Below are 71116 nucleotides of genomic sequence, written 5' to 3'. Positions count from 1 at the left end.
CAGGGAACTGCCCCCTGCTGTGGTTGGGCAGGGATGTCACTGTAACACTCCTATCCTAGGCACTAGGGGCATTTATACATATTAGTGGTGATGCGTAGAAGGTGCATGGGGTGCATGTGCATCACCTCAGTCCCTACAGGAAAGATGGGCCCCAACTAGACCAGGCAGACTTATCCAAGCCCAGAAAGTGAGGACCAGGGGTTAGATCTTGGAGAAGAGAATTAGATTTCATGGATTGAAAGGACATGTCTACACATCATGCTATGGTGACATAGCGATGCGGTACATCACTGTATGGTGTGCTACAGCAACGTAGCTGCAAGATCCAAGCATGTACTATCCGCATGGTGCAGTCACAGCCTGTACTGTGCCAGGTTTTAATACTTCCAAAAGGATGTACTAAAGCACAGCGCTGTACCAACAATTGCCATACAGTGACGTATAGACGTTCCCAAACAGAGCTTCTTCAAGACCTCAAAATGAAAAGGATAGACTCCATCCCTACCAAAGGTAAAGAAGAGAGGGAGTGGTCAGATTGTGATCATGAAGAATGGGACTTTCAGAGTGCAAAATTCCAATTAGAGCAGAAGGCGCATGTAAATCACCTGGGCTCCTCATCCCCACCCCCGGACTCCAGCTGGGCAGTCCTGATTCACTGGGAATCTCCCCTGGGCACAGTCATGGTCACCCCAAACTCTTTGTCACTTGCACCTGCCTACGCTTGGTCAGTCTGCTCTCTCTCTGTCAGTACGTGATCCCAAAGACCCCATCGCAATCCCAAAGACAAGCCACTTGAATCCTCCCCTCCTGTTCCTTTTCCTTCCCATCCCAACATTGTTATAAATACATGTGTTTTTTCTTTTATTTACTATAGCTGCTATGATAACTGCTATGATATCATAAAATATTTAGGGTTTAGAGTAGTGGGTAGGTGGGTGCTTGTTGCCACCTGGTTAATTGGCAATTGCTGTCGATGTTGGTGGTGAGCTCTTCTGTCTTTTTTTGGACTACATTTCCCAGCATTCCTGAGCTCATTGACCTTCATACAGTTTCTAAGGAGGACTCCCACTGGGACCCTGCTGTTCGCTGCCCAGGTACACTGTCAGTCCGCTTGTGTACTGCCACATACGGCTTTTGGAGGTGTGTTGTGAATTGTTTTATAAATGTTTTGGAAAATGTGGGTTGCTGTTCATCTTGGTCCCCGACTCACCTAGCCTGCCAAGAGGTATAATAGTTAACCTTCTCACGCACATGAGGGGTGGAGCTCATTCAGATGTGGGTGACGGTGCATAATGCCCCCCTCCCACAAGCCACTCACAGTCTGGAAGCAGCAAACCCCTACCCAGTCCAGATTTCCTCCCCCTTCCCTTGATCATCCTCCCTTTCGCCCCCTGTCTGCAACACTGCACACCCCTGTAGGCAGACACAGATTTAAAGTGTATATGAATTTATTTTAACATAACCAAGAGAAAGAACAAAGCACTCCTAGGTGTTGTTGTCAGCAATATATCCTGCCAGACAGTCATGCACAAGGGCGGCCCCACCAGTCTCTCCTTGAGCATATCTCCTTGGTCCCTGTGCTGCTGCCCAGACATGTCTCTGTTGTTTGGCCACTGCCTGTCGCACTTCTTCCCACGACTTCTTGAAAACCTCTCCGCAGCTCTCACAGATATTGTGTAGCATGTAGGCTGCCACTACAGAGGTCATGATATTTTCTTGCTCCAACTCCAGCCGGCACGTAAGCGCCCTCCATCGTTCTTTCAATCAGCCAAATGCACATTACACAGCCGTCCTGCAACTGCTCAGGCAGTAGTTAAAAACCAGCTTCTCCAGGTCAGCGTCAGCCTCCATAAGGCTTCATAAGCCAGGGCTTTAGGGGGTAGGTAGTGTCCGCTAATACAATCGGAGGAACGGTGACTGCGGAACACTATCTTCTCCATGCCAGGTGCACAGTGTCCACACACAAAGTTGGTGGGACATAGCCTAGATATGACCTGTGTGGAAGCAAAGAATGGCTGAGGCCTCGGGGGGGAGAGAGAAATTCCTTAGATAAGAGGAAGATGACCATTAAAGCTGTCTTGAAGGACACAAGACAGACAGCCCCAAGGCAGGAAAATCTAGTTTAGGCAACCCTTTGTCTTGAATCTATAAAAAGGTGAATTGCCCTGGCTGTAAGGCAGAGAGCCAGAGGGAATCTTTCCTTTAACGGTCTCTCTCTGATAGCTATCAAAATAAAGTTTCTACCTGACCCGATTCCAAATTCTACAGCGTGTTTTTTCCACGACAATTAAATGGTGCCGTGACTCGGATCCACAGCCAACGACGTGTTCGGAGGACCGCAAGCCGTTCCCCGCCGAACCGCAGCGCCACCAATAAAGGTAAGAGGCCTTTTAAATCTCTGTTGGGGTGTCAGAGGAGGACTGCTTGTAGGCTCCCTGCTCGTGTTGCATAGCTGGATTCGAACCTTTGTTACAGGCCAGTGTAGAACCAAGACCGGTCATACTAATCTGGTAAATTCTGTCTGTCTCTGGAAAGCGCGCATAACTGGTAGGGAGAATCTGTCTGCTGCACAAGCACTTGCATCCAGCACAACACTGGGCTCTAGGAAATCTGAGTGGGTAATGGGAATAAGATTGTGACCCTGAGTGAATGGTGATTTGGAATTGGTCCAGGGCACATTCTGAAACCACGTGCAGCTGCCCCGAGACGTACGCGAGCCCGGTTTGGGCGATGACCGGCGCAACTCGAATGCAAGGGTGCGTGGTGAAAGAATAGTCACTGGGAGCCAAGGTTGAGAGACAAAATCAACCCTTCCTTCCTCCCCAGTGAACTTTTCACTGGTCCCTCACCCTCTTGTTTTGCTCTGTGTCTTGTGTCCCCTCCTCCATTCATGAGCTGCTATAGATCCGCTGCCTGAAGGTATGTAGCCTCGGTCATCAGACGGGGCTACGAGCAGGTTTTTGTGACTTTAGCGGACTCCTTTTGTTGTTCCCCTACCCTTATTCTACCGTGTAGATAAACAGTCTGTTTATGAGCCGTTGCCAAATCCAGAACTCATCTCGGCAGCATTGCGGACTGAAGTTCAGATTGGCACAGACTTTCTCACTAAGCCATTCCCTTGTCTTGTCTTTCCCTGTGTGATTGTGAAATGGGTACAGGACAGTCAAAGCAAGTGCCAGTCCCCTCTAAGGGAACTCCGGCATACTATATGTACACACATTATTCTCCCAAGACTTGCAAGTACCTGGATAAATGGTACTGGTATACCAGGGATGATCCTTCCAAGCAGTTCCCTGAGGAAGGCACATTCAATCTAGATAAAATAGTGCACTTAAGAGGGACGTTAGAGTCCCGTGGATCCAAAACTTCTCAATGCCAGTGGAACGCATTTTTCTATTGGTATGAAGAATTGTCAAAAAGATGCACTGAGTCTCAGACCAAGAGCCTGAAAGACTCACAGGAAAAATTTAAACAACAATTGAAGGAAACAAGGGAGAAATTGGCCACTCCCCTAAATTCAAACTGCAGTCCATTATACCCAGTATTGAAAGGGGTACCCCCACTAGCTGAACCTCCGGAAGACATATTGGACTTTTATATCAATCCAGCCTTAGCTGAAAATCCGGCCCCATCTGAATTAGAAAACAAACCAAGCCCGTCAGCTCCCCCTCCAGGTTATTCTCCACCTTCCTCCATCTCAGAACCACCGCCACATCCCAGCACCTCAATGCCCTGGCAAGTCACTGAGCACACTCCAACTTCAGTTCACCTGAAAAAGGTATTGGGCAAAGAGGACTACGAAACTCCGACGCCTGCCACGCCTCAGATACCCTACAATCTCAGAGGTAGCATCCGTAGTGGCCAGAGAGCCTTCCAGGCCCCGCTCTGACAAAGGCCGGGTGTAGGTCAAGAGGGGGGGGATGATAGTAACTGTACATGCTCCCTGGAGCCCTACTGATCTGTTTAATTTAGTACAGAGATTCCCTAAGATTCAAGATGACCCTGTAAGATTCCAGGAAGAGCTTCAAGTAGTACTTGACTGTTATAACCCCACATGGGCTGATATGAACCAACTTTTACGTGCTGTATTACCTCGTGAAACCTTACGTGTGTTAGAAAAGGCTAAATGGCCGGCACAGGATCCTGGCACTGGACCAGAGTTGGGGCTCAGTAGGGAAGACCTTTTAAAAGCTGTCCTTGAAGTTTGCCCCAAAAAGACCAATTGTACCAAAATTAATGCTTGCAAACACACAAAGGATGAAAACCCAGCTGACTTTCTGGAAAGACTTAAAAAGTGTTTTGATCGCCATTCAGGCATGACTAATGCTGCTGAAAATGCCCGACAGGCTGTAATGGCAGCTTTTGTTAAAGGACTCCAACCAAAAATTTCAAAAGGAATTGGAACTGTGCTTATAGGCTGGGAAGCCAAAACTTTAGAGGAGGTTTAGGCAGCCGCGCAACAGTTTTTCCATAAGGCAGAAAGACTTAAGGATAGCAATGAAACTAGATTGATGGCCCTCCAGATTCAGCAACTTCTAGCCGGTAGGGGCAGACAACGAGGAAGGGGAAGGGGAAGAGGACTGGGAATGCCAAACAGAGGACGGGGTAAGGGCATAGGCCAGGCTATGAACCACTCCAAGTATGGCACTCAATGTAATTATTGCAAACAGGAGGGTCACTGGAAGTCAGAGTGCCCAAATCGACCCGGAGGTATACCTAAATACCGGGCAGCACAAGGGTCCCAAGGATATTTTTCTGACGGAGCTTTTGCTGCACCAGCTGAACTTCAGAATATTCCTCCTTTCCCTACCCAGGCATAGGACAGCCTGAGGGATGACATCATCGCCCCACTTATTTCACTCGACCAATCTGGTCCTTTTCTTAATTGTTCTGTAAACGGCAGGATTATATCTTGCCTGGTAGACACAGGAGCTTCCCATTCCACTTTAAAAGCCTATGATTTCTCTAACATACCTCTTTCTGAAAAAAATTGTTAATGCTGTCAGCATTAGCGGACACCCTATACCCCACCCTGTTTCCAAACCCCTTTCTGTCTCTATCGGTCCCATTTCTGAGACACATGCCTTTTTGCTAAGCCCCTCTACCCCTGTAAACCTTTTGGGAAAGGATTTGTTGTGTAAATTGGGCTGTGTCATCTACTGTTCCCCAGATGGCATATACCTAGAAAGGTCCGAACCAAGGGAGGCTGAGTTTTTGGCTCTGTTACAGGAACAACTGGAGGATGATTTTGAAGCTGACATTTCCTCGTTGCAACAGGAACTGTTGGCTCAAGTCCCTCCACAACTTTGGTCTACTCATGCCAATGAGGTGGGCCACATGCTCAGCGCAGAGCCTGTGCACATCACTCTCAATCCTGCCAAACCTCTCCCTTGTGTTCCGCAATACCCTATTTCTAAAGAAGCCGAGGAGGGCATTCAACCTGTTATTACTTCCCTCCTTGAACAAGGGATCATCATCCTGACCCGTAGCACATACAACACTCCTATCCTTCCTGTTAAAAAACCCGGTCGAGATACTTATCGCTGTGTACAAGACCTTCGTGCTGTCAGTGCTGCAGTCCTATCTACTTTCCCTGTTGTTCCCAACCCAGCCACTATACTATCCTGTATTCCTGCTACTGCTACTCACTTTACTGTAATAGACCTCTGTGCCGCCTTCTTTTCTATTCCTATTCACCCTGATAGTCAGTTTTTGTTTGCTTTCGCTTACCAAGGTCTTGAGTACACCTGGACTCGACTTCCACAAGGGTATACTGAAAGTCCCACCTTGTTTTCCCAGATCCTCAAAAAGGATTTAGATGCTATAGAATTCAAGGGGGGCTCCACGCTAATCCAGAATGTGGACGATCTTATGCTGGCCTCACTTTCTCTGGAAGCATGTAAACAGGATTCCCTCACCCTACTCACTGCCCTGGCCTCTCAGGGACATAAGGCCTCCAAAGCCAAGCTGCAATTATGCCAACCCAGAGTTCATTATTTAGGGCATGATATTTCAGCAGGACAAAGACATCTGTCCAAATCCCGAATTAATGCCATCCTCCAAGTCCCTAAACCAACTACCCAGAAACAAATGAGAGGACTTTTAGGGATGGCTGGGTATTGCAGGCAATGGATTATGGGTTATGCCTCCATCGTCAAACCCCTACAGGCCCTTACCCTTGATTCTACTCCCGAACCACTACCTTGGCTTCCAGAAGCTGAACAAGCCTTTATTCAGACCAAGCAAGCTCTCACCAGAGCACCCGCTTTAGGACATCTTGATTACAAGAAACCCTTTACCCTGTATTGCGATGAATGAGATGGCATTGCCCTAGGGGTGCTCACTCAGCTTCACAGTGACAAGCAACGTCCCATTGCCTATTATAGCTCTGCCTTAGACCCTGTTGCAGCACGACTTCTGCCCTGTCTCCGATCTGTAGCTGCTGCTGCCCTGCTTGTTGAAAAGGCTGATTCCTTGGTTCTCAGACACCCATTAACTCTTGCTGTTCCCCATGCTGTTATGGCCCTGCTCCTGAAAGACAAAACACAACATATTTCTAACTCCTGACTTACCAAATATGAAATGCTGCTTCTTTCAGCTGCCAATGTAACTTTAACACGCTGCTCTACCCTGAATCCTGCTTCCCTACTTCCTACCCCATCAGACGGAGAACCTCATGATTGCTTAACTGTAACTACCCAGCTTTTGACCCCTTGTATAGATCTTAAAGATACACCACTACAGAACCCTGATCTCCTGCTATATGTAGATGGCTCCTGCCTTAGAAACTCCAAGGGACAGCTCACTGCTGGCTATGCAGTCTGTGATCAACACCAAGTTTTAGAAGCTTACCAGTTGCCTCATGCCCGCTCTGCTCAAGTAGCTGAACTGGTAGCCCTCACTCGAGCATGCACCTTGGCTAAGGGTCAAATCTGCCACCATCTACACTGATTCCAGATATGCCTTTGGTGTTGTACATGACTTTGGTCAACTTTGGAAACAAAGAGGATTCTTTACTTCGGCTGGGACTCAGATTAGTAATGGTTCTTATGTCGATGCTCTTTTACATGCTCTCTTATTGCCTTCTGCTATTGCTATTGTTAAATGTAAAGCCCATGAAATCCCTAATGATGATGTCACACGCGGAAATGCCCTACTGACCATGCGGGTAGGAATGCGGCCCTTTCTGGCCCTCAGGCTCCTAATGATATTTTTCTTTGCCTTTTAGCAGACCAGTCTCCGTTGGCCAATCTCTCTGACTTGGCCCTACTCCAAGACCAGGCTCCAAAATTTTAGGAGGACTGGCTGTGCAAAGGATGTCAGTTGTATCCTAACACCTTGTGGCACTCCCTGGACGGCCACCTGGTAGTGCCCAAGGCTTTGCTACCTTACCTTGCTTGTCTGGTCCACTCGGTGGCCCATACGAGCAAAGGGGGGATGATTGCGACAGTACAGCATGATTCGTTTGCCCTAAATTTTCCCTCCATGGTGCAGCAGTACTGTGCACTTGTCCCATTTGTCTTGCCCATAACATCGGTCAGAAGGTTAAAACTAGACAAGCAGCACCCCCGCCCCCCACCATGGGGACCTTTCGTAAATTTGCAAATGGACTTTGTTCAAATGCCAAAATGTTGTTCTTTTGAATATATTCTTGTCATTATTGATATGTACTCTGGTTGGGTAGAAGCTTATCCTTGTAAACATGCAGACTCCACCACTGTAGCAAAGAAGCTTTTGAAAGAATTCATCCCCAGATTTGGCCTGCCACTCACGCTAGACAGTGACCGAGGGACACACTTTACAGGGCAGATTGTTAGAAACATCTGTAAGGACCTGAACATACACCAGCACCTGCACTGTGCCTACCATCCCCAATCCAGTGGCACAGTACAGCTAAAAAACTCTGACTTAAAAACATGCCTGTCTAAAATTTGTGCTGAAACTAACTTGAAATGGCCAGATGCATTGCCACTGGCACTCATGCACATTAGAAACACTGCCAGCAGAAAACACGGACTGTCCCCGCATGAAATTCTCATGAGAATGGCCACTACATCACCCCCATTTCCTCATCAGACTAATCTTCAGTTGGATGATGAAACTGTTTTAAATTGCTGTAAGGCACTAATGAAATGTGTCAGATCTATTCATTCACAGGTTCAGGAAGCGCTGCCACCCGCTGCAGACGTCCCGTGCCATTCGCTTGAGCCTGGAAACTGGGTATATATCAAGGTTCATCAACGGAAAAACTCACTCCAACCCAGAAGGAAGGGCCCCTTTCAGGTGCTCCTAACCACTAACACTGTTGTTCGTTGCCAAGGACACAGACGTGGACTCACACCTCGCACTGTAAAAAGGTTTCACCTCCATTGGACCCCGAGGCAGCTGAATTCCAACCGGACAGAAAGACTCCACAAGCTGGTAGTGAGCTCAGGGTTTACTGCACTGGCTGGCCATTATTTCACATGTGGAGACAAGGCCTATAAACACCTTCCTTCCGGTTGGGTACTATGTCTCTGCAATATATCCCGCTATTGCTGTTAGATCTTACCGGCCAAAAAGAAAGATTCGCAACATGCAGGAAATGACAGAAACTCAGAGATTTTGGGGAATCATGTTTCCCAACTATGGCTCAGGCTTGGCCATGTCTGAAATAAAGAAGGTTGCAGCATCCCTAGAGAAGATAGCTAATGCTACTGCCATTAGTCTTCACGAAATAAATAATGAAATGAAGGAAATAAGGCAGATGACTTTACAAAACAGACTTGCTTTAGATTACATGTTAGCCAGCAAAGGAGGAGTCTGTGCTTTAATTGGTAAAGAATGCTGTACTTACATCCCCGATAATTCAGAAAAAATACAAGATTTGGCTGAACAAATTACATGAGCCAGACAATTGGAATTTAAGTTCATGGTTCAGGTCCCTTTTTGGCTCCTTAGGATCCACTATTATTTATGGATTATTGATATTCTTTATTATTATCGTCCTGATATGTGTAATTTTTATGCTCGTACGTTGTTGTCTAAGCTACATATCTAAGCAAACCCAACCAGGGAATAGATTAATGTTCCTGCAAAAATCTGAACAAAATCAGCAGGAGGAAAATGGAAGAAAACACACCACAGAAACTAAAATAATGGTACTAAAAAGATGTGAGCAGATTGAAAGAAGATATAGAAGGATGCAAGATGAAATAAAGAGACTCATGGGAATAGAAATAGAATAAGATGAGACTTGTAAGTCTCAAAGAGGGGAAATGTGGAAGCAAAGAATGGCTGAGGCCTCAGGGGGGAGAGAGAAATTCCTTAGATAAGAGGAAGATGACCATTAAAGCTGTCTTGAAGGACATAAGACAGATAGCCCCAAGGTGGGAAAAACTAGTTTAGGCAACCCTTTGTCTTGAATCTATAAAAAGGTTAATTGCCCTGGTTGTAAGGCAGAGAGCCAGAGGGAACCCTTCTGTGACGGTCTCTCTCTGATAGCTATCGAAATAAAGTTTCTACCTGACCCGATTCCAAAGTCTACAGTGTGTTTTTTTCCACGACAAGAGTTAAAGTGACCCATGCATTAAGAGATGTCATTGTCACCAATCCCTTGATTCAGGGATCATCTCTGCCATCACTCACTGACGGGTCTTGAGGTGAGTTAAGAATCAAATCCTTGAGCCATCGGCAGCAGTTACAGGTCTTTCCTCAGGGGAAAGTAGTCTGTAGGCAGTGATTCCTCTGCTTGTCCTTTCTCTGTTCGCTCTACTTTGCTTTGAGGGCAATATGCTTCACCTTGCAATGGACGGCCATTGGTTGAGCCTGCGTCAATCACTGGAGTCAGCTGGTAGCTAGTTCTTCCTAGGTCTTCAAGTTGGCATACATTTTCTAGATATATGCCTTCAATATGCCCTGGCAGCATTTCCTCTGGCCACTGTGAGATCTCAGGCCAAGCCTAGACTGGGAGCTGAGCAGTTGTTTTGGGAGTTACGATTCAGGCATCCCCACACAAAGTCTGGTCTAGTGAAGTTGGTGCTTGAGGATCACTGACTCCAGGCTGGTAACATTGGCTTCAGCCAGGATGCTGGCGTTTGTGCGACAATGTTTCCATTTTGTGTGGAGGATCTTCATAGGACATATGTAGTGATACCTGTACAGGCTGTTGAGATGACAATGGTAGGTCATCCACATTTCACACTGGTAGAGGAGAGTGGGGTTGATCATTGCATTGTAGATCTGGATCTTGGTGCTTTTCCAGAGACCTTGAGGAATAAAGACACAAGGAAGCCATTTCCCCAATGAGGCACTTGTGCACTGGATCCTACACTGGCATGTATGTGGTTAGGAAGAGGTGGATCAGGGAAAGCGTGGGTCCCTCACTGAATGAGGGAGGCAACCTTGTGACAGAGGATGCAGAAAAGGATGAAGTGCTCAATGCCCTTTTCACCTCAGTCTTTACAGGCAAGGTCAGCTCCCAGACTACTGCACTGGGCAGCACAGTTTGGGGAGGTGGTGAGCATCCCTCAGTGGTGAAAAAACAGGTTAGGGACTACATAGAAAAGCTGGATATGTACAAGTCTATGGGACCAGACAGGATGCTGAGGGAGTTGGCTGATGAGATTGAAGGGCCACTGGCCATTACCTTTGAAAACTCATAGTGATCAGGAGAGGTCCCAGATGATTGGGAAAGGGCAAACAGTGCCCCTTTTTAAGAATGGAAAGGAGGAGGATCTAGGGAACTACAGACCAGTCAGCCTCACCTCAGTGCTTGGAAAAAATCATAGAACAGATCCTCAAGGAATCCATTTCTAAGCATTTGGAGGAGAAGAAGGTGATTAGGAACAGAGGCAAGTTATGCCTGACCAACCTGATTTCCTTCTATAATGAGGTGACTGGCTCTGTGGATGTGGGGAGACCAGTGGCTGTGGTGTAACTTGATTTTAGCAAGGCTTTCAAAATGGTCCCCGACAACATTCCTGCAGGCAAGCTAAGGAAGTACAGGCTGGCTGAATGGACTATAAGGTGTATAGAAAACTGGCTGGAGCACTGGGCTCAGCGAGTAGTAATCAATGGCTTGATGTCTAGTTGACAGCCAGTATCAAGTGGGGCTCCCCAGTGGCCGGTCCGGGGGCTAGTTTTGTTCAATGTCTTCATCAATGACGTGGAAGATGGCATAGAGTGCACGCTCGGCAAGTTTGCAGATGAAACCAAGCTGGGACAGGATTGTAGATATACTGGAGGGTAGGGCTAGGATTCATAGTTTCATAGTATTTCATAGTTTCATACTGCTTAGGGTTGGAAGGGACCTAAACAGATTCTCAGGTCCGACTCCCTGCCTCAGGCAGGAACGGGTGCCGTGGTCATATCGCCCCAGCCAAATCATAACACCCCAGCCAAATATCTGTTCAGCCTCCTCTTGAAGACTCCCAAGGTAGGAGAGAGTACCACCTTTGAATAACGCCACATATAGGGGTACCGCCTCATTTGGGAGCCCATTGCAGAGCCTGGCATCTCTGACCAATGCTGCATAGAGGGAAAGGATCACCTCCCTGGACCTGCTTGTGATGCATCTGTAGATGCATGAGAAGGCGTGGTTAGCCTTACTGACCGCTTCCTTGCATTGGCAGCTCATGTTCATCCTGGAGTCAACAATGACTCCAAGATCCCTTTCTGCCACTGTGTTGACAAGAAGGGTGCTTCCCAGCCTGTAGGTGTGTTGCTGATTCCTTCTCCCTAGATGCAGCACCTTGCACTTGTCTGTGTTGAATTCTATCCTATTCTCATGCGCCCACCTCTGCAGCCTGTCAAGATCTAGCTGGCTTCTGTCCCTCCCCTCCAGCGTGCCCACCTTGCCCCACAACTTGGTGTCATTAGCGAATTTGGACAGTGTGCATTCCATGCCCACATCTAGATTGCTGATAAAAATGTTGAACAGTATAGGCCCCAGGACCGAGCCCTGGGGGACTCTACTGCCCACATCTCTCCAGGTCGAAAACGACCTGTCCACCACCACTCTCTGGATGTGGCCATCTAGCCAATTTATCACCCATCTGACTGTGTGGGCATCAGTGCCGCAGTCACCTAGTTTTTTTAAGAGAATGTGGTGGATAACCATGTCAAAGGGCCACCCGCTTGGTGAGAGGGCAGCAGGACAGGCCCTACGAGGAGAGACTGAGGGACCTGAACCTGTTCAGCCTCAGCAAGAGGAGGCTGAGGGGAGACCTAGTGGCTGCCTACAAGCTCATCAGGGGAGGTCAACAGCAAATAGGCAGAGCTCTTTTCTCCCCAGCACCACCTGGGGTGACGAGGAACAATGGTATTAAGCTGATGGAGAATAGGTTTAGGTTATAGATCAGAAGGCAATATTTTACAGTTAGGGTGGCCAAAATCTGGACCTCACCCCTACCTTGGGCAAATTCAAGAGGAGGTTGGATGATCACCTGTCTGGAGTCTTGTGAACCCAACATTCATTCCTGCCTGTGGCAGGGGGTCAGGCTAGATGATCTGTTCAGGTCCCTCCTGACCCTAGCTACTGTGAAACTACTATGAAACTGTGAAAGGCCTACTTAAAGTCCAGGAAAACAACATTCATCCTGACACCCTCATCCAGGGACTTTGTGACCTGATCATAAAAAGAAACCACATTAGTCAGGCAGGACCTTCTCTCAATGAACCCATGTTGGTTGCCCCTTAGCATTACCTCCCCTGCTGGGCCCTTGCAGATGTGCTCCTTGATAATTTTCTCAAAGGTCTTCCCAAGGACTGAAGTAAGACTGACTGGCCTATAATTTCCTGGGTCCTCCTTCCTCCCCTTTTTGTAAATGGGGACCACATTGGACCTTTTCCAATCCTCTGGTACCTGGCCAGTGCCCCACAAGCGCTCATAGATCCATGCCAGGGGCCCTGCTATGACCCCTGCCAATTCCCTCAGCACCCTTAGGTGAAGAGCATCTGGACCTACTGATTTAAATATGTCCAGCCCCTCCAAAAATTCTGTAACTAGGTTGTCCCTGACCCCATAGATTATGGTTGACCCCTTAGATCTAAGTGACCCCATAGATTATGGTTTCTCTAGGACACTTTGGATAGGGGCAAACCTGCCTCAGGCAAGAAGCTGGACTAGATGACCTCTGGAGGTCTCTTCCAGCTGTACTCCAGCACAGGAGAGTGCAATTGCAACATCTAATGGAAAAGCCCTCAGGGACTGTCACTCATACTTTGCTACAGGGATCCTCACTTTCTACCTCTACAAAGGCAGCAAGAAGAAGGAAGTCTGTTTCAGGTCAGTGTGAAAAGGGTGAAGAACTAATTTTCAGTAGAAGAGTGGAAGGAAAAGCTGTCATCCAGCTCCTGGGCTCTGGCTCTAATTTGCTGTGGACAGTGGCCACTCCTCCAACTGCACCTGCGGGGCTGTGCCTGGGATGGGCTGATCCTGATGCTCGTAGGTAGACACCTCAAAGGGTCATCATAATGCTGCTCTGCTCTTCTGCTCTATGTCAAGCCACATGTCAAATTACGGATCAGGATTTTTCCCTTACATTAGAGTGGCAAGGACATCAGGAGGTATGTTTCTCTTCCTTGGATCCTCTGTGCATATATTCAATAACTTCTCTCTCCTTGCAGTATCAGTGCCCTCATGTCCCCTTCTTTTACCTGTGCCATTTTCTGTGGTGTTCAACTTTGGTCTGGTTCTTGTACTTGTTCTATCTGAAAGTTTGCAATGGGTGATTGTTAGGAAACTTTGGAGAAAGGGGTGCTTGGAAATGCAGAGGACTAAACTGGATGGTCTTAGAGGCCCTTCCAGACCTCTGTTCCTAAGGGCTCCTACTTCCAGTCTATTGGAAATGGGGCTGCTTCTTTAAGAGCAGACTCTATTCTCACGTGATTGGATATGGAATTCCTATAACTTCCTGTATGCCGATCCCTTCACTTTCCATCCAGGGAGCACTCTAAGAGGAAATCGCATATATCCGTTTGGAAGAAAAAAAGGATTGTTTCATACTGGAAAGAATGTTTCCAGTAAACCCTGCAGCTAGTTTATAACTGCAATTAGTTGTGAAACTTAATATTTACATTTTGTATTAATATTTTTGTCCATTTTAGTAATGGGAGTTGGCTCGTCGAGGATTGGACACAGGACAAATTTGTAAGCAGGATCAGTCAGGTAGGTGAATTTCAGCTGCTTCACAAAAGTTTACCTGATTGTAGTGTTTTATTTACCCTCTGACAGACACCGTTTTTGACAGTTAATTTAATAATACAAAGATTAGATGATCCTATGATAGTTTGTTTCAGTCTTTACCCAAAGATTGCATTATGTGCATTTTCAAAATGAATTGCATTCAAATTCCATTTTGTTACAGACTGGTTGGTCAGAACAAACAACCAAAAAACTATCCTTCTTGCATTGAAGTTAGTAGATTTGTAACAGAAGAACTTACTTTATTTGGAAAAATGGAAGGAACTAATCGTTTCTCACTCTAGTGTCACATACTTATTTTCCTCTTTTCATCTCTTCTAACTGCAGTTCTCAAGCTCTGACTGTCAAGCTAAATCATGTGACATGTATCTCTGAAAGTGGTAGAATAAATTGTATTTCCAGAATGAATCAAACTCCACATTTTACTAGTTATGAACTCCATGAGGATCCGGAACATTTTAAAGTATTGATGTATAGGACAAGACATATTTGCTGAATGGGCACCGGAGGGCATTTGTAGACAACACGAGATTTCCCATTTACACTGACACAATAAATGGGATGCCTTTACGTCCTCTTTTTTTTCTCTACAAGAGAAAAATAGGGGGCATAAAGGTGTTGGGTTTTGTATCAATAGAGGACAGAGTAACAGAAAACCAGAATGTCCTCTATGATGGCCACCCTACATTTGCTGCGGGCCCCCTACCCTCCTATGGTCGTCTCTGTGTGTGTGTTTAATATTGATGAGATAACATGGGAAAAGTTTCTGTCACACTGGGAAGCAAGGGTGAGATCTCCTTCCCCGCTAGGGAGTGTCTGTCTAAGCCACAAACCATCTGACTCGCACTCTTTCTTCTGGCCCCACATATACCCGCTTCCTTGTTGCCTAGTGAGGGGAGCTTCAGCACTGTGGGATCTAGTTCATTGCTAAGTTGTGACCTGACGGTTAGAGTATTTTTCTGGGATTAAGGGTCTGCGGTTCAACCCTACCTTTAGGAGACATGGAGCCTACAACTCAGGTCTCCCACTTCTTGAGTAAATGAGCTAAACACCAATCTATTGACTGTTACGCAGGGACTTAATCAAGCGCCTAATTAAATTAGGTTGCTCAATGGGCTGTACCTTATACTGTCTGCTCACACAAAGCGGGTGGTCCTTGGCCCTGAGACAATTAGTTGGTAAACCAGGGTATATCTATCACTACCCAATATACCAGGCAATTAGATGAAGTGGGGTTAACTACCACACACACTCAATTAGCACTAAAATGAATAACATGGTTTATTAATAACAAGAGCAACTAATAGCATTTAACAATTTATACTAACCACAACTAATCAACAAACATTAATCAATTAACTAAAACAGGGAGGAAGGAGTGGAATATATTACAGAGGGCCAAGAGTAATTTTATTTATCTCTGCCGCCGTCTGATCCGTCACCAGACGTCCATCCTCCAGTACAGGTCGGTGGTGGCTTACCTCCCCCTCGGTGCCTTTCTAACAAGGGTACTTAACGGATAAAAGGACAGAAGAAGGAGGGGAGGGACGGAGGCGAGACTTATTAATAAAGTAAAAGGGCCGCTCAGTGTCAAAGATACACACACCCAGGAAGGAAAAGTCTGGGGAGCCGACACTATTTACCTTGGTGTAGAAGCGGATCCGGAGGGGAGCAACTGCGAGGAGACCTTCAAGTCTCTCAAGTGTAAACAGTGCAGCCTCTGCGGAGCGCCCCTCTTCTCCTTCAGTCCATCTCTCCTTATGCTCTCACACCCCAGACAATCTCCCACACGGGCCTCAATCAATCTCACTTCCTTGGCCACACGACACACACGTGTCCTCAGACACACAGACCCAAAACCTCACAGCCACACATCCACCCTCAGACACGCGCCCTCGGTCCCATACAAAACCACACACAGCCCCGGCACACACCAAGCTCCGCCCGCACACCCCCTTTATAGGCTGTGTACACACGTTACCTAGGCAGCTCTCCACTCGGCCCCAAAATCTTCACACGACACCTCTTTTAGGGGTCTTACATCGTCTTTCATGACGTAGGGTCACTCCCAGGTCACTTGGTGACCCACTGTCCATTTGTGCTGTGGTACCATAGTGTCTTCATCCTTATACATAGCCCCAGGCCCTAAATTTGGCTGCAACAGAATAATGCAGGTAAAAGCTACTCTTCTCCTCCTCCTTCACCTCTGCCCCTAGCAGACAGATAGGCAGTGATTCTGTTTTGCTGCAAGGTGAAGAAGAATCTGAAATTGTTCCTAAGTGCCAACAACTGTAGATCTGCTGTACCGGCGCTAATGAATCACGGAAAATGAAACAGGGTTTAGCTGTGAGCGTGTGCTGTGACATTCCTTGGAGAAGACTGGGCAGAAGGAGAAGACAGGAGTGCACCAGATATGACAGAAGATGGGGGCAGATTTCAGAGTTCAGAATCTAAGAGCCATGACACTTCTGTGAGGGGCGCGTTTCACCCAGACACCAGTGGAGAAACTCGTGCAAGGGGCTGAGGGTGAGAGCAAGGGACGGAGAAGATATAGATGGTGATAAGAAGCTGACTGATTTTCTGTATCAAGCACTAGCAGAGGCTGAGCTACCCAGAGAAGAGATGCCAGTGACATTGGATGGCTTCATAAAATAAAAAGGCAACAGGCCCAAGTGGCATCACCCAAGTGTTATGGAAAAGCTTCAGTTGGAAGTGGTCAGGGTTGGCTGTGTTGAATGGGAAACAGTGCATCTATATCTGAAGTGGGAACTAAGGGAGATCAAGGAAATAACATATATAGCTGTGGGTTTTACACCTTCATGGGGTAGACTGGCATAAAAGATAATTCATGAGAGATGCACAAAATATCTGGAAGATCATGATCTGAATGTGGTCAAGTAGCCCCATTTTTATAAAGGAGCGTTATGTCTACCTAATCTCAATGGATTCTTTGAACACAGCTATAGAGAGCTTTGGAGAGAAAAAAAAAACAACAAAAAACTGGCTAGATGAATGGGGTTCATGATGGCAAATGAAGTTCATTCTTAATTAATGAAATCCACGTGGCAAGGAAAGTTCTGAGTCTCTGAATTGGCCTCTATCCGTTTTTCCAGTCACTAGTAAATGCCAGGGGCAGTGGATAAGATTCACAAGGAGTGCCAGAAACAAGTCTGGGGAATTCCTGACCTATGCTGGTTAGACCATGGTGCTGCAAAATGAGACAAAAAGATACGTTCAAAGCTTCTCTGTACGAGATCCTGAAAACCAGATGTCATGATGCTAGAGAGCTGGTAGGAGCTGGGAGGGGAAAAGAGGAAGCCGCGTTTCTGGAGCAGCTGCTGCATGGAGCTGGTACATCATCAGAAGTGGGGAGTGGGAAAGAGATACCTGGATGACAAGAGGAGTGAAGGCATGGCAGAGAGGGAGAAGAAAGGAACGGATAGGAAAACGGGGAGCAGAGAGGAGTCTGCCATCAGTTGCAGGGAGGAGGCGGCTGTCATCTCGTAGAAAGGGACGAGAGACACTGCCTATCTGGAAGGGGCAGAATAACAAAAGGAAAAAAGGAAGGTCTAATAGAGTCGGTTTGACACTGAGGAGCCGAGGATCAGATGGAGAGAAGCGGCAAAGACATATACTAACAAGTAAACTTTTCTTGAATCCTAGATTTACAAAAGAATTAGGTCGGGTGAACATTCCCTTGTAAAAGAGAAACCCCCCCCTCCAAGATACAACAAGCCTGGCTCCAATTTAAAGCACTTAACGGTGAAGTCAACCTATTTTGGGGGGGACACTAATATTTTAGAAACCAGACCTCCAGCTTCCCATGCCAGTGGTCTAACCACTTAGGTACAAGAGCTAAAAATGGGAGAATCAGTTACATCCACGATTTTGTTTTGGGGACTTATGTGCTACACGGTCATCTACACATTCAGTAACAAAACCTGCATAGACATCTAAGACTCTGAGACCGAATCCCCAACACAACTGTTATCTCCACGTAAGTGGCATTTTTGGCACTTAAGTAACTAAAAACAGCCACTTAAGGAAATGGCACCACCAGTTTATTATCCTTATTAACCCACAGTTGTCTTTTCTCCTTAGGAGCAGAAGGAGGAAGTCGGTCACTTTTTGCATCTTCTAAACCATGCACACAATCTACTGCCTTATAGCTACTTGCCATTTGTGTATACCGTTTTTTCTCTCCCCTTTCAGAATAGAGCAAGGCTCCTCCTTTCTGTTGGGCACCTGGGACTTGAGAAATTGTACCTGCTGTTCCTCTACCTGAGTTTCCAATCCTTCTAGCTGTGGCCTCCTAGAGCAGGAATGTTTTTAAGAGGAGGAACCCCCCAGTCTGGTGGGAGAAGGGAGAAGTGTCACAACCCCCCGCCATGTCAGGCACCGTCACTACATCCAGTGAGGGATGTACTTTATATCAAGTGTCCTAGGGGTTAGGGTCACCAGCCAACAGGCCAACGGCAACAGACAAATACAGGTCTATAGGCATCCACAGTATAACAACATACACTTAAGGGGCAAGTAAACAGGTAGTGGTCAGTACCGCTGGGGTACATACATTCAGCACATAGAGTCCCATGCCCACCTCTGGGGATGTCCCCAAGAACCAGCATTTAGTCCAGAGTTGCTCTGCGCAAGGCTGCAGGTCGGGGATCCTGTGCACTCGGTCTGGGGTTCATCTGTGCTGTGCAGGGGCTTCTCTCCCTTTCGGTTCAGCTCAGGGCAGCACCATCAGCTCCAGCAGTTCTGGCACGTCGCCAGCCCGGGCTCAGAGAGATCCCCGACCTCTTCCTGCAGCCCCCAAGGTTTTATGACATGTGAAGTCCAGCAGCAGGGCTCTGCAGGGTTTCTTCTCACTTCACTTCCTGCTTCCAGGTGTCTCTGGAGTTTGTAGTCCATGGTTGGTCAGCAAGTCTCCACAAGGTTTAGACACCTAAGTTATACTTTGTCAGTTTTTAGATGTCTACATTAGGGCTGTCCAACTTCTGAATGGCTGGGGGTGCAGGATACACAGTCCCTGGGCCACATGCTGCACCACAACACATGGGCTACCCCTTGCCACACCATGCCAATGCCCCAACGCTGTGCTGCTTGGTCCTCACCCACTGTGGCATGCCAGCATCCCAGGACCCACTCAATGCAATGGCTGTGGGATCCCCTGGCCCTGTGGGCCATGCCGGGGCAGAGACAGGCAGTGGAAGCTGGAGGAGAGGCCAAGAAATAATTCTGCTGCCCGACATCGAGTTCTCTCTTCCCAAAGCTTTTCCATTTGTGTGTCTGCACTTCTTGTCAGCCATCCTGCTTTAGGAGCTGTTACAAGTGACCACTCAAGCTCTGTGACAGCTCTCTCTCTCATGGCAGTTATTACTCCTTGTGTATAAAAAATACTTGTAAGAGCAGGATTGTTAAATGAAAAAAAAAAAACTTAGAAGGACTCAGGAAAGTGGAAAAGCTGGAGATTCAATTCAAACACCCTTTAGCTGAAACCTAGCACCATTTGCAATTGTTTATATCACTTCCTAGGATAATATAGATCCAGGATGAACATGGAGCCCCAACCTGGACACATGGGATGCAAAGTGTCACCTACAAGAAATCATCTTCTTCATCTTGAGTACACGTAACCAGAATAAGCTATATTCACTGTACTGGGACTGATCATTATCTTTTTCTCTGCTTTACCCACCAGGTTTATACTCTATCTCATGCTCCTTTTACTTCTGTATTTGACTCACTATGAAGAAGAAGGCCTCCTCATTTCAATGCTTCAGTGTGAGCATGTCTCTTCCTCATGCGATCATTTTCTTCATGACTTTTCATATCTGCAAGCCAACATCTGGTAGGATGAATCCCCTCATCAATTCATGTCCCTTTGCTTCCTCTAGGAATCATTTAGTTATTTGATATAGAGTTAGTATCATATTAAGGAATTTGTGAAAACGGAACAGAAACTGGCACACACGCATGCAAACCTCTCTAGGCATATAGAAAATGTTTTTTTTCCACCAAGCTCCTCAGAGGTATACTACTTGTTCTTCCACCCAACTATATTTCTTTTTCTATGTTGGTACGGATATGGTCCTTAACACCATTCTATTGAACACACGTCGCCATCACCCCACTGCACACCTGGAAGCACAGTGGTCAACAAAAGCAAGCTCTTGAGAAAAACATTTCCCAATATATCAATGTGTTCTCATTGCAAAGTAATCAGACAATTCAAAATAATCATAATTTTTATGGAGCAAATGTTTCAGAAAATTTCCAAAGAAAAACACTGACACTTTTAAATGAAAAAATGCATTCAGTATTGCACACAAACTGCCAGGTGCAGGCACTGAATAGCTCCAGGTAACGTTAGCTAAGGGTGCAGGTGTCAGCTACAGCTGTCGTTAAGTTTACCTGTGCTGGCGGGGGAGGGGAGCAGACGTAATGCCTTTGAACTCTCTCAGTACTCTGTGAATGGGGGAGAGAGCCTGACACTTGTTCAGCTGCTAGGGTCTCCCTGGGTTTTGCGCTGTTGCTGCGTACCCATGGGGAGCTATGCACTCACTGAGAGCCAGCACCCTCCCCAGCAGATGCTTGCTTACTACCACGAGTCTGTGCAGCCTCCTGCAGCTGCTCTTGGCTGTGAAGAGAGGTGCCACAGGTGCTGCACAGATGCACTGCAGCAGAAAAGCCCATTACACTTGAAATCTTGTGCAGACACTTGTGTCTGCACCATGATGCTTTCCGTGGTAAAACTGTTTCAGGTGCTTATACTTTTACCAGTTCTGGCTGATTTCCTCCAAGGTGGGTATCTGCCTCCTGGTGATTCATGTGGAAAAATCTCCTTTTCCTTCTCTCTTTGAGTTATTGCTTCATACATTTCACAGCCCAATTTAAGGTCATTGGACCTGATCAGCCAGTTACTGCCATTGTGGGGCAGGAAACCGTGTTGCCTTGTCACTTGTCCCTCAACACGAGTGCGGAGAACATGGAAGTGAGGTGGTTTCAATATGAGCCTCAGACTTTTGTGCACCTCTACCCCAATGGAAAAGATCAGTACGGACAGCAGATGCCAGAATATCACGGAAGGACAGAGCTGCTGAAAGATGGCCTCACGGACAGACATGTTTCAATACTAGACCGTCGGATGAGGGGCCATATCACTGCTCTGTTACAGACGGGATTTCTTATGCAGAAGCCATACTGGAACTGAGGGTAGCAGGTCAGTGCCTGTATCTGTGCCATTTTTGTATGACCTACAGATATTTCTTTCATAATATGACAACTAAAAAGTGGCCACTTAGATGACCAGTAGAAAGACAATGTTGCCCATGAGGTACTGGTCATTCAGCAGCCTTCCTGCACCTGGGGCCAATAAAAGAAGGATGCACGTGGCCATGGGCACCTGTTGCGGAAGGAGACAGCTGGCTTTGGTCACCTCTAGCATAGGAGAGGCAGAGGAGAGGCAGTCCTGGGACCCATGTCTCTTTCTTTCCAGGCAAGTGACCTGACATCTCAACTACTGGGTCCTAAACACAGGATAAGCCTCCTTCTTTTCTGTCAAAATCTGCCAGCCAGAGAATTTTGGGGGGCTATAATTTTGTGAGTTATTAATACACATAGTATGCACACTCATTGCCATGTAGCGGCTTGGCCAGAATGCAGACTACTGAGCATGTGGAGTTGCTATGTGGATGTTTCTGCATCCACACCACACCACTGCTAACTCTTCAAATGAAGCACAAGTACCAGAAATGGCTCTTACAAGTCTAGAAAGTCTTTTGGCCATGTATAGTGACATGGGATTTGACTCTAGGATTTTGCTGCTAGACATAATAAGAACTGTCTAAGTGATGCAGACTCTCAAAATGAGACATTCTTCTGCTCGTTTTACATTCAGAGCCCAATCTAGGCAACTTTCCAGATCAGGCCCAAAACCAAGTTGACCATTTAGCAAGTAGCATTTATGGATAATGTTCCTAGGTGCCTGACTCTGCCTATCCTGTGGGTAGGGAGCTGAAGCACCTAGCTTGGGCTCTAGGCTCCATGGGCATTTTTACATGTGCTCCATGAGGTGTGTGTGTGGGGGAGGGCACTTCAATTAGCAAGCTGCGCTAATTAAAAGCGCCCATGTGTCACATGTATCAGTGCCCCCCAAGCTGAAAAATGGCAGCAGGGTGCTTTGAACTAAATTTCATCAAATGGGCTTTCTTTCAAAACACCTCACCGCCATTTCTCAGGGTGCGGGATGCCGATTCATGTGACACTAGAGTCCGATGAAGTGCGTTAATGTCCGTGCACCTGCAGTGTTGATTAATTGAGTCACACTGGATTTCCAGCTCATCAGAGCCAGCTCCCTGCACATCTATAAGAGCCCCATGAGGCGACAAGGGGAATAGCAGTTAGATACTGAAATACCAATGTTCTTCGTTGCATAGCTTCACGATTGACAGTAGTCGATCCTCTTGAGTGCAAAGACTCTCAACCCCATGCCTTACAATTTACAAAATTAAATCATAACTTTTACAGAAAAGCCCCTAATTTTCCTCTAGGCGTAGGCTCTGCTCCTCAAATTACTTTTGAGAATTACCAGGATGGAGGGATACGAATGGTTTGTCGATCAGCAGGGTGGTTCCCTGAGCCCAGAGTGCTGTGGAGAGACCAAAGTGGACAGAATTTGACAGCACTTTCTGGAACCAGATCCAAGAGGGAGGACGGCCTGTTTGAAATAGAAATCTCTATCATTATATACGAACATTCGCACCGGAACTTGTCCTGTTGGATCAGAAATAACTTACTCAATCAAGTGAAGGAATCGGCAGTTTTTATATCAGGTTGGTTGCCATCCACAGCCCCAAATCACCCCCTTCAGAAGCAAGTGAAGTATTAACAGCAGTTATAGGGGGAAGATGGGTGGCTAATCCATATTTGGACTAATTTGATTACCTTGATTATAGTCTGGCTTTTTTGAATAATAATGAACAAATTGATTGCTAGTGTAACTCTGAAATCATTTCAGTCACATAGTCTGATAATTTTAATTATTTTGTTCTTCAAAAAGCACTTCATCAGACAAATCCTGTTGTTTCACTGATAAATTCTTATTAACACTGTAAGGAGGCATGTCTACATGAGATGATGAATGCGCAGTAGATTAATTCTACTGCACATAACACATCCTGGTAAAACCCACACTTATGTGCAGACAAATTAGTCTACTGCACATTAGCATCACTAAAAGACTGTGTGTTGGCACTACTGTGCACTAGCACTGGTTACTACACATGGAGTTAGTACCTGGTATTTCAGGGCACTTTTACATGTGCTCCAGGGGTAATTGGGGGGCGGTGCTACAAAGTGCCACCAAGTCTCTTGTGTCAGCACCCTCATACTTAAAAACAGTGGTAGGGGTGCTTGAACTAACGCTTAGTTGATTTAATTCAAGTGCCCCCACCAACATTTTTAAGTGCAGGGACGCTGATACACACGACGCAGGAGGCTGCTGGAGTGTGGCAATCACCAGGCTCCAGCAGACTCAATTAATCGAGTCTGCTTCAACACACGGGATCCCAGCACATTGAAGAAGCCTCCACATTTGTGATTAGGCACCCACAGATACTAAATGTAATGCGCAGTAATTTCAGCGCATTCATGAATGTGCAGACGTGATCAGAGATATGTTTGGGATCAGTTTCTGGTTTTTGAGGAGAGCTGAAGAGATTCTGCTCTCATTCTGCCCTCAGGTAAAACCATTTGGAAAATAGTTGGAGGACAGCTATTTGTTTCTGTGAAATTAATACACTTGATTTTTGTCACCAGTTGCACACTAATGGAAGTCCTAAGCATTTTGGTTTTTAGATCCCTTTTTCCCAAAGGTGAATCCCTGGATGGTGGCACTGTGTGTGATGCTAGTGGTTTTATTCGGCTTCATTCTCTTGACTGTACATCTCCTCAAGATAAAGCGTAAGTTTTCTAAGGGTGGTTATGCTCTATTAAGTAAGGGAGCTTTCTTTTAATACTTTAATCTATCTTATATGGGAAATAATACCCATTAAGAAATGGTGAAACCAGCTTTACCATGTGCATAATACAAACCTTTCAGAGCCTTGTTGCTACCCTTGTCGCTAGCACATGCTGCAGCATCTCTACCCACGTGAAAGGGAAAACCTTTGACCAGTGAAATAAAATGATGGTTATGCTTTCCTGTGGTCCTATGAGAAGTATCAGTGTATCAGAAGCATAGGAGTGCAGTCATCAGGATCTAGACTGTGCAGGTTTTCATATAGGGGATGTGCAGGGTGTCAATGTTCATATTAGGGTCAGTGTGATGACCAAGTGACCTCCGGCCCAGCACACATGGACCTGGGGTCATGAGGAACTTTATGCTGCTCTGAAGCCAGCCCATATTCTTGAAAAGGAATCCTGCCCCAGGACCTCATAGCTCACTGTTTCTAGCTGGGATACCTGGTCTTTGTAGACCCGACTTTGTAGTCTTTGGATAGCTTTTCTCTTGAGAGGACTGCTGTTAATTCCACCCACTGAGAGACTCAATCTGTGTTTTTCTTTCTGACTGTGTCATATTTAGGTGACCTTCAACAGAAACTTGGTGAGTTTTTCTCTTTCCCCAATGCAATATTTCCATGTTCTCAAATCTTTCCATCTCCCGCTGTTATTCTGCTGCCCCTTGGCTGACTGTCTGCTCCTTATACGTAAATGCTAAATAGTGATGACACTTATGGACTTCACAGAGTACCTAGTTCTGTCTCTTCTTTGGGTAAAACCTCCCCTGGAATAAGACACAGTGTTGTTCCTTGTTTCTTTTGAGGAGGAGGCGTCAGCACTCTGAGTTCAGGTCCTGCTCTACTGAAAAGACTTTCTGGGCAGCAAGGTTTTATAGACCTTTCTAGGGATGACCAAGGCTCTAAGTTCATTTCTAAACTTTGTTGTAGAGCAAGATCACCTCAGCCACATTGCCTCTGCCCACAGCTATCATGAATTTGTTCCTGGGATTGGTGCTCACCAGCTGTTGAGGTCCCTCACAACAGAAATATGGCCCTTAATTTAGTTGGTGTTTGATTAAGGCCTAAATCCTAAACTGCCTTGGAAGCCAACTGTGATTTGGAATAGGGACCTACGTGCTCATAATAGCCTGAGCAATGAAGAGAGAGTGGCAATGGCATTGTGTACCACTCAAGAGAGTTCATTGTCAGCTCAGATATAGTGGATTAGATCAATGCAACTGGGAGGTGACCGAAGAGGGAATTCCTCAGGCAGTTTCTCATCCAGGAGGATGAGGTAAAATGCTGCTTGGTCACTGAAACTTGGTGGGAGGTCAAACAGGACCTTGTGGCTTAGCACCACTTTGATATATGGTGTCTGGATAGAAGCAGTGATAGAAAGGGACAATGGCTTGGTTTGGTCTTTAAGAGTTTTCACATTGCTGTCCAGCATTACTTCAGTCTTCATGCAAAAGTCCTTTTGCTGCAACCTTTGCTAGGAGGAGTTTTCATTCCTATTTCCATTTGGTTTCAGAGTGGAGAAGAATCATGAGCCATCCAGGTACTGAAAGATCATCATGGATCAATGTCTTCTTTTTACAGTGATACTCTAGGACTAACTAACAGTTTGGGACATGAGAATATTTTTACCAAGCTATAAGGAGTCAAAACCGTTTGTGCCAGACTGAGAATTTTGGGGTCTCTCACTGTCCCCATCCCACTGGGGTCCATACGATTCTCAAAGTGGTGGTAAAAGTGGAGAACCTGGGAAGGGGAAGTACCAGAGGGGTGGGAAAGAGCCTAGTGAAGGACTAGGTTGCTCAGTTATAGTTTTCAAATGCTTGAATTGGCACCTGTGGTTGCCAGTTTCTTCCTTTTCCCCTCCAATTGTCATTAACATGAGTGCCCTACTTTTATCTTAGTGGGTACAAAAGGAACTGACTCAGACGAAGCTTATATTTTTTTAAACCTATAGAAAAAAACTCTTAGAGAATATTTTTGACAACTTTCAATGGTAAGTTAAAATTTCTGGTTTTACCATGGCTGCACAGGAACCATGGCTGCAGAGAAATCAAAGCTTTAAAAGTTTGAAAGAACAACAACTGAACAAAATACAGATCACCAGCTGAAAGGCCTGGCCTGGAGAAAATAGAGTGGGCAGATGGAGGAACTGGAAGGCGCTGGAGTAGTGAGGGTGGGTCAGTGGAGACCACAGTTAAGTGTGTTCCCATGTTCATACTCATATATACAGGGCCAATTTTGTCTAATCTTCCTCTTTTTGGAGCCAACTCCCTGCCCTCCTGTCATCATTCAGGGCTCTGAAATCTTCTACCCACAGTCATCAACACTACCTGCTGGGAGCAGATTTGGGAAAGTCTCTGCTCCTCCATTCAACCACCATAACCATGATCTTTCTCCTATGTCATTGACTTGAGGCATCAATATCTCCTCTCTGTTTTTACTACAATTGACTTCTTCATTTGGTCAATCCTTAACCTTTATCCCTAATCCCCACACACACACCACACCACACCCATACACTATTCCTCTTCACCACATGCACACACACACTCCTCCCCTGCCATTTGGGTATATATTTTTCTCATTCCTCTTCACCATAAGGGGAGACTCTTCCTTTCTGTTAGCCACTCAGCACTTGAGAAAAAGGACCCATTCATGAGTAGTATAAAATCTAAAAGCAAACATATCTTGCGTCCTGGTGCTCTAGGTTGTCTCTGCCATGGCCTGCACAACTGGGGATGTCTCTGAGGGAGACCGAGTCCTGGGCTGGGGCAAGTGGAGCAGGGTGAGATTTTAAAATGAGGACTAGAAACTGTAAGGGACAGTGAGCTGTGTGCATGATTGCCTCATAATATACTGCTGGGACTCCCTGTGCCACCAGGGCCTCTAATCCCCACCTCCTGTGACAGACAGGGGCAGGAGGGAAACAATACTGAGTCCCAGCCTGGACCCAGCCAAGCGTTTCTGTCTATCACTAACCCATGTCTGCAACTTGCCTTGCCCTATGCTAAGGCCCCAAAACTCCTTCCATTCAGGGCTGTGTAAGTCTGGAGGGCAGGAAACTCTCTAATTCACCCTCACATTGGGGCTGGTTCTGTCACTGTCATGATCAAACTCTCCCCCAGGACTGAGCTCTGCCCCAATGCCCTGATTCTCTCTTCTCCTGTGCAGAGAAAGTGATTCTGGATCCAGACACGGCTCATCGCTACATCATCTTGTCTGAGGATGGGAAACTCATAGGAAGAGGATCCGGTTCACAGAATTGGCCTGACAACCCTAAGAGATTTATTACACTTCCCTGTGTGCTGGGCTCTGAGGGATTCACTTCAGGGAGGCATTGCTGGGAGGTGGAGGTGGGGGACGTGGGAGATCTGTGGGCTCTCGGGGTCTCTAGAGAATCGGTGAAGAGGAAGGGAGGGAGTAGCCGTGATGCTGACGATGGGATCTGGGCTGTGGAGCAGTACTTGCGTAAGTGCCGGGCTATGACCACCTCGAAGTGGGTCCCCTTGGGCCAGGTCCCCAAGAGGATCTGGGTCGTCCTAGACTGTGATGAGGCATGGGTAGCGTTTGTCAATGGTGATACAGATACCCTGATGTATACCTTTTCACAAGCCTCATTTGCTGGGGAGAGACTCTACCCTTGGTTCTGGCTGGAGCATATTACTGAGGAACCCCAACTCCGACTCTGCCATTGAGATACAAGAAAAGTTTGGCAGAGAGGACCTTTAAATACCCACTTCATCCTCAGATAATTCAGTGTAATCTCTATGTCCCTGGAGGGGCAGGGTTGGGTTGTTGGACTGTCGCACTACAGAGAGCAGGAAGTGTTTGAAGCAGTAAGCCTATCTGTCAGATCTCTTCGCCTATCTGTCAGATCCTTTATGGACTGTAGAATCAGAAACTGCTAGATGGGAACCAATGGAAGGTGGGATCTTAGGTACTGGAGAGAAATGACCCCAAACTAGGAAACTTTGGGATTTGTAAATGCCACGGAAACTGGAAATGACCTCCATTGCCCTGTTGCTTTACTTAAAGCCTTAGCTAATTTCAAGTGGAGACATTGCAAGGACTTACACTATTGATTTAGATAAACTTTTGTTCTTTCCCCTTTTTTCCTTGTTATTGTTTAATCTTTCCCCAGTGATTGGATGTCCTCACAATTACAGAATATAAAGCTATTTTTGCTCAATGCAAAATTTGTTTCTTCTTGGTTTGTGTTTTCCCCAACTCTGTTTTGATATTTGGTCCCTTGATGAGAATTTGTTAGCAGAAGCAGGTAAGCTCAAAGAGTACGGCTCCTCACTGACCATATCCCTGTTCCTGACTGGAGGGTCTTGTTCTCAAGATCAGCACATTCAGGATCAGGAAGGACTTTTTCCTTAGGTCAGGTAGAAGGGCTGTCAAAAAGAAAGTCAGCAGGGCATAATCATGGGATCTTGCACTTGCTGATAATTAAAATCCTAGTATTCATATGTAGAAAAAACAGGAAAATGTGCAGCTAGTATCCTGCCTGCAGTCCTTACAGCGGCTCCTAATGCCACTGTCATGTGTGTTTGAAGGAAAGCCCACGAGGAAGCTGCTTCCTGGCAATAGGGCAGTGATTCTTCACCTGAAGTTTGTCCAGTGGAGAGTGACTTTGGGCAGCTTGAGGCCTCTTCTGGTCAAGGAAAGGGACTAGAGCCTATTCGAGGAGGGGAAAAGGGCACGTGCTTTTCTGGCTGTCCCTGAACTCTGCAGAAATAATTCTCCCTCATATACTTTTAGATGAAAGATGGTCAAAGCACTTGGACTTTCAAAGTTTCTTCTAAGAAAGACAATTTTTGTGGGGAAAGAAAAAAACTTCCATGTTGTCAACCAACTGTAAGTGAAACACTTCAGTGACAACAGCCAGAGATGAAGAGACTCCAACTCAATGGGGCTGGGAGGGAAACCTGCTCTGCATCAACAAGGCCAATTTTTTCCATTGAGAAGCTTGCTATGGGCAGCCCTAGAAAAAGACTCAAAATTAGAAGTAGAAATTACTGAGGATTATGGAATTTTGATAGAACTTTCTTTGAATTTTCCTGGATGTTTGAAGAGCAAGTCATAATTTTAAAAGCTACATTACACAGTTTAGTGTTGATGTACTATTCCTAGAGAAAATCACCTTCCCTACTTGAACCAAGCAGTCAACCAACAGAAGTGCTAGGTGATGCTCACTTGCAGCAGAATTACACATTTATGGGGTACCTCTCCAATAATGTATTTAATCACACATTGGGTAAATGGGAGACACCTCCTTTCCAATTAAAGCTGAGAGCATAAAAATGGCCTCTTTTATAGCAGCTTCCATTGTGTTAACAATCTTGCTCATCTTTCTTTCATCCCAACTGGTCATTGCTCAGACTCTCTGAGCCCTTTCCTATGTGTCACCAAATCCCATCTCTGCAGCCAGAATAAATGCATGACCTAGCTACCACCCTCCAAATGGGAAGGGTGAACAGCAAGGAAAAGCAGAAAGAGCAAGAAAATGTGAAGGGACAAGGAACGCTAAGGTATGGACAGGCCAGCACTGTGAGCAGAGAGGAGGCTTTATTGGCAGTAATGGACACTGTATCTGTGGTGGGATTTTGCAAGTAAGAACTTTTCCAGCCGGTGGTGAACTACAGCACAAAAGCTCTTATGCGTCTTATGTTCAGCACAGCCCTGGGTGTCCTTGACCTGCTGAAGCATTTGTTTAAACATGTAAACATTTCTATATGTCAGTCTGACACTTGTCAGAGAGGAGAGCACAGAAGACCTGGGCTGGGCTGAGCTGGGCTTCAACCTTTGGACCCTGCAATAATACATAAATGAACTTCATCAATCAAATGGTTACTAGTGACTCAGCTGTTTGGTGAAGTTATTCCAGTTTGACAATGAAATGAAATGTCCTTTGTATTTAACCAGTCTCCTGTCCAACAGCAAGGAGAACAGACTTCTCAGGATTGCTCTTGCCTCCATCTCAAATGGAGGATGTGCAAAACAGTCTACAATCACCAGTGCTGCCAGTACAGCCAGTCTGTGATGGCTTCTTTAAAGGACTCTTATCTCCAAATCCTAAAGGAGATGCCCTCAGGGACTGCCATTCAAACTTTGCTACAGGTATCCTCGCTTGCTACTTCTATGAAGGCAGCAAGTAGGAGAAGGAGGTATGTTTCAGGTCAGCGTGAAAAAAGTTAAGAACTACTTTTCTGTAGAAGAGTGGAAGGAAAACTGTCATCCAGCTCCTTGGCTTTGGCCCTAATTTGGCTTGGACAGTGGCCACACCTACAACTGGGGGCAGTGCGTGGGATGGGCTGATCCTCATGCTCATATGCAGACACCTCAAAGGTTCATCATAAGACTACTACGCTCTTCTGCTCAATGTCAAGCCAATTGTCAAATTAGGGATCAAGATTTTTCACTTATATCAGACTGGCAGCGACAGCACGAGGTATATTCCTCTTCCTTGGATCCTCTGAGCATATATTCAATAATTTCTCTCTCCTTGCAGTCTCAGTGCCTGCATGTCCCCTTCTTTTACCTGTGACATTTTCTGGGGGGTTGCTCTTTAGTCAGGTTGTTGTACTTGTTCTATATGAAAATTTGCAGTGGGTTATTGTTGGGAAATATTTGGGAAAGGGGTGCCTTGAAATGCAGAGGACTAAACTGGATGGCCTTAGAGGCCCTTCCAGACCTATGTTCCTAGGCAAGGCTGCCCAGAGTGGGGTGAAATTGGTGCAATATGCCCCTGGCCCCTGCATAGTAAGGGCCCTGCAGCGCAGAGGGCGTGCTGCCTCTGAGCCCCTTACTATCTGTCGCCAAATCCCCACTCTGCAGGCAGAATGGATGCATGGGCTAGCTATCAACCTCAGTGTGGGAAGAGTGAATAGTGAGGAAAACAGAAAGAGCAAGAAAATGTGAAGGCACAACAAACACTAAGGAATAGACAGCCCAGCACTGTGAGTGGAGAGGAGGCTTTATTGGCAGTAATGGACATTGTATCTGTGGTGGGATTTGACAAGCAAGAACTTTTCCAGCCAGTGGCGACCTACAGCACAAAAGCTCTTATGAGTCTTATGTTGAGCAGAGCCCTGGGTGTCCTTGACCTGTTGAAGCATTTGTGTCAGTCTGACACTTGCCTGAGAGGAGAGCACAGAACTGGGCTGGGCTAGGCTGGGCTGGGCTGTCTGGATAGAGGCAAACCTGACTCAGGCAGGAGATCGGACTAGATGACCTCAGGCGGTCCCTCCCAGCTGTACTCCAGCACAATGAAGTACAATTGCAATATCTAAAGGAGATGTTCTCAGGGACTGTCTCTCATATTTTGCTACAGGTATCCTCACTTTCTACCTCTAGGAAGGCAGCAAGAAGAAGGAGGTCTGTTTCAGGTCAGTGTGAAAAGAGTTAAGAGCAACTTTTCAATACAAGAGTGGACTAAACTGGATGGCCTTTGAGGCCCTTCTAGGCCTATGTTCCTAGGTGCCTCTACTTGCATTTTATTGGAAGTGTGGCTGTTTCTTTAAGAGCGGACTCTATTCCCACTAGATTGGATTTGAAATTGCTCCAACATCCTGTATGCGATCCCTTCACTTTCCAGCCAGGGAACACTGCAAGAGGAAATCTCATATATCAGTTTGGAAGGAAAAAAAAGGACTGTTTAATCCTGGAAGGAATGGCTGAGGATAAACCCTGCATCTAGTTTATAATGGCAGTTAGCTGTGAAACAATATTTGACACCGTGAACGGGGCCCCAGCCAGGCCGGAGCATGGGGCAGTCAGATCCCAGCTGCTCCTCCAGGGGCGCGGCGCGGGGGAGCAAGTGGAGGAATGCACTCCACCCCAGCAGCCCTTCCTGTCCCCCGGCCCCTCACCTGCAAACTTTCTGGGGGTGGGTAGGGTGAGGGTACGCATGCACACTCAGCCCCCTGCAAATACATTTTTCTCCCTCCGCCTATGCTTAAAGACTTGACATGACTTTAATGGATGAGGTCTGTATGGATTTAATGACATGAAAGGACAGTGTCCCAGCGAGTCCTTCCACATGTTGCCCCATTTGTGTCCAGCATCACTCTGGTAATCCCTGGCTTTTGCTCGAGGCAGATGCTCCTCATCCAGGAATCCTTTACAGCTGCATTTGCTCAGATACGTTCTCACCCTGATTTCACTTTCTTTCAGTGGAGAAGAGCTGTGATCTATCCAGGTAATGCAAGCTCATACTGTAGTGTATGCACTGTATAATGTAATGTATTGTGTGCCTAGGACATGTAATGTTAGTATATAGCAGAAGGGGAGCAACCCTGCAGGGTGTTGCAGGCTGTGTTGCTGAACTACAAATCCCAGAGGCATCTGGAAGCAGGAAGAGGAAGTGATGAGCGGTGATGAGCAACTCTGCAGAGTCCTGAACTTTTCTTTATAAAAGTAACAAAACCCCTTTTGGCTGTGGTGCTCCTGCCTGAGTATTGTGATGGGCAAGTTTGTTTTTACCCTGAAATAAAATAGTTTTCTGTAGCATACTGTTAGGTTAACAATAATTTAGATTATTGAAAAGTATTAGCTTTGTAGCTAAACACAAGGCATGACCTGTGGCCTTGCAATGCTGCTGACCACAAGACAGAATGATAGCTAAGCCAGCCATTTTCTTATGCCAAGTGCCTTAACCATTTTGTTAGAAAAAGCAAAAATTAAGTCTGTGTACTGAGTACCAGTTGCAGCTAGGAGCAAGATAAGATAAGGGGGTCCCAGAAGGAGGAAGATGGTACAGCCGAGTACAGGAAAACAGATTGGAATGTGTAAGATAACACTAACTTTTTTCTTTTGGAAAAGTACTGAAATTTGTAATGCACCATGTATGGAGATGATTACCATAAGTATTGCATGTTCAATAGCCTTGTAGTTTTCTTTGTTAGAAGAGGTATAAAAGACGGCCCCACCTTTCAGTGGGGGCCATTTTGCCTCTTTGCTGGCTTATGGTCATTTGCTCTAGCAAATAAACTGCAGTTAACCCTTTACCCGTGTTGTCTGGATTCTATGCGGCTAGACAACAGACTCCAGGGAGTTTTCTTCAATGACAATTTGGTGACCCAGATGGGACCCGTCTAGCTTGGAGCCTTTGGAGATCTCCACCCCCTGACACCCCAGTGCGCACCAGGTGAGTTCACCTATTTGGGTCAGTCTCTGAGGTGGACAGTCCCCTTGGAACCAATAAGGCGGGATCCTTAAATCGGGTAAAGGGACGATGCTGGTGAGTACCTCAGGTCTGTATGTTTTTGGTTTTTGGTTTAATTTCTGGTTCCCGGTTGCTCCTGGGTTTTGGTTTCTGGTTAGTCTTTTAGAGGACTCTGGTCTTCTGTTTGATTGTGGGTTCGAGTCCCACCTTTATTCCTCTAGAGGACTCTGAGAGCAGTCTTTAAGGGCATCCGTCTGCCACTTTAAAAGCTGTTAGAGCGGCAGCCTGGCCGAAAGTCGAAAGACACGGATAAGAGGTAGAAGTGCTGTTATAACGGCCAACGACTAGGGTCTCGGACTCAAGATGCCCCTCCTCACGGAGAAAGCCAGTGGGGTCCAAGAACACCGGTTGTTGTACGTGGACGAAACAGCTTCTAGGCAGGTAGGACTTAGGGAAATAAGACTGCTTATACTTGGATATAATCATGGGTTCTGGCCAAGGAAAAGGAAAAGTTATTCCGGATTCACCCCTTGATTATATGATCAAAAATTGGAAACATTTGGAGGGACGGACGGGACTGTCCAGGTCTCATATGGCAGAACTCTGTTCGGCGGACTGGACGTCTTATACGTCTCAGTTAGATTTGAAAAGACAATGGCCAGAGAATGGATCATTTGACCCAAATCTCTTAACTGCCTTGCGAAAAATCTTGGAGATCGTTCGCCCCGGTGAAATGGACTATTGGTATCTGTGGGACAATGTTGCCAGCAAACAGTCAAAGCTCTTGTCAGTCACCCCGACCCCTATATCTTCCCCGAACTTGTTAGCTCCCCTTCAATGTCCAAAACCTTCCGCCCCACCCTCATATTCAGAAGATGATTATAAACCCATGCCTAGGCCCCCTAACCTGCTGTTAGTTCCACCTCCAATAATACCTGAACCCCGAAGCAGCACCCCCGGGCCGGCCGAGGGACCGGAAAATTCTGGAGAGACGTCATCCCGATCGCCTCTCTCAGAATTACAGGGTCCCGGATCTGGAGATAGATCAAGAAATCGCTCTCCAGATTCCAGCACCACTTCCATAGCCAGTCACACCCGTTCCCACACAGCTGCGACTAAACTTCAGTTGCCTCTGAGAGAATACCCTGTGCCTGGTGAGGGTGGAGGAGTTGTCAGTCACTGGACACACACACCGTTCACCACCACTGATCTTTTAAATTGGCAAGAAAACACCCCCAGGCTCAGAGATGGCCCCGAGGTAGTTCTAAGGTGCTTCAGAACCATTTTCATGACTCATAACCCCTCCTGGTCAGATGTCATGCAACTTCTCGATAGCCTTTTAACCTCAGACGAGAAGACCCAAGTATTATGCCACGCTGACCAATTTTTAACTAATCAGCCGCATCAATACCACCCCATGCCACATGGCGTGCCTAGGCAAGATCCAAATTGGAATAATAACAAGGAAAGGGGAAAAAATGTGATACGAATGCTAAAGGAAAGCATCTCAGAAGGGTTAAAGAAAGCAGGAGATAAGACTATGAACTGGTCCAAAGTGACAGCTACTGTTCAGAGTCCAGAAGAACACCCTTCAGACTACTTTGAAAGACTCTGTAAAGCCATGCGCCGGTATGGGAACATAGATCCTGAATCACCTGACGCTTTGTCTGTGTTAAGACTTGTCTGCATGAGTCAGGCTAGTGAAGGTATTAAACAAAAGCTCCAACATAACACTGAGGGTGTTGAAGGTTAATCCATGGCAGAAATCTTACCTATTGCTACTAAAACTTTTAATGGAAGGGAAGAAAAAAAGAGAAAAGAAAAACAAAAGGAAGATCAGTCCAACATTCGCATGTTGGCAGCGGTAATTCAGCCACCAAACCCTTACAGGACCAATCTGCCCCGTGGCCCGAGGCCCTTTGTGCCTAGGCCACTGGGCCGCACCTACCAACCTCATGGGCCCAATGTGTGCCATTACTGCAAACAGGAAGGACACTAGAAAAGAGAGTGTAAGTTAAGACCGAAAGGACCCCCAAGTGACAATCCCGAAAACCAAAAATTCAAGAACCCCCAGCTCGCTACTGTTGCCCAAGACTTTGCTCAGGACCAGTTTAACAACTGACGCGATGAGGGAGATTCTACATGTCACCTTTTGCAACTATCCTCTGTTCAACCTAAAGAAATTAACCTAAACTGCAGTACTCAGGATCCCCTGATACCCTTAGAAATAGGAGGACACGTCTATGAGTGCCTGCTAGACACAGGGGCAACTTTTTCCAGTATTTCCAAAGGACACCTTTCCCCAAGCGGAAAACAAGTCACAGTTATGGGTATCGAGGGCAGACCTTTCCGTTGCCCTTTTTCTCAAGCTGTTAATATCAAGATTGGTCCTCTTTCAGCAGAACACTCCTTTCTCTTAGCCAATAGTCCTGTCAACCTTCTAGAAAGGGACCTTCTCTGCAAACTACGTGCCACCATACAGTGTACACCCGACGGAATTATCTTAACATTCCCATCCTCTCAAATCCCTACATTGGCTGCGGTCCTTGTACCCACCCAAAACCCACGTTTAGAGTCTCTTCCTTCTATTTTAAAGGAAAAAGTACCCTCAGAACTTTGGGGTCTCGCCTCCAGCTCAGTGGAACTCCTAAAATCTATGGATCCTGTTAAAATCCTAACTCGTACCAATGTCGAACCACCTAGAGTACCCCAATACCCTTTAAAAGCAGAGGTAATTGAGGGACTTAAGCCTTTAATTGAAGACTTTTCTAAACAAGGAATTTTGATTCCCTGTCAGTCACCCCGTAACACTCCTATACTTCCAGCAAAGAAACCCAAGCCTGGTCCAGACGGAAAGCCTGTTTATCGTTTTGTTCAAGACCTCAGGCAAATTAATAAATATGTCATTCCTCGACACACCGTTGTTCCTAACTCCAATACTATTTTGACTGCAATACCTCCTGACACTGCTGTTCACACAGTAGTAGAGCTCTGTTCAGCTTTTTTCAGCATCCCCATCCACCCTGAATCCCAGTATCTTTTTGCCTTCACCTGAGGTTCCTCTCAATTAACCTGGACACGGTTACCCCAAGGATATGTAGAATCTCCCAGCATTTTTTCTCAAATTCTTCACAAATATTTGCAAGATGTTACCTTTCCTAACTCCTCATCCCTTCTAATATACATGGATGATTTACTCTTGTGCTCTACCTCACACAAGGCTTCCACCCAGGACACCATCATTTTACTCACTGCACTAGCCGCCAAAGGCCACAAGGTGTCACCAAGCAAACTTCAGTTCTGTAAATCCACTGTCAAATTCTTGGGACATATTTTAGAATCAGGCCAACGACGCCTTAGTGATGACAGAATCCAAGCCATTCTTAATATTCCCCGACCTATAACAAAGCGCCAGGTTAGAGGTCTGCTGGGAATGGTGGGGTTCTGTTGCTCTTGGATTCCAGCCTTCGGAGAATTGACCAAGCCACTTGTGCAGCTCACCACGAAAGATGCAGAAGAACCAGTCTTTTGGGATCATGAAGCCGCCCGCAGTTTCAGTGATATAAAGACGGCTTTAATTTCTGCCCCAGCCCTAGGGCTACCAGATTATCAAAAGCATTTCACGCTCTTTGTTCATGAGCGACTAGGAATAGCCTCTGGGGTACTTACCCAACCCTTGGGCACCACCCAACGCCCGGTAGCTTACTTCTCTGCACAATTAGATCCAGTGGCAAAGGGGGGAGTGGGATGCCTTCGTGCTGTGGCAGCAGCTGCAACAATAGTTGAGAAAGCCCAGGAATTAGTCCTCGGATACCCCCTTATCCTAAAGGCTCCACACACAGTAGCCCTCCTCTTCCAAAAAATACTCAACATTTTTCTCATCAGAGAATAAACAAATAGAAAACCACACTTTTAATGGCTACAAACCTGGTCATAGAGAGATGCAATACCCTGAATCCAGCTACTCTATTATCTCTACCCAGCGACGGGGAACCAGACTCCCACGATTGCCTTCAAGTTACAGCATTTTCAGACAAACCCGGGGCAGATCTTAGTGACTTACCCTTAGACAACCCTGACTTGATTTTTTTTGTAGATGGCTCTTCAAAATTAGTCAATGGAGTTAGAAGAACGGGTTATGCAGTAGTAACTCCATTTAAAGTACTTGAAGCTGAACCACTGCCTGGGCAGTTGAGCTCGCAGGTGGCTGAACTTACTGCCCTTACACGAGCTTGTCAATTAGCATCGGGCCACTCTGTAAATATTTGGACTGATTCTAAGTATGCCTTTGGAATCTGTCATGCCACTGGACAATTGTGGAAACAGAGAGGATTTATGACAGCTTCTGGAACTAAAATATCAAATGCTAAACAAGTCAATGATCTCCTACAAGCTATAATGTTGCCAAAAGCCATAGCTGTAATGCATTGCCCAGCCCATACCAAAATGGGAGATCAAGTCTCAAAAGGCAATGCCCTGGCTGATGCTGCAGCTCAAACAACAGCCCTACAGCCACTATCCGCCCTAGCCTTCCAAACTCAAATTCCTCAGTCAAAGGCATATTTGGGAATATTGCTAGAGCCAAAAATGTACAAGTCTGCACCACCTTTAGAACAACAGAGATGGAAAGTGGCAGGAGCCACCTGTGAAAAAGATGGAATATGGCAATTGTCAGATGAAAGGATAGCGCTACCTAAAGCAGCCCTTAGACCTTATCTGCAACAACTCCATCAAAACGAGCATTTAGGTTGTGAAAAACTTGCCACTATCACTAACAGGCTGTTCTACGCACCCGGAGTCTACCAGGAAGCAAAAAGGCTTTTAGAACGCTGCAGTATATGCAAAAGTTTAATATCAAAGGAGAAAAATCAGGACCCCCTGGAGCCCGCCCCTGGGCTTATACTCCCTTTGAAAGACTACAAATAGATTTTGCTGATATGCCTAAAGACAATGGGTACAAAAACCTCCTAGTAATTGTTGACCAACTCACGGGGTGGGTAGAAGCCTTCCCCACCAGAAGAGCTACAGCACAACAAGTAGTAAAAATACTCTTTAATGAAATTATACCCAGGTTTGGTCCTCCACGTATCATTGAAAGCAATCAAGGATTACATTTTACTGCTGACTTAAACAAAACACTGGCCAGCTGCCTAGGAATAAAATAAAAATTCCATACCCCTTGGCACCCAGAAAGCTCAGGACAAGTAGAGAGAATGAATCAGACCCTGAAACAAAAAACTGGAAAGCTATGTGCTGAGAGCGGGTTAAAATGGACTAAGATTCTCCCACTGGCCCTTATGTCCATCAGAACGACCCCTAGGAGAAAACTAAAGCTCAGCCCTTACGAGCTGCTGTTTGGACACCCTGTTCCCCAACATTTCCCCTTACTACCGGCTCACACTTCTTCTCTTTTAGGCGATGAAGGACTCACCTCTTATATTTTATCTCTACAGTCTCAGTTAAAATCTCTCCATAGGTATGCTGCTTTAAGCCAACCCCTCCCTGCCGGTGTCCCAGCACATCGCATCCAGCCTGGAGACTGGGTGTATGTAAAAACATGGAAACGGTCTCCTCTTGAACCTAAGTGGCAAGGACCATATCGAGTCCTCCTCACCTCCCACACCGCCGTAAAAGTAGCAGAAAAGGACAACTGGATTCATTATACTCGTACAAAGAAGACAGAAGTTTCACCAGAGCTCAGGATCGGCTCCAACACGAGCTTCCCTGACCTGGAAAAGGGGAAGCCAGAAGAAGACGACTGCGGACTTCGCGGGAGCACCGCACGCCCACCTGACTGCGACAAGGGTGAGCCAGAAGCAGACAAAAAAAATAAAACCAAACACCTCCTGGACCTGCAGCCCATTAGATAATATAAAACTCAAACTAACCAAAGTCCACTAATAAACTGTCACCCTTTTGGGGTCCTGCCCAGCCCAGAGAACACCGAACTCCAAGTACTGCATCCTCTAGACACTTTTGTATCAGCTGAAACCGAGCACTTTGAGACTGTAACATGTCCCAGAGATCAGTTATTGGAGCTGCAGGGTTCTGCATACTGTTTGTGCTGATTTTGTTATAATATAGTTTTTATAACTATGTTATTTCTAATCTTTCTCTTTGCTGGAGAAATAAGTCTCTCACAGGGGTCGGCTATAGCTGCCAGTTGCTGTAGATGTGCTAATCCTGGCGCCCGAGGTTTTCCTGTCTGGATAAGCAATTCAATCGAACTCTCTGATATAGACGGAAAGGTCAACATTGCCCGTTGGTATCCTCCCTCACATTGCTGTAGTTCAGCAGAAGTTCGGGTATTTACTTATGGAACAGAATATTGTGTAAAGCCTAGCCACTCAGTTTTCAGACAATTTACAGAGTCTCCTCAGGCTAAGGCTACTCTTAAACCTACTGTTGCCCATATCTCTGATAATAATATGTATCTCCAATACGTTGACAGAGCCGCTAAAGCAGAAAACCAAAGTGATTGTTGGGTGTGCAGTCATTTTCCTCTCCACGCCCAAGGAGGAATTCCCATGACTCCCATCCCCTTGGGCCTCATCGAGTCACTTTTAAACCCCTCTAATAACCAAGCTTGGGACCAAAGTCAGCAGGAGTTCCTTCTAGTAAAGCCTGTTGTTAGAGATTGGTGTTTTTATATAAACTGCTCAGTATCAGTCTACATTAGTTTAGGCACAAACATATGTCACCACTATTTTACTAGTTCAGGTGGAGGAGACTGGCATAATAATAACACAGCAACTCCTACCTATTGCAGCTCTTACAATGATTTCTACAGCAACAAAAATTTAACCAAGAGCACTAATCCTATCTGTACCCCCATCTCCTCTTTAAATAATACCTTGTGGTATTGTTTGTACACTGATACTTCTCGGGGACAATGCTTCTTCAGTGAAACTGCAAATCCTTCCTTTAAATCAAAGGGTGAACGCGGGGTGCTAGGATTAAGAAACGGAGTCCAAATACCTCCTAAGTATTCAAACCTCACTGCTTTAAAAAGACAATACTGGGTCTGTGGCTCCCACGCCTACCATAAGATCCCTGCCAAAGGAAAAGGTATCTGCTATTCGGCAATGCTAAAACCCTCTACGTCCTTCGCCACGCGCCTTCCACAGGGCAGGTGGCGAAACAAGAGGGATTTGCAAGAAAGCCTTGATATAATAGACAAATATCAAAAAACTCCACTTACCAAAGGAGTATTACTCGGGTGTTCCCTTACAAATATACTCCCAGGAATAGGCACTGTGTGTCTTGGAAGATTTACACTACGCCTGCAAGCTGTGATAAAAATCATGGCTCATGAATTCAGTGAAGGTCACAAGGAACTCTCGAAGGCCGTTGCTGCCGTGGCTGACACCCAAGAAGAACTCCGACAAATGATAGTCTCTGCCCAAAGATTTTTTGCAATTTACATTATAGGATAATAGTAGTAATTTTTTCCCCTTCTCTTCCCTTTCCTCACCATGGGAAATGAGGGAAGGAACAGTAAACTGGAAAAATTTTATATTGTAGGGCCTTTTTTCTTTATTTTTTCGAATGAAAAACCCCAAAATGTTAACCCAAATGAACGTAAGTGGCTTGCTTCAGAAAGACAAGGACTTTTAGTGTATGATTCAAAGAGAAGTACTTGTAATTGGTCATATTTGAACACCTCTATTTTTTGTTCTTGATTAGCACCCTGTTCTGCTAGCTGCTGTGGAGCCCTTATTATAAAAGGGTAATCCATGCCACAAACAGTTTAGGCAGTCTCAAAGCAATGTATCTTGGAGTACTAGGCCAGAGGAAACAACAGAGTTTTCCCTCAGTGCTGGCTACTTTACCATGAAACTGGAAAATGAGACTGAATATAAGACCTTACCAACTCATCATTTACCTTGTGAGCTGCTGCATAAACCCAAATGGATTGGGACTTCCTGAAGTATGAGACAGGGCAGGTCATAGCATCATAGAAAATGAGGGTTGGAAGGGACCTCAGGATCTCGCATCTAGTCCAACCTCTGGCTCAAAGTACGACCAGCCCCAACTACATCATCCCGGCCAAAGCTTTATCTACCCAGGTCTGAAAAACCTTCATGGATGGAGATTGCACCACCTCTCTGGATAACCTGCTCCAGTGTTTTACTGCCCTTCTAGTGAGAAAATCTTACTTAATATCTAAAATAAGCTTCTCTTGCTGCAACTTGAGACCCTTGCTCCATTCTGTCATCTGTCACCACTGAGAACAGTCCAGCTCCATCCCCTCTGTAACCACCCTTCAGGTCACTAAAGGCTGTTATTACGCCTCCCCCACAATTCTTCTCTTCTCCAGACTAATCAAGTGCAGGTCCCTCAGCTTCTCCTCTCAAGTCATGTCCCCCAGCTCCCTCACCATTTTTGTTGCTCTCCCCTAGACTCTCCAACTTGCCCACATCCTTTCTGTAATGGAAGGCTCAAAATTGGACACAGGACTCCAGATGTGGCCTCAGCAGTGCCAAGTAGAGATGAAGAAACACTTCCCTTGATCTGCCAGCAGCATTCCTCCTAACTCAGCCCAGGACAGGATGCCATTAGCCTTCTTTGCAACAAGGGCATACCGTTGGCTCATATTCAGCGTATTGTCTGCTCTAACCCCCACATCCTTTTCGACAGAGCTGCTGCTTAGCCAGTCAGCCCCCAGCCTGCACCCACGTGTAGGATCGTTCCTTCTTAAGCCTGGGAAACGTCTGAATGATGTGTAGCATTTGGTGCTGCAGATGTCTGCAGTGAGTGCCACATGCTTGTGGAATCAGAAAAAATAAATGCCTTAAACTTTGATCGTACGAGTTATAAGATGACATAACCGCTTTGTGGGGAGTTGCTGGCTCTGCATATTAGAGCGGATAAGGGAAAGTGTTCTTTGTAACTCCCCTGCAACTGCTTCGCTCACCGCAGCCTTGAAGATAGCAGAAAAAAGTATGTGCTTGATCTCCCTGAGAAAGCAGAGTGCTTGCTAATTATCTTTGACTGTTTTCTCTGAGAATTTTTTTTTGGCAATTATGTCCTGTGTAACAGTCTGTTTTTTAAAAGCATATATAAACTGCATGATTCAGTTTTGGAGGTGGAGACCTCTCTGTAGTGCAGGTGAATCCATGTACTCTGAGCTCTTTCCCACGGTACCATGGATCTGAATAAAGCTTCTACTGACCTGACCCGAAAGTCTACACGTGTTTTTCCACGACATGCTGCACCGCCATGCTCATCTGTACACGGCGAGGCTGAAAGTCATTCTTTTTTTTTCTTCACGCTGATCCCCAGGCAGTATAACGTTACATTAAAGTAGCTCTTTCTGCTTTCTGATTTTTTTTTTGGATTTTTTTTTACAGAAGAGGCAAAGAAACAAACAAGAAACCCTGAACCTAAGAATTCATCTCTCTGACCCAGCTGCCCTTGAATGGGTCTTTACACTGAGGTGCTGCTCTGTAACCGCTGTGCCACACGTGGATGGAAGCGGACCTGATGGGGAACTGAACCAGCCCGATGCTTGGGAATGGGGCAGGCACTTAAGCAGCTCTCATTGGCTGTTTGATAAACCAATCGGATTGCATGGACTCCCTCCTGCCCAGTGCACAGGCTAAGACCCGCGCGCCGAAGAACTAGGATGAAAGGACAGACTGGAGCTCCCAGGGGGGCAGGAAGACACTGCCCGGGTTTTAGCCTAATTCAGCCAGAGCCCCCGAGCCCCGGGCACCTCCTTCCTCTGGAGCTGGCAGCAGGATCCACCCCCGTGCCTCTGACGGCCCCACTTCAACTCCCATTTCCTCAGTCTTTCCCTGACACGATGCCCACCACAGGCATTGCCATAGCAATAGGATTACACGTCAAATGCAGGGTGCCTGTTCCGCTTTCAGGCCCCAGAGGGTTGGCGATGAGAGCTTACAAAGCAATGACAAGTTATATATGCACAGGAGTGTATTTGATCAACCATATGCCTGTACCACTACTAGACGTGGCTGGGGGTCTTTTTCGGGATTCACCTAAAACTAATTCAGTGCAAGTCGTGACCTCGGCTTGCAAGATTTCAACTCGAAGCAACCCAATCGTTAACTATGCAGGATGAAAGCATGTTTGTCCTGTGTCTTCCTTGCTGTCACGAAGAGTGGGATTACTCTGTCGTAGGCACTGGCCATGCATAGGGGACATAGCCCCTGAGCATGGCCATGCACCCCCTGCTAAAAGGTGCTGTCGACATTGCCAGTGGCACCTGTGGGCAATTGCCACTTGCCAGCCCCCACCTCGCTGCCGACACCGCCAGCAGTATCTGTGGGCGGTCCATGATCACTGCTGGCTACCGCCGACACTGCCAGTGCTGTCTGCGGGTGGTTGCCAACCGCTAGCCACCCCCTACCGCCGGCAGTGCCGTGGCCACCTGCGGGAGCTCACTGCTCACCACCACCATGCTGCCACTGCTGACAGTACTGCTGCCGCCTGTGGGAGCTTGCCATGCCCCCCCAGCCTCCAGGGGCACACAGCATTCATGGTCGTAGGAAATGCGGGGGGCTTGTAAGAGTTGCTGGGTGTCCCTAAGGTAGGAAGATCCCGTCTCCCTGAAATACTGTGCTACAAACAACACAGCATGAGGAGGGAAAGGCCTGGTAAGAGGACAGGGTGTTTTAACCAATTGTTTCCTGGCTGGCAACCCAGCTTGGTCAAGATCCCCACGATATTTTCTAGCAGTTTACTCTGTCACTGGTTGGAGACGTGATACAGAGACCCATTTAGGACGGGTTTCCTACTTGCCCTCAGAACTGAACTGCTTCAGAAACAGAAGCACATACAAAATTAAGGACATGAAAGGACCTGGAACCCGCCGAAAGAGCATTGCAAACATTGCAGTCCCATCCACAGAGCTGAGGATTCACCTGCAACTTCCCAACCTCCTCGCACCCGCTACCCAAACTACTGGCACCTCCCTTTTCTTCCCTCCCCCCAAACACCCCCCTGCCCCACCCAAATGACTCAGGTTTGGCTGAATAGAGCACTTGTCTCCTCCTGATTGGATAGCTACTCTTGCCCAATGCTAGTGCTAGTGGCTAGCACCTAGTGGCTAATTGCTAGTGGCAATACTAGTGGCTGGCAATGCTAGTGGTTAGCATCTAGTAGATAGTGGCTAATTGATCCAATGGGAGCGCTCCACCCCTTTTTTAATTCAGTGCCTGGCTTTTCAGACTAACGGGGTGGAGCAAGGCGGCCTGACTTGAACAAGTGCTCAAGGAGAAAGAAGGAAGGTTATACCTGATTTTCTAGAGTATTTCAAAGGGAGCCTGATTTTTTTAAAACCACTACTAATGTTTAACAGATAGGTTATGTATTCTTTCCATTTTTGTACCAGCTATGAACTCACTGCCCAGAGGAGTTTTCCATCTATTGACTCCTCTGTGAAATCCTGTGAAATATGAACTTTCATTTCTACCCAAGAGAACTTTTATAATCTTTTCTCCAATGCCTGATGCCTTAAGGGTGTTTGTGCCTGAAAGCTTGCAATTAAAGATTTTTTTTTTTGCAACAATCTTGTTGGTCTAATAAAAAATATCATCTCTACTACGAGTCCTGATTTCCTTTTCATTTTTGTAGGTTTTCTTGAGAGATAAAAAGGAAACCAATGAGTTTCTATTTCTGCTGAAATATTTTACTCAGCTCTCTACATCATTTTTTCATAGACAACACAATTCTGTGGTGAAACAAATAATCTGTGAAATTAAGCAGATATGGGGGGAAATCTTTAAAAAAAAAAAAAAGGAAGTGCTACATAAGTGGTTGGCAATTTGATATAATGTGCTGCTTTTAAACACGGTAACAACTGCTGTGAAAGGATCTTGAGACATGCTTGTTCCAGGTGACAATATTATTATTATACTGTCCAAGGAATTGCATTGACATTCATAACCAGACTAATGAAACAGGAGTGGAACATCCTGCGTTGGTCTCAGCTGTGCTGACTTCTGCTTGTGCACATAGTAATTGTCCTTTTTCTCACAGCCCATAACAGCTTCTGTATTATTATATTCCCCACTCTGCTATTGTTGGACATCGTTCAAGTTCTCAAGCATTGACTCATGCAACAGTCATTTTGTTGAGGGTGCAGGGGGGACAAAGAGCTAACTCTAAATGACACAGTTACTACATCAGAGTAATTAAATTAAAAAGTGCAGACTTTCAGTATCACAACACTGACATAACACAAAATAAAGTTGCAGTATTATGAATATTTTCATGAGTTGCTGTAATTTCACATCACACACTAGGAAGATTTGATGTCCCAACAATAAACACATCCCTGCTGATTCTGGGCAAATTCAACAATATTTTCTGGTTAAGTAAAGACACTTTTTAGCCAAAACACTGTCCAAAATATATAGGCAACTTATAACATAGACATAGGAACCTTGACTACCATAGATCTTTATTTTTTACATTATTCTTTTTATATTTTGATAGTCTGTTGCGAAACATTTATTCCCAGCACAAAGAAACTCGCTTAACAACAGCAGTGTATCTTAATGTTACGGAAAGGAGAACATTAAAGGGAACTTTGCATTCCTGTTTGGAGAAACCATCAGCTTCTCCCATCGCCTTAAAAAAAAAAAGGGTAATAGCCATGTATTCGAGACATCTGAAAGGCTATTTAACAAAATTTTTAAAAAACTAAAAATGTAAAAACAAACAAAGCTACAAAGATGAACCAAGTGCTTCCCTCTACAGCAGCATGGTGACTCCCAAGGAAAGCTGTAGAGAAATCTTTCCTGAGAAGGGTTGTCCTGTGTGCCTCTATGAAGTTCACGCTCTGTCTCCCCGGAGGCATCTCACAAGATGAACGTCGCTGGGCCGCACGGAGGCTCTTTTAGCATGAAGAGCACATTGGTTCCAGTCTTCAAACAGCCGCAGGAGATGAGCTTCAGTGGCTTCCTGCAGAGGCAGGAGAGCTGGCGACTGGAAACGCAAGTTACTCTTCAGATCACAAGCGTCTTTCATTAGTCGTCGGAAGCCAACCGGGGAAATCACCAGGCCGCTGCGTTGCTGATACCAGTGAATTTTTTGGAACATTTTAGCGTCGGGGCGAGACTGGGGACGCAGAGGCTTCTCCACCTCTTCTGCTGCAGAAGCACGGGTTTTTCCAGCAGGCTTTTTCCCAAGTACCTGCTCGGTAGGAGATGCATAGATGGTCTCTGCTACCCTTTTTCGAGCTGTTCTCTTGAGCAGGCCCTCCCGAGGGAGTCCTTCAGTGGCAAGCTTACGACTGAGCTGCTTTACACGAGCCATCAAAAGCTGCTTCCTTCTGCTGGATACAGAAAAGTAAGCGAGAGATACTCCCAAGGCTATTTATGAAGACCTCAGAGAGGAAGGACTGGCTCAGAGCAGAGAGACTGGTTAGTCTGACTGGGGAAAGGGCCCCAGAGGTGTAGCCCAGAGAGCCCCCCCCTCTGTGCCAGCACCAGCGGACCTGGTTGAAAACAGGCCCCCAAATCAGCAGAGTCCTCAGTGCTATTGACTGTTCCCACCTCCTCCCAAAACAGCTGGAAGAAAACAAAGGAGAGGTATTTGGATGTGAGAATCAGCTGAAAATCTGTATATATATTTAAAGCATCCCATGATGGTATCACCCTTAGTAAGGAAATATACAGGGATTAAAAAAAAGGAAATATTAAAAAAAAAAAAAGGAAATATAAAAATACTCCGAAAAATCCCCGGTTTTGGAAAGCTGTGAACAAACAGGACACCATCACAGCCCATTAGAGCCTCCTGCAATTAAAACCACCTTCAAGTACCACAAATAGATCCAGTCACCACGTGGTATTAAATATTTGTTTCACGCTACTCTGGAAGGGAGGCTTCAGAGGCATAAAGCAATGATAGATACAGTCATTAACATATTCATTTATGAATAATAAGCCGGATTCACCTCTAAAAAGGAACCGATTCAAGCAGGGAGCAGTATAACTAACTGTCCGGGGCAAACGTAAGTGCAAGGAGCAGCAGCTCCAGGCTGGGAGTTCCCCGCTCCCGGCTCCCGCCTTGTCCCGGCGGGCATGGGAATGCCACCCAATAGGAAGCGGCATTTGTAGTCGCGTTGGACGGCTTGTCCAATAGGAATGAAGCATTCCTATCCGCGCCGCACTGGAGCAGCAGAGCAGTGCGGGGGCTTTCTCGTCTCGCCCGTGCCCGCGTGCCCCGCTCCCGCCCTGGGCCGGCGGGGGCCTGCCGCCGCCCGTGCTCAGCTCGGGCAACGAGAAACGCTGCTTTCCCTGTTGCCTCTTAAATCATTTATTCTCTCTTTGCCGCAAATCAGGGTCGCTTCTTGCCCCTCGCGCTCCAGTTGTCCAAGGCAACCGAATCACCAGTACGAATCAACGGGCATCTCCGGAAGAAATGGCTGCACCATTAACAACGGCTAGGAGTGCCGGTGTCCCTGGTGTATGGATCTGTCAAGCACTAGATAAAATAACAACCTCCCGGCTAGGAAAAGATACGGAGATCGCTTCTCTGCACCTTGAAAAAAAAAAGCCCTTCAAAGCATTCATTATTTTCCGTATTTGCCCTCAGGTTACAACAGAGACAAGCCAAGGATTTCGCTATGAGACTTCAAGCCTCTGACTGATATTAATAATGGAGGCAGGGAAATATTCGCTGGTATCATCGGTCTCCAAACGAGCCCATGACAAGGCGCAGGATGAAAACCCCGGCTCTGCAACTCGGGAGAGCTGCACAGTTCGTGACTGGTCAAGGAAAGGATCTGCTCGAGCAACTACATGGCTCAAGCTCCACTGAGTGCCATAGCAGCAGGAGCTGCAGCGCTCAGGACGGTCCTGCTTTTAACTAATTCACAGCTGAGAAAGGGACCAATACACGCATGGGGTTTGGGGGCGGTTCGGAGGAAAAAGAAAAGCAGCTCGCCAACGCAGAAAGGAGTCTTACTCTTCGGAGGTGTGGAAGAGGTTAAACCCAAGTGTTTCTTTGAAATTTATAAAGGTAATGCAGGGGGGGGGGTTAGGAATGACCTGCTTAAAGGTAGCTGAAAAAGTATCCTCCCCCCATTTAGGCATACATCCGCACCTAGCTCCAGAAATATCTTAAGACTGCTGGTAGTTTCCTGCTGCCCAGCAGGCTAGTGAAGGACCCTGGGCTTAAAGGTAAGAAAGTTGCTACCAAATGTGCTAGCTCAAAGCACATTTTCTGCACCTGGGTGGAAGGAGAAGGGTTCTTCTGTTAAAAAAGGTCCTTTTAAGTGTTGCTTATTTGTTGTATAAAAGAGCCATCGTAGAGGACCCTTCATATGGCAATTGAATTTACGGCAAATAATTCCAGGTTTTAAAAATCGAATAAAGATACAGTCACACGTTTGGAGCTGGCTAGCAGGGGAAAAAATGTTTCACAGCTGTCACCTATACCAGTAACTATCCTGTCCTAAACCTAGGCAAATCACTCCCTCAATTAGAACTAAATTGCTGTGGTTTTAAGTTGTATTCAGTGGAGGTGAGTGTGTTCAGTAATAAATCATGGTCCCTGGCTCATTAGCTTCATTCTGGTCGTTTATGTATTAAATGAGTTAATCATTTTAAACGATTTCTAGGGAGCATTGGCATACAGGGGTTGTGCAAATGTGATGCCACTTGCAAAAGCTGTGACACCAGCTAGCTTTGTAAAGTTATGGCTATGGGGAATCTGACAGGAAACACTGTCTTGCTTTACAGATGTTTCAAACAAACTTAGAGAGATGCGACACGTTTTCTTTGCAGAAGTCACCCTTCCATTGCCTTCTCTTCTGTATGGTGGTGATGCCTATTAAGGCTCTTCCTTAATTATAGATCCTATTTACCAGTTTGGGTCTTTCTTCCAGGTAATCGTCAAGGATTTAGAAAGGCTACTGAAAGATTTTAGTGATCTGCAGAATAGGAATTGAATCTGGAAAAAGCGAGCAATGAAATAATTTACTTAACTGCAGAGAGGGAGGGAGCGTGTCTGTCTGAGAGAGATCTCTCCCCCTTTCAGTTATGCTGGATGTCACCTCCTTGGTGTAGTATGCAAACGGAGCACCTCTTTTAGGTGCCTTCCAATAACTGAATATTTTCTTGTTCAAGAAGAAAACTCGAGATCGGAGGGATCTGTCCGGTTGCACTGAAGCCAGACTCATCAGTCATCAATCAAACTCTACATTTCTCCCAGATGTAAACGGGTGAATAAACTAAAGTACTACGATGCGTCTGCCTTAGCACTTTTCCTATGCCATCATTGTGCTTTTTTCATCAGGAAAATCTGCCTATAGCTAAATCGTTCTAAATAGGGCAAGTCATTCAAAATTAATATTTATGTTTTATTGAAATAATGATGCATCTCGTTCTCATGAGCATTTTTTTAGCCCTTCTCTCTTTCTGATTTAACCAACGACTCCCTTCCCTTGCATGGCAGGGCATTGGCATTGCCCGTGTCGCGCTGCCTCACCTGTGGCAAGTGAAAAGGACCCCTGAGGTCTCTTCCAGCCTCACTCTTGTGTGACTCCCTCAGTGGGAGATTTGCCATTCATTTCTTTCCGAGGCGAGAAAGGAGGATGAGTGTGCAAAGCTACAGCCACCCAGGCAGGTGCTTCCTCAGCCCGAGGAAGGGGTTTTAGCCCCGAAAGCTTGCTGAGGAAGACACTTTCCAGCCAGTTAGCTGGTCTAATAACAGATATCAGATGCACCCCGAGAGCCTTGCCGAGCTACAACCCAGGCGTCCACCTCCTTCCGTTGCCTTTCACTTGAGCGGAGATCTGGGTCTTGCTTTGACTTGGCCGCACTTTTGAAGCCGGAGCAATCCTGGCAGGCTCCCCCTGAGAAGGGCCGGTGTTTGCGGCGCGGCGGGCCGGCCGGCCGGCCGGGGGAAGACGCGGGGCGATTTCTTCGCGCAGGGAGTCTCCGCCCCGCGGTCCTGTCCGCGCAGTCTCCTCCTGCCGCCTGCCCGCGGGGCTTTCCGTCTAGCACCAAACCCACGTGTTATCCGGGCACGGGGGCCGGCGCTTTTCACCGAGGGCACTTGATTCATTTAACCCGGCAAACAGCGGGGATGAACGCGCGGCCGGGCTGGAGCAGGGCCCCGCAAGGCCCGATCCCGGGGGCGGGGTTCTGCGGCGGCGGGCTGTGCTGTGTACAAGGCGCGGCGGCGGCGGCAGTCACCGCCCCCCTCACCAAGGGCTCCGGCAGGGGCAATAAGCGGGGCAATTAAACCCCCAAGCAGCCGGCGGCCGGACCCGGCGGAAAGCCGCGGGCAGGAAGCGGCAGTGAACCCCGTGCCGCGCTCACTTGCAAACACAAAGGCTCTTTTAAGAGCCACCACGTGGTGGGGGGAGGAGCGCATACACTGCGGGGGGGCTCCCCGACAGCCGCCTGGCACCCTGGCAGAGCCGCGGGCAGTTGCTCTGCTCCCGGCCCCTCCCGGGCTCCAGCTGTCCCTCCCGCAGCCTGGCCCCCGGCCCCTGCCGCTGGTATCAGCTAGGTCTCATGCCCCCTTCTCGAGGTCAGCAGCCTCTAGCAGGGTCCTGCCCGCAAGAGCTTGGAGCTGCCCCGAGAGCGCCCTCTTCCCCCTGCTCTCGTGTCCGGGCTTCGCGCCGGCCTCTGCAGCGAGGGCAGAGCCGCGGCTTGAGCTCTCCGCCGGGATCGGGACTGCCGCCCAGGACGGCAACCTGGGGTGCAAGCTGCAAAATGTGGCCAACCGTCGCTATAGGGCTGTAGGAAATCTCACACAAGTTATGTGGAGAAGCAGCTTTTAAAGCACTTTTCTGGTGCCTGGTCAGTGATCGCTGCTTGTGATCAAGATCTGAAGAGTAACCCATGCTTAGAGTTATTACATGGAGTTTGTTTGTGCGCCAAGGAAATGGCTCGTCGTAACTTCATTTGACCTGAAAATGGCAGATTTTGCGCTATCCGTGCAGCCGTCCTTGCACCCCCAGAAAGGCCGTCCGAGTGCGTGCAGACGAGTTGCTGTTTTAACCAAATCATTAGAGAAATTGCACCAAAAAAGAACATTGAATCTCAGTCTCCCAAGATGTTCTGTTATTATTTCAAGTGACTTTAAGTACCTGTTTTTAGTTTCTCGGGTCTCGATACGCGAAGGAAAAGGCTAGTTTTGAACGGGAGCTGTTTTAAGTTTCCAGAAAGAAAAGAATTCTTGTGGGTAAGAACTGGGCCTAATGCAGGGTTGGGATAGACAAAGACAGGCATTTGGGTATCACGGTACCTTTCTCCAGGCCTCTGAGAGAGAAGCAGACATAGAAGAGCTAAGAAGCAGAAATATTTCAGCCCAGCCCTTTGTACCAAAAAGCTACACATGAAAGCACATGTTCTGCAGAATTAGCTAGTACCTCGTTCTGCAGAAGTGCTGCCTAGCTGAAGCACCAGCAGAAGTCAGAGGGTGCCGTGTATTAATAATAGAGGGTGCCCATCTATTATTAATAAAAATGCCATGCATGCAGTTTTAGCTTCTTTTAATATAGTTGAGCAACTGGAACAAAGGGAAGAGTCCAAAGAGACAAACAGGCTGGAGAAAATCTGGAGCTGTGAAGCTCTTTCTTCCACCTCCTCCTCCTCCCTCTGAAGAGTGAGAGTCTAAAGGGCTAAGGCTGACCGCCGATCGGGAAGATGGCTTATCCTGTCCCTTAGGGTGACAATATTACTCGGGAGTTTGTACTCAAGAGTTCAAAGAAAGGTCGGATTGTCTCCCCGGTGAAAGATCCTGGTGGAAAAGTGAAGATCGGGGCTTTGTTACCAGCATCGTAAAACGCCACCAATCCCCTTTCATAGTCCAAATAAATCCGAATCCTTGTGGGAATCCCACGCACGTGCAGGGTGGTTTCAGGAGAAGTGAGAGCCTGGTATTTCTCCCAGTATTTCCGCACAGCCCAGATGCCCTGCTTGGCTGCAGTCCTGCTCCCCCCTTTTTTCTTCACAGATTCCTTTGCTACTCCCAGAACCCAGACTGCCTCTTCCCCAACTTCCACCTCCCAATAGTGTCTCCCCGAAGTGAAGCCTTCGCAGCCCAGCACGCAAGGCGCAGCATCAAATCTCTCAGGGCTGTCAGGCACCTCCTGCTGTGTGACTCCCCAGTTTACACTTGTTCGATCTGGAGACAGACGGAGCCAAGAAAACGCTGTGTCGGGATCCAGAGTCACGCTCACTGGAGACAGGGAAAAACAGAATATAAGAACCAGAGGCAGAGCTTGGCCTGAGGGAGGGACAGGGATTGGGATGATCTGGCACATCATGTCCTTTCTTCATTCAAAATATCCTGTTGCCATCTTGGGGCCATCTGCCCCTTATTGCCTTGTGCATTGGCTCAACGGGTATTTTTAAGTTTTCATCTCACCCATTTCTGGTCCGCCCATCAAATCACAGGGAAAGAAAAACTCCTCACCCTTCATCACTTGAGTACAGACGTTTGCTGACCAGGCTCACCTGGTAACTCATAAAATAGTCCCAACTGATCATCATGGTATCACAGTGCCAGCCCCCTCCCAAATATCAGACTGGCTTAAACAATCATAAAGCATTTTTTTAAATACATCTTAGTTTCTTCCTATTTGCATTTCTTGTGGCTCAGAAAGGAGAAATCCATGGGGACAGGCTTTCTGCTTTTCCACTATAATCACAAGAACAAGGAATTTACTGTCAACTGAAAACAAGATTCTTTCAACTAAGTGTTTTGCCAACCAAAAGGCAGACAAGGTTCTTTGGGTAGATATGGTATCTTTTATAAGACCCACTAAATCCTTGGAGAAAATTGTTATTAGTAAGCTTTTGAGCACAAACACCCTTCTTCAGGCACAAGGAGAGTCTGCTGGTGTTATGTGTGCTCTCCTACCAGAGGGACTGCAAGTAGTCACAAGCCTTGCAATAAAATACCAGGAATTGGGACCACTGCAATAGTGAGTAATAACTTCCTTGTCTTTCTATCAAGCATCTCCAGCATAGGTGGGCTACTTTTTTAGCAGTGATTCCCCCAGTTTGATTCCTGTTGCTTTGAGTGGCCCCAAACAACTATTTTCTCCTGCTTCAGGAAACTGCATTGTATTGTCCACCCTCCCCACAAACCCCCGAATATTTACCTCTGTCCACCTTTGGGTCAGGCAATAAGCACACTAAAAGAAGAAAAAACACACAGCAGAGATCAGATCATGGTGGTTACTCTCAGACTTGAATATCAAGAAAGAAATGAGGGTCTGGACAGGTGAAGCAATGACACTAAAAACCCAGAGATAATCTTAGCAACATAGTGCTCTGCAGTGTATGAATTAGAAAACATTTAGGACTGCTTTCTTCTATCACCTTTGTACTAGAAAGACAGACCCTGGGATCCATTCTCGTTCTATCCCCTAGGCGTGTCTACACGAGATGTTTGCTGTAGAGCTAATTAGGTCCGCAATGAAAATGTCACCATTTACGCACGTGACCTTATTAGGTTGCAGTAGATAATAAATGCCACCACAGGGTAGTCCACCTAAACACAAGCAGTACCCTGTGGCAGCATTGTTTTGTGTGCTACAGCACATATGTAGGCAGTGATGGGGCTGGCTGGGGGATGAGGGTGCTTCAGCGTAGGGGCTGCCTACTGACCAGCCCCTCTGCAGCACATGGAGCCTGGTCAGACCAGCCCCAGCTGGCAGCCTGACCCCTGGGCCCCCCGCCAGCTTGGGCTGCTCTGGCCCACCTCAACATGCTGTGCATGAATAAACTCCGGAGCAATTAGGTCTGGAGTTTATGCATACGTATTAATCACACATGTACATGTGCCCCCTAAGTGTGAACTAGTTTTAACTCCACAGAAGACACCAGGATGGATTCCCATCATGCCCATCCCAATGTAAATGGAGAGTAATCTCCCTGGAGTCTCTGAAGCTGATGCCACTCTCTCTCTCACAGGAATAAATAGATTAAAGGCATGCCTAAGCCTCGTGGCTCACTGGGCTTTTCATGGTTTCCATAGTCAGCAAACACAAGGAAGTGATGTGTGGAGCCTTCTGGGCATTTAACCTTTAACTCCCCAGACCAAAATGCCCGAGTAAACATATACAGCTGGCATTGGCATGGCTCCAATGGACGATTCAAACTCATACTACTGGAGCTGAAGTGAGACACCTTAAACCCTCTGCTGGAGTTCTGCGCCCATCTTGTTTCCCCCTCCCCACTCCCAACACGCGCTTTCTCTCTCAGCCCAGTGTAAATCAAGACTAATTCCAATGGAGTCACCAGAGCTGATTTTCTATTTCACTGGTGCTGGTATAAAAATCAGGAGCAGCTTCCCTAGGGACAATTTCTCACTCATTCACCCTATTGTGAATTAGCATCCAGCTTCAGTGCAATCATCATGAGAACAGCACCTGCACAGACACTCACACTCCTCTTTAAGCTCTCTGTTTCCATATTACCTTGCAGTTTCTCCAGAGCCTCCTGTAGAAAAGTAATATTTTGAGAAAATAACCAAATCCTCCAGTTTGTTTCAGGACAAGAAAGTGCTGGGGGCCAGGCTCTCTCTGTCTCACATCTGGAAAGAGACACAGACTTATCCATCTCTTGACTATTCAACCTAAGGCATCAGCCAAAAAGCTGGGCTGACAGTCAGTTCCCACCCGCAGGTGACTCCCTTTCCCCTCTGGGCGGGCAAGGGGAAATGTCAGAAGTCTCAGGATTGTGGGCATGGGGTGGGACTGGGAGCTTCAGGGAAAGACACTCTCATGCCCGTCCTCCCCAGGCTCCAGGAAGGTGTGTCCTTCGCCTGGTGCCCAAACCCCTTCTCAGCTTCAGGAGTCAGGGCATGAGAAGCCACATACCTGTTCAAGGTGCTTCTGGCATCCTAGATTGGAGAAAGAAAGAAGGAGTTAAGTCATGTGTGGCCTACGCCTGGGACCTTCCTGCTTTGGATGGACTCCATTAGGTCATGCCCCAAAACAGTCCCAGTTCCCTCGGTCACTTCACGTCCTACAGGAGGCTTCAAGACCTAAATCTTTCAGCTCCTGTCAATGACTGGATGAAACCAGGAATAAAGCCTTTGCAGCTGGGTGGGGAAGGAGGGAGTTTTCTCCTATTCAAGTCAGATCAAGAGATTTTTCTTCCCTACAAAGAGCAAATGGCAATGTAGGCATGGAGGTCAGCTGTGGCCAGTGACTGTGCAGGGCTCTGGGGGCTGCTCACACAGTCTCACCTCCAGAAATCCCATTGTTGGCTCCTCACATTTCTCCTCCAGTTCTCTGAGCAGAGCATCAAGACAGGAAAGCTTCTCTGAGAGCTGTGTGATACTTTCATCCTTCCTGGTCTCTATGTCTCTCTCCAGCTCTTCCAACCAAGCCAGAAAGAGACACTCTTGTTTTTCCAAGAACCGGTGCAGTCGCTCAAATTGAAATTGCATCTTCTCTTTCTCAATCTCTGTTTGCTTCTAGAAGGGACACGGAAGGGCCAGAAACATGGATGAAATCATGGAACGTGTCACTTTAAAGGTAGTTTTCAAAGAAGAAAAATCTGTAAGCTACTATATGTTTTATAAAGAAGACCTAAAACTTTATAATTAGTACATTTTTTTTTCTATTTCTTGACATTAGAAATGTTTTTCTTACCTCTCCTGGAAGACTGTGCACAACTAGATAACCTCATCACTGTCTAACACTGAGTCTAGAAGAGAAGGAGGGGTTTAATTCAAAATGTTCAAAACTTTAGCTGCACTGACACCTCATTTAACCTGGCAGATAACAGACAAAAAGTTGTTAAAATTTCTCCTTCCATATCCCTGGCTCCCCCAAATCCTCCCATAAGCCATAGCTGCAGGGAACTGTTTCTGGTACTGTAGGCTGTAGACATGGTCAGTGACATTGGTGACACGTAGGGGGTGCACATGGGTGCACGTGCACCCCCTAAAATTGGCAGTGTACCCCCTGCGATTGGCCATCACCACCGTTGCTTGCCACCCTCCCCGCCTTGCTGCCAGAGGCGTCTGTGGGCAGTTGTAGAGCGTCACTGGCCACCGCTGACACTGCTGGAGGCATCTGCAGGTAGTTGCCAACCGCTAGTCGGCACGTGCCACCATCCCGCTGTCGCCGACACTGCTGTGGCCACCTGCGGGAGCTCCCCCCTTGCCACCACCACACCACCACCGCCGCCTGCGGGTGGTCACCGTGCCCCCCCAGCCTCAGGGGCATGCTTCGTTCATGGTCAGTGACTGACAGAGACTGACTAGTGCGGACTATGGACCTAGCAAAAATCTGAGTTATGAATGATATGCCTCTGGAAGGCTCAGGTCAAGCACAGTGCCTGTTCTTAACCTGGCAGGTGAAATACCACGTATCTGTCCATGAAGGCAGTTTTCCTAAAGTGCACCCGGAGAGAACTGCTCTTCTGGTGTGGTTCAGTACCCACTGAGGTGCAGCGGCAGCCCACTTTATGGAAATGAGAGTCTCTGTCCTAGCTTGCTCTGAGGGCCTTATGGCTAAAGGCAAGAAAACTCGGGGGCACCTGAACCCCACACCCCAGGGCTTGGGCCGGCAAGTAGGATCCCTGCCAAAGGATTTGGAAACATCTGAAGCCCCAGGAGTGGCTGGAGGACGTTTTCCAGTCATAGGGCCACTTATGGTTCTGGACTGCCTCATGGATTTGGAATTGGATTTGGCTATTTTGGCTTGGAACATGGATAATTTAAAAAAAAATCCTAAATAGTAGCCTGGGAAAGTAGAATAAGAATCTGTTTATCAAGGCATTAATATCAGACTAGACCAGGAATGAATGCCTGCTTGTTGGAGTTTTGTTCTGCCGTTTGATAGCCATTGATTTGTAAGTAGTCAGCTAGAACCCTATTGCAATAATAATGTGTCTCTGTTAACCAGTTGTGCATTATAACTGGCCTGCTCAGCAAAGTAAAGAGAACATGGTAAGGAGCATTCCCAGAAGGAAAGAGATAAGAAGCTGTACTTCCCAGAACTGTACTTTTCACAAGGACACAAGCCCCATTTAACTGGTATCTTTCAAGTCCACAGGAAAACTGGTTCAATCCAATTTCCAAAGTCTCAGTAAAATAAATCAATCTGAATAATGTCAATGAGAATATGACTCAGAGGGTGGTGGTGGATGGGTCATATTCGACCTGGGAGAAGTGGGCAGTGGAGTCCCCCAGGGCTCGGTCCTTGGGCCCGCGCTGTTCAATTTCTTTATTAGCGATTTGGACGACGGGGTAAAAAGCAACCTGTTCAAATTTGCTGATGATACCAAAATTTGGGGTGAGGTGGGCACGCTAGTAGGGAGGGAAAGACTGCAGCAAGACCCGGATAGGTTGCAGGGGTGGGCTAACAAAAACAGGATGCGTTTCAATACTGACAAGTGCAGGGTGCTGCACGTGGGCAGTAGTAACCAGCAGCACACGTATAAGATGGGAAACTCCCTTCTTGAGAGCACGGAGGCAGAAAGGGATCTTGGAGTCATCATTGATCCCAAGATGAACATGGGCTGACAATGCGAGGTCACGGTCGGCAAGGCTAACCGGACGTTATCGTGCATCCACAGGTGCATCTCAAGTAGGTCCAAGGAGGTGATCCTCCCCCACTACGTGACACTGGTCAGGCCACAGCTGGAGTGCTGCATCCAGTTCTGGGCACCGCATTTCAAGAGGGATGTGGACAACATGGAGAGGGTCCAGAGGAAGGCCACCCACATGATCCGGGGACAGCAGGGCAGACCCTACAATGAGAGGCTACGGGACCTGAACCTGTTCAGCCTTCACAAGAGAAGGCTGAGGGGGGACGTGGTGACCATCTATAAACTCACTAGGGAGGACCAAAAGGGTTTGGGGGAGACCTTGTTTCCCCTAGCGCCCCCTGGGATAACAAGGAATAATGGCCACAAGTTGTTGGAGAGTAGGTTTAGATTAGACATCCGTAGGAACTACTTCACAGTCAGGGCGGCCAGGATCTGGAACCGACTTCCAAGGGAAGTGGTGCTGGCTCCTACCCTGGGGGTCTTTAAGAAGCGGCTCGATGCCTACCTGGCTGGGGTCATTTGAGCCCAGTTTTCCTCCTGCCCAGGCAGGGGGTCGGACTTGAAGATCTACAAGGTCCCTTCCGACCCGACGTCTATGATTCTATGTATTTAAATAACCCATATATAAGTACTGGGTATAAACAGGGAATTAGGGGAAGACCTCAGCAAAGTCAAAGCAACCTGCTGCCAGCGTGCATCCCACCTTCCTCCTCTCTCCTGTGTCTCTCCTCAGCCAGTATAAGTGAAAATCTGTATTATGCTATTGCAGGTAGCTAGATAGGCATAGAGACAAGTGTTTATTCTAATGTTTTCAGGGTGTTGTCAAGAAAAGATTGGGTTATAGATCTGTCTTGCCTCTTTATGTGGCTTGGGGTGCAGAAGTAGCTTACCTGCTAAGGGGGAATGGAGGAGCACTGGAAAATGTGATTGTATCTTGACTTGCTATATAGAAAGGGTAATCGGGAAGGGAATTGTAACTGTCTTTGAATTCAATGTCTAAGCCTGCAGAGAATAGACAGGCTGTAGTCTTGTCTCTCAAAAGACCAAACAGTGCTGGGTTTTTTGTAACAGTGCTGTGAGGGATAGGGATCCAGGTGTACCGCAGTGGTATTAGATCATTAGTGTAGGTACTGCATGCAATGTTACTTGAAACCTTATGGCCAGTATGGGCACATTGCACCACTGATGCTATCCTACCTATTCAGTTGTCTAGTTTGAATAAAAGCCATCCCCTCCCACAGCAGGGAATACAACCCAGAAGCCTAACTTCCTTGTATAGCTAGTTTAACCACTAAATTACAGTCCCATCTCTGAACTGAGAATAAAAATCCAGGAATCTGAATTCCCTTCCCCTCCCCTCTCCCACGCACTCACACCAGGAAACTAGGGACAGAGCCCAGGAATATGGACTCCCAGCCTCCTTGCTCTAATACTAGGCCCCACAGTCCTCCCAGAGGCCAGGATACAGCCCAGGAGTCCTGATTCCAAAACCTACTCTAACCAGTAGGCAAATCTCTCCTCCCTGAGCTGGGGAAGGAGTGCTGCCTCCCAGTTCTCCTCTCCCCCGTGTCACCACTTTGACCCCACTCCTGCCAGCTGCAAATTTCTATTACCTCTTGCTGCCAATGGGGAAACTGAAGCACCGTGTCACCTGCCCGACACCACACAGGAAGTCTGTGGCAGAGCTGAGAACTGAATCTAGATCTTGACAATCCAAATTTAATATCCGAACTAGTGAATCATCCTTCCTCTTACTGCAGCATACCTGCCCTCAGTGAATCAGGCCTAGAACCAGACCCATGGCACTTACCAGCAGTTCCTGGCTTTGCTCATCCTCTTGGGCTATAAGAGCTAGAATCTCTTCTTTTTCCTCCTCCAAAACATCCAGGTGCCTCCAGATTTGCTCCTGAAAGAATTGGAAGATAAATGTCCATGGGGCTTTGCTTCTCCTCCCCTTTGCCCCCCCCAACCCAGATGTGCCCTCCAGCTTGGGTCTGAAGTGCATTGTTTAAACACAGCAGGAAAACATCACACACATCACTCGGGTCTCAAGTGCCAGTTTCCCTGGAAAATGCTCTCCTCGCCAGTAGGAAACAAGCAGCTTCTGGGCAGTTGTTGGTCCTAAACACCACAAAATGGGGAATCAAAAGGATCTTTTCTTCTGCTTGTAGCAAGCAACCCTGAAACCCACCACTTTAATCCAGGGTTTGGCAAAATGCGGCCTGCGAGCCAAATGCAGCCCACCAGACCATTTTATCCGGCTCTCAGGGCCCTTAAAAATTTTAGAAAATTAATATATATTTGTCCCTGGCTGCCTGTCATGTGGCTTTCGATGGCTTGCCAAAACTCAGTAAGCGGCCCTCCACCCAAAATAATTGCCCGCCCCTGCAATCCCTTGCTCTGGTCAAATCCTCTCCTACCTTGTATTCCTGGGCAGCCTCCTCCATAGGCACCACAGAGTGATCCTCATGTGCAGATCCAACACAAACCAGACACATGAGGGTTTGGTCATCTTCACAGAAGAGCTTCAGAGGCTCCTGGTGCTTTTGGCAAACCTTGTCTGCTCTCTGCTCCGGCTCTATCTCTCCCCTGAAGTTTTGGAGCAACTCCAGGAGATTTCCCAGCTGTCTGTTCGGTCTGAAATTCTTCTGGGGAAAGCTCTCTCTGCATTGAGGGCAGGAAACGTCTGCATCAAACCCCTCCCAGCACTGGGTGATGCAGGCTCTGCAGAAATTGTCCCCACAGTCCAGAGTAACTGGATCCTCAAAATAGTTCAGGCAGACAGAGCAAGAAGCTTCATCCTCAAAAGCCTGTGCTGGATCGGCAGCAGCCATGGAGCCTTCTGAGTAGCAGCTCAGCTGAGCAGTTGAGTAACAAGTTTCATTTCCTATTCCCAGAAATACACTAAAGCTTTTTGTAAACTACTGGGTGTTTCCTGCATGTTTGCTGGACTATTTTTTTTCTCCCTTTTAATCTGCATTGGCTCTATGAGCATTGCTGCCGCTGGTGCCTCTTGGGAGACAGGGCAGAGGAACTGGGTGGCAGCAGCACGAACGACTCCTTCCCTGATCTGTGCTGAAGGCCAGGTTTTTCAAGGGTAACTTATTTAGGGCACTTAAAGGTTTAGATTTCCATGGTACTTAGGTGTTTATCCCACTACTAGCTGAGGCATCACTAGACCCCTATATGCATTTTTAATCCCCTAAATACCTTTTGGAAAAAAAGTGTCACCTCTCTTTTTCCCTCTGATGGCCAGTAGAGAGAACATAGTTCTCCTTTTCATAGCAGGCCAAGTACCCTGAACTGTTTTTTTCCTATGGGGTCCCCAGAAAGGAGTCACAAGGCAATGGACCACAGACCCGCTCTTGCTGGGTCCTGAACTCAGCACTGTTGGAGCAGGACTGAAGCAGATTCGATTCCTATAGATACATCTCAGTGGTGTAAGGGACTACAAGGACAAGGTTCAATAAGCCAGTTCCTCCACTGCAGTAATCCCTTAGGATCACTGATTTCCTCTCAGTCTCTCTTTAGCCTCCTGCCCTCTCAGGTCCTTAGGCTACTCACCAGTTTCTGACATTTCTTTTGATCCGGGGCTTGTCTATTCAGGCCCTGCCTTACCCGGGTGTCAGTCAGGAGTGGCACTATAAGGGCCAGGGGACCGAATCCTGCTTTGTTCACACCAAACTTTGGGGCAAAGCATCCACACCAGAAGACAGGCGGGTGATCCAGGCTGACCTGGACAGGCTCCGCAAGTGGGCGGACGAGAATCTGATGGTGTTCAACGCCGAAAAATGCAAGGTTCTCCACCTTGGGAAGAAAAACCCGCAGCATCCTTATAGGCTCGGCAGTGCTATGTTGGCTAGCACTATGGAAGAAAGAGACTTGGGGGTCATCATTGACCACAAGATGAACACGAGCCTGCAGTGCGATGCTGCGGCTAGTAAAGCAACCAAAACGCTGGCTTGCATCCATAGATGCTTCTCAAGCAAATCCCAGGACGTCATTCTCCCCTTGTACTCGGCCTTGGTGAGGCTGCAGCTGGAGTACTGCGTCCAGTTTTGGGCTCCACAATTCAAAAAGGATGTGGAGAAGCTTGAGAGAGTCGAGAGAAGAGCCACGTGCATGATCAGAGGTCAGGGAAGCAGACCCTACGATGACAGGCTGAGAGCCCTGGGGCTCTTTAGCCTGGAAAAGCGCAGGCTCAGGGGTGATCTGATGGCCACCTATAAGTTTATCAGGGGTGACCACCAGTATCTGGGGGAACGTTTGTTCACCAGAGCGCCCCCAGGGATGACGACTAGGTCGAACGGTCATAAACTACTGCAAGACCATTTCAGGCTGGACATAAGGAAGAATTTCTTTACTGTCCGAGCCCCCAAGGTCTGGAACAGCCTGACACCAGAGGTGGTTCAAGCGCCTTCATTGAACACCTTCAAGAGCAAACTGGATGCTTATCTTGCTGGGATCCTGTGACCCCAGCTGACTTCCTGCCCTTTGGGCAGGGGGCTGGACTTGATGATCTTCCAAGGTCCCTTCCAGCCCTAATGTCTATGAAATCTATGAAGTCTATGAAATTGTAAATCAGAAGTGACCTCATCTAACTGGTCCATGGCTCTGGGATGGGCTCTTTCTGCCAGAGGAGGGGTGGGGGAAGGGAGCTGTACTGTTGCAATGGACCTGGGGCTGGGGCTGGGACCAGGCTTAGTCACCCAGTGGAAGGAAATGCCAACACTCCTTTAGTGCTGGGAGGACAAAAAAGGGAGAGTCCAGGCAGCCAAGAGGAGGAGGAGGGGGGGAGCAGACACTCAGGAAAAGAACTAATTTATGTTCCTGGGTTGAGCAACCAGAGCCCCCCTACCTTGGGGGTCTTTAAGAGAAGGCTGGATAGGCATCTGGCTGGGGGCATCTGACCCCTGCACTCTTTCCTGCCCAGGCAGGGGGTCGGACTCGATGATCTGTTGCAGTCCCTTCCGACCCTAGCATCTATGAATCTATAAGTAGAGGCAATGCCTCCACAGTCATGAATATTCAACACGTCCAAGCCCAAGCAGGACAGAGGGAAAAGGGGGCAGTGTGCAAGGTGAGTGCTGCACTGCTCTGCGGGCAGGAACCTGTGGGCGTCTGGGGGTTGGGGGAGGGGAATGGGTTGTTTGGGCAGGGACCCCTGTGTATGAGACAGTGGTTTTCAACTTGTGGTCCATGGACCCCTGGGGGTCTGCAGACTACATCTAAGGGGTCTGCAAAAGATTACTGTGATCAATCAAAAGTATATGAATATCCATACTTACAATTCAAAGGGGTCTGCACCTCCATTCAACATTTTTAGGGGTCCACAAATGAAAAAAAAGCTTGAAAGCCACTGCTGCCAAGGATTTTTCTGTGTCTTGAGGTGTGGGTCAGGACCTTGTGTGTGTCTTGGGCAGGCGTGCGATCCTGTGGGTATGGGAACCCTGCGGATGTCTGTTCAGCACTGCTTATGTGCCAGAGTTGCTGTGTCAGTCATGGGGCCAGGGGGGTGGAGGAGCATCCTGCTGACATAGAGGAGGGTCCCCTGCCTACACCCCCTGCTGCTCTGCTGCGGCTTCCACCTCCTGGCTCCGCACACCCGAATTCAGAGCCTAGGAGGCTACCGTGTTAGTGTTGCTGATCTGATTTCTAGCCTGGCAGAGCTTACTTGCCTGTGATTATTCATTGTCAGCTTTTCATTAGCCCAAGCCATGTTTTCTGATGGGGGGGAGGGTGCAGAGTGTATTTTATTTCTGCAGGTGGTTTATTTAGGATTAACTAACACCAGCCAGCCAGAGCTAGAGGCACCAGAGGGTTCAGTCACCTAAGACTCAGTGCAGGTGCCTCAGTAAAAACCTGCAATCCTGAGCAAGCAGCAGCTTGAGCTCTGTGCATGCTTTGCTTTTCAATCCAGGATCTCTTGGGGGACTCAAACTGCTCCCGTCCACATGCCCAGGACTGGCCCAGGCTCAACTGGGTTGAGCAACCAGAGCCTGATCCTGATGGGGATCTGTGCACAGGGCATTCCCCTGCTCACATCCCCCGGGGGCCCCATGAGGGAAGGGGTCTCAGACTTTTTTAAGGAAAAATGTTCATGGTCCAAGCCAAATCAGCCAATCAATTCCAAATCCATGAGTCAGTCAAGAACCATAAGTGACCCTAATACCAGCAAACATCCTCCACCCCCACCTGGGGCTTCAGATGTTTCCAGATCACATCAGGAATCCTACGTGCAGGCCCAAGCCCGGCGGCTTGGCATTTGTATGCCCCTGAGTTTTGCTTGCCTGTTCTCAGACCTTAGCTGATGCACTGCACACATGCAGAGCCAGGCTCCTCACAAACACCAGTGAGAGCTGCCTCTTCCTTTAAACCAGGACTGTCAAAGTTCCTGCAAGCGGAGCCACATCTTCCAGCCTGCAGAGCTCCCCACGCAGCTGGAAATTTGGCAACAAGGCAAGCAGTTGCAGTGTTAATTGCCTTGAATGCAGCCACTGCAACTTGTGCCACTGAGCGACTTCCAACCGTCCAGGTCAGATGACTTGTCTCTACTCCAGAGTGAGCCACAGCAGTGCTAATTCCCATGGAGCCATGCCTATGAACGCTGTTGTTGCTTACTCTGCCACCAGATTTCCAGGCCTACAGGCCTAAATCTGGAGCAGAGCCATGTTGTCTGGTTTATGAGGCCAGAGATCTGGCGGTGGGCACGTGGCACCTGCCACAGCTCTGTGCACGTGCCTTTTTCCCTCTCCAGTGAGGGACCTCTTCTGCGTTGATGTTTTCTCAAGATGCCTGCATCCTTTCCCACCACTAAGGTATTCCATCCCAGAGTAGTTTCCCACTTGCCTCTCTGAGCTGCACTGATTGCATTTACACACATAATCAGCCTGGCTGAATAAACTCCAGCACACTTTATGCTGGAGTTTATTGCTCCTAGGCACAAGGTTGACACATGTTCCCAGGGCAACAGCACATTGAGTTGGGTTGGAGCAGCCCTGGCTGGCAGGAGGCCTGAGGGGTCAGCCTGCCATCCTGGGGCTGATCTGCCCCAGCTCGACATGCTGCGGAGGGGAGGGGCTGCGTGGGGTACTAGCGTGCTAAAGTGCAGGGCTAGCCCGCAGGCAGCCCCCACACTGTAGCACCCTCAGGACCCAGGCAGCCCCGGTCACTGTCTACATGTGCATTGCAGCAGAGTAAATAACTCCACCCTAGGATAGTACTTGTGTCAGGCAGTACTATCCTATGGCAGAGTGAATTAGTTTACTCCAGCCTAACAGTGCTGCATATATGATGATGATGATGCTTTACTGCAGAGCTAATTAGTCAACTGTAAGTGTAGTGTAAAGCGTATGTGTAGATACCCTTACTGACTCTCTCAGGTATTTTCTTGCTCAAGGCTTTGGGAAAATCCCATGCAGTTCCATTCACTCAGAATTAGCCATCTGTGGACTGTCCTCATTCTCATTCACTGGCTCATCACCTGCTGGGATGGAGAGAGAGAATACAGATATAAGTTGTCCCCTGTGCCTGGCAGAAAGGAAAGGAGGGGGAACAGCAAAGTGGGAAAAACAACTGGACGGTTGAGGACACTCAGAAATAGGAGTCTTCCTCTTCATGTCACACACTCCCGAGGAAATAAAGTGAGGGAGGCTGCTCCTGCCAACTGTCCATCACAATAGGTGGGGAGCTCTGAATGATTTTAAGCATGGCACCCTGTGCCAGATTCGAAGTATGCCTAGGATGTCCAAGTACCTTAATGCACCTGAGTTTCTAGTCCACACTGCTCAAGTCCTAAAAATCCATGAATATGCCTACCTTTGTAGCATAAGACTGAGTAGGTTTGGACCTTGGTGTAGCTGCAATGATCCAGGAAATAAGCAAGAAGCAAGGCTTTCCTGGGTTTTTTTTGTTGGTTGGTTGGTTTTTGTAGTGTTATTTTTTATTGGATCAAGTGTACTGATGGGAGAGGACACTTCTACGTGTGCTATCAATGCACAGTAAGGTTACTGCATGTTAAAAAAGGAGCCGTAAATTGCTGTCCCAGAAAGGGTCTACACATGTGCTGACTTGGCAGAAAATTTGCTCTCAATGGAGGCAGGTGAGACCAGGGACGTTCCTGCCCTACTGACCTGTTTTGCCCCGTTGCAGTAGCCAGGGGGAGCTCCAGGCTCCCCTGGGTGCCATCCCACATCTGGCAAGGGGCAGCGTGCTGGTCCCAATCCCCACATGGTGTGGGGAGAGCTGTCCCAGCAGCTGACACTGCTGCATCCCAGACACATGGGGATTAGACCCAATCCCCATGTGGCTGGGAAAGGTGTCCCCGTGGGGATGCTGCCTGGCAGCCATATGGGGATTGGGAGGGTCCCAATCCCCAAGTGGCCAGGAGAGGTGTCCCTGCCCAGCAACAACTCTGTCTGGCAGCCACATGAGGATTGTGACTCTCCTCATTCCCATATGGCTGCCCCCACCAGACGGGAGTGCTCCTCCCAGCCACGTGGGGATCAGGACCCAAACTGGTTTCAGCCAGCATCTACATGTACACTACTGTGCAGTAGCTAATGTGCAGTTAATCTACTATCATTAGCCTCTTTTATTGCACAATAGCCTAGTGCAGGGTTAAATAGTGATGCTTTACTGTGCACTAGATGACACAGGGCCAGCCCACAATTTTTTGGGGCCCCCTGCAAAAGATGGTTTTGGGGCCCCCTGACACGAACAAGCTGTTGGTGGAGGGGGAGGGGAAGGCTTGGCCTCAATTAGCACCAGCCCTGCTCGGGGTGCCTCCGTGTCTCCCCAAACCTGCCCCTTCCACCTGCTGGGGACCCTGGGCATTAACCAGAACAACCCTGATGCCAACACTGGCTTTGCTGGCCCTGCTGGCAGCCCCCTTGGGTGAGCGCCTTCTGCCATGGGGAGCAGGGGGATGCAGAAGCAGGGAGGGAGGGTGCATTAGCTAACATGGTGTGCATTTCTCCATTAGCTGTCCTGTCCCAGGGCATGCTGAAGGAGTCCGGCCCAGGGGTGGTGAAGCCCACAGAGACTCTCAGCGTGATCTTTGCTGTGTCTGCTTTCTCTCTCACTACCCAGGATATGCACTGGGTGCGCCAGGCGGCAGGGGAAGAGCTGGAGTGGCTTGGAGGTATCTGGAGTGATGGATGCACTGCTCATAACAGCACTCTCAAACGCTTCCTCCACATCAGCACAGACACCTCCAGCAGCCAAGTCACCCACACCTGACCGGGCTCCGGCCTGCAGACATGGTCCAGTATTGTTGTGCCAGACACACGGGGAATGAAAACCATGAGAGCGGCACAAAAACCAGCCCCACAGCACCCGCCTGCATGTGCGAGCAGGAGAGGCAGCAGGTGCCAGCACCATGCTCTGCCTGCTGGGGCTGACACATCAGGCCTTTTAGATCACTGAAACCAGCCTGGGATTAAATTTCATACTCACACACGCGCGCGCGCACACACACACACACACTTCTGCTCTGTATCATTAATGTGTAAAACACACACACAGCCTGCTGCTCTATATCATTTTTCTATAACACACAAATGTGGTGAGCATGTTTGTTATTACCCTGAAATAGAATAGTTTTCTGATAGCATACTGTTAGGTTAACAATAATTTAGATTATTAAGAAGTATTAGCTTTGCAGCTGAATACAAGGCATGACCTGTGGCCTAGCAATGCCGCTGACCACAAGGCAGAATGATAGCTAAGCCTTTGCTTGTGTCAAGTAATCATTTTAACTGTGTTAAGCATTTTCTGAGTAAAATGCAGCAAGTGAATCTGCGTCTGTGTGCTGTAAAATCAGCTACAGCAAGGAACAAGATAAGACAAAGAAGCCATTGTTCTAAGTACAGTGATCGTGTCCTTAAGAAGTATCTACCACTGCAAGTTCTTGCTAACCTATCATAATGTTACTGTTACTTAACTTTTAGCTTTTAAAAAGTACTAATTCAGCTTAATAGAAATATGCTGTTATAAAGATCTATGAAGCACCGCCCAAGTATTACTTTTGTTAACCCTGTAGTCTTGCCTTGTTGTAAAAAGTATAAAAGATCACCCCACCTGTTGTCCCCAAAGGACAGTGAGTTCGTGCCCGGTGCACTTGTGCCAATAAACACACAGGGGTGAAGGATCCAACTTAATCTTTATTTCTGCGCAGAAAGTGGTGCTTGGCAATCGTTCGCAAAGCAAGCACCCACACCCCAGTGGGCGTCTGCCTTATATAGCTACGTAACAGGTTAAACTTGCTGATGTGATGAAAGGTATAGCAAGCCCAGCAAGTAACCCCCCTTCCAGCTCCCCCCCAAGTAACCCCCTTCCAGCTCCGGAACTTTGCTGATACAGCTTTCCTTCTAGTGAGGCCAGCAATCAGCAACTACGCAACAAGCAATCTCCCCCAGCCTAAACAACCTACTCTATGCCCTTGGTTAGATAAAATACTTTTTCAAAACATACAAAGCTGTTCCCTGGTTAAAATTAAGTGAAAGTCCAGGGGTGCTTCATCACACCCTTTAGGGGGGCCATTTTACCTCTTTGCTAGCTTAATGGTCATTGCTCGAGCAAATGTACTGCAGTAAACTTTACCCGTGTTGTCTAATCCCTATGCAGCTAAACAATAAACCCCAGGGAGTTTTCTCCCACCACACAAATACACTTGTGTTCTGTATTATTATTCTGCAGCTCACAGAGACACACATCTGCTTTGTACCATTCTGTAACACACACATGCACACACCCTCATGCTGTGTATCGTTATTCTGCAACACACGCACACAGTTCTGCTTATTATTATTCTGTAACACAAACACATGCAAACACACGCACTTCTGTTCTGTATCCTTATTGTGTAATATGCATACATTTCTGCTCTGCATCATTGTGTAACACACACACACTTGTGCTCATCATTATTGTGAAACACACACAGAGACACACACTTCGGCTCCTTATCATTATTGTGTAACACACACACACTGCTGCTCTGCATCATTATTCTGCAACACACACACACTCTATAACATTATAACATTTTATTATTCCATCACACACACACAACTACAAACTTCTGCTCTGTATCATTATGCTGCAACACAAAGACACACACGTCTGCTCTATCATTCTGTAGCACATACACAAACACACTTCTGCTCTTTATCATTTCTGTGTAACACACAAACACACTTCTGGTCTCTATCACTTTTCTGCAACACACACTACACACATCTGTTCCATATAACTCTGTAACACATACTTCTAAACTATTATTATGCAATGTGCACACACACACGTGCTTTTGCTCTGTATCATTATTGTGTAAGACACACCCTTCTGCTCTATGTCATTACTCGGTAACACACACAGCCATGAACACACACACAATTCTGCTCCTCATCATAATTGTGTAACACACACACAGAGTTCTCTGTATCATTCTTTTGCAACACGTGCGCACACACACACACACTTTGCTCTGTGTCATTATTGTGTCACATCACACAGCACCACCAGGTATCACTGCCTTGGGCAGCAAAGCGGGAGCAGATTTGCAAGGCGCATCCGGGGTTCCTGCCCTGCACGTTGTCCCTGCTCAGCACGACCCAAGGGCAGGAGCTGAGCCCAGCCAAGGCCCGACCCCTAGGGCCCTGCCGGCCCCCCCAGGTCTGCCCCGCTCCACCCCAGGGAAAGCCCACACTCAGGCCCCATCACCCCGAACCTCCTGGGAAAGGTCTGGTGGGGGAGAGGCCCCGGGAGCAGGGGCAACCTCTGTGCCCTGCTCCCTGCTGCAAGAGACTTTGTGTCTTTCCCAGGACACCCTGGCCTTGCTCTCAGGCTTGGGGAAGCCCTTCAGGTCCAGGCAGGCTGGTCCTGCTGGCACAGGTAGCACGCGTCTGGGCTCCTGCTTGTGTGCATGACTCTGCCGCCCTCCCTGGGGCTGCTGCTCGCCCGCCTGCCTGGCACGTCGCAGCCGTCAGAGCAGAGAACAACCTGGGCCTCACTTTCTGCTCTTGGCAACTTGGTTTGCTTCTCCCCAGGTGCTCGGTCACCGGACCTTGCTTTCCCTGCACAACTTGTGCTCTGTGCTGATTTGGCTCAGCAGCCTTCAGACCGCAGCAGCAGGAACATTGTTCTCAAAGGTTTCCTTGCTGTGCCCCAAAACTGTTCGCTACAAGAGCTTTTTCCCTAATAGTCAGAGGACTCAGGCATTTCCCCCACTTCTGGACCCTTCACCACACATAAGGGGTGTCTGAATGTGCAACCACATTTTTAGCAAGGTGCTAAACCCTGTAGGTCACAGGTGAGGAATGACTGCAGCCGTTCCCCAGACCTCCTCTGGGAGCTCACCCATTGCACCATGCGTCTAATGCCCATTGCACAGAGAAACTTCTGCCCCAGGGAGCAAGGGCATGGGATAAAAACCCAGATTTCCCCCACAACCTACAGGAGCAGCCACCTTACCCTCCAGCTTGTTGCATTGCTCTGGGCCTATGTACCACCCCTGTCCTGATTGCAGGAGGGTCCACTTCTAGTGGGGCTTGAGGCTGGAAAGCGGCCACATGAGCCCTGCCCTGTGATCTGATGGGTCAAGTTGGTTGTTGGAAAGCAAGAAGTGCAAGTGCAAAGTCCCCCTGCATGATATGGGCTTGGCCCCTTGCACCATGGAGAAAGGACATGGGATAAAAACCCGGATTCCCCCGCAACCCACAGGAGCAGCCACCTTACCCTCCAGCTTGTTGCCTTGTTACCTGCATGATACGGGCTTCATCCCTTCCTCACTGACCTTGGGCTTTAACCACCAGTGGCTTGAAATATGGCAAGACATTCTCCTGCAGGATCCATCATTATATTGTTTGGCTTCATGGAGATTTGGGCTTGCACATATGTATCGAAGCAAGTATCTGTTGCTGCTGGAAGGAGCAAACCTCTGGACTGAGCCTGGCCTTTGGATTATCTCAGGGGCCTAAATCAGGGATGGAGGGTCTGGGCAGCCGCCACTCCTGCAAAAACTCCTGCCCAGGCTTAGCACTGCAGGTCTGGGTGACAGCATGCAAACACCACAATCTGGAAGGAGCAGTGGTTGCTGAACATATGTTGTTGCAAGCCTGTCGCTATAGCTGCATGGCTGCATACGTGCCATTTAGGTGGATGAAGTGAAAGGAGATCCAGATCCCCATGTCTCTGCATGTCAGCTTCCTGCTGGTGTGCTTTAGCAAGCGTT

General features: G+C 47.5%; 2 protein-coding genes, 3 long non-coding RNA genes and 1 pseudogene across 5 annotated transcripts; 4 read left to right on the top strand and 2 right to left on the bottom strand.

Annotated features, from left to right (window-relative positions):
* The first annotated feature begins 13907 nt into the window (after window positions 1-13907).
* LOC132244103 (butyrophilin subfamily 1 member A1-like) lies at window positions 13908-33216 on the top strand (annotated as a pseudogene).
* Window positions 33217-37143: 3927 nt separating this feature from the next.
* Window positions 37144-43764, top strand: LOC132244104 (uncharacterized). Its single transcript, XM_059715116.1, has 2 exons — window positions 37144-39181; window positions 42730-43764. Exon 1 carries the CDS (start codon window positions 37292-37294, stop codon window positions 38300-38302), a length of 1011 nt encoding a protein of 336 aa, XP_059571099.1. The 5' UTR covers window positions 37144-37291; the 3' UTR covers window positions 38303-39181; window positions 42730-43764.
* Window positions 43765-45789: 2025 nt separating this feature from the next.
* Window positions 45790-47392, bottom strand: LOC132244110 (uncharacterized). The gene is made up of 2 exons (XR_009455714.1): window positions 47304-47392; window positions 45790-46682 (listed from the first exon to the last, which is right to left on the bottom strand). It is a non-coding gene; the product is annotated as an uncharacterized LOC132244110 (long non-coding RNA).
* LOC132244108 (uncharacterized) lies at window positions 47326-49599 on the top strand. The gene is made up of 2 exons (XR_009455707.1): window positions 47326-48531; window positions 49480-49599. It is a non-coding gene; the product is annotated as an uncharacterized LOC132244108 (long non-coding RNA).
* A 2241-nt stretch (window positions 49600-51840) lies between these two features.
* Window positions 51841-60716, bottom strand: LOC132244102 (zinc finger protein RFP-like). The gene is made up of 7 exons (XM_059715115.1): window positions 60303-60716; window positions 59693-59788; window positions 55568-55798; window positions 55197-55219; window positions 54795-54910; window positions 53475-53507; window positions 51841-52546 (listed from the first exon to the last, which is right to left on the bottom strand). The coding sequence occupies exons 1-7, from the start codon at window positions 60714-60716 to the stop codon at window positions 52029-52031; spliced, it is 1431 nt and encodes a 476-aa protein (XP_059571098.1). The 3' UTR covers window positions 51841-52028.
* LOC132244109 (uncharacterized) lies at window positions 60658-68549 on the top strand. The gene is made up of 2 exons (XR_009455709.1): window positions 60658-60747; window positions 66973-68549. It is a non-coding gene; the product is annotated as an uncharacterized LOC132244109 (long non-coding RNA).
* Window positions 68550-71116: the final 2567 nt, after the last annotated feature.

The sequence above is a fragment of the Alligator mississippiensis genome, chromosome 11 (assembly GCF_030867095.1).
Source record: "Alligator mississippiensis isolate rAllMis1 chromosome 11, rAllMis1, whole genome shotgun sequence".
Lineage (NCBI taxonomy): Eukaryota > Metazoa > Chordata > Crocodylia > Alligatoridae > Alligator > Alligator mississippiensis.
Note: the sequence above shows the minus strand (reverse complement) of the source record. Positions and strands in the feature narration are given on the sequence as shown.

Excerpts from the sequence above, each read along its gene's own strand:
- LOC132244102 (XM_059715115.1), bottom strand. The coding sequence starts at position 60,716 with ATGGCTGCTGCCGATCCAGCACAGGCTTTTGAGGATGAAGCTTCTTGC. Across the intron at positions 54,911-55,196 it reads GCCAGAAGCACCTTGAACAG|ATGTGAGACAGAGAGAGCCT; the intron begins GTATGTGGCTTC and ends GTCTCTTTCCAG. Across the intron at positions 53,508-54,794 it reads GGCTCTGGAGAAACTGCAAG|TGTGCTTATTGCCTGACCCA; the intron begins GTAATATGGAAA and ends TTCTTCTTTTAG.
- LOC132244104 (XM_059715116.1), top strand. The coding sequence starts at position 37,292 with ATGGCTACAAACCTGGTCATAGAGAGATGCAATACCCTGAATCCAGCT.